Source organism: Myxocyprinus asiaticus, chromosome 2 (genome assembly GCF_019703515.2).
Source record: "Myxocyprinus asiaticus isolate MX2 ecotype Aquarium Trade chromosome 2, UBuf_Myxa_2, whole genome shotgun sequence".
Lineage (NCBI taxonomy): Eukaryota > Metazoa > Chordata > Actinopteri > Cypriniformes > Catostomidae > Myxocyprinus > Myxocyprinus asiaticus.
Window position 1 is genome coordinate 15,760,605 of NC_059345.1, and position 72,089 is coordinate 15,832,693.

Below are 72,089 nucleotides of genomic sequence, written 5' to 3' on the forward strand. Positions count from 1 at the left end.
AATAATATTAATTTGTAATATTTTTATGCCAGTTTTTTTGACGTGGACATTTTTGTCCTCTAACTTTTTTTTTATGCACAAGGGTTAAGTTCGTTCTGAGTAAAGGTTTAGCATCATTTGTTTTCAGATGCCAGTTGGTTTGATTTTTTTTTTTTTTTTATGCAAATAAATTCAAGTGTGGGGCAAGTTTTCAAATACTTTTGTATGTATTTTATATGCTTAATATATTAGAAAATATTAAAGTGCACAATCACACCTAATTTACACTGTCACACTGTGTGGCCAATTTGAAGATACTAAATCCAAATCAAGTTTAATTTATGGAGTGTGAAAGATGTCGTCATTGTTCTGATTGCATGACAGTGGTGGTTGGTGAATTGTTAAACAGCATGCCAGTGTGAAATTTTGAGTGTCAGCAGGTTCGTCTAGTGACGCAGCATATTTTACAATAATTACCATTTGAACAGGCCGCAGATGTTCCTTTTTTACTGAGAAGACTCATTAGTAAAAAGCACTGTCAATGTGGTCGATGGGTAACATGTTTTCCATGCGGGTTGGGCTTATGCAAGTATGCATTTTACAATTTGGTTGAGATATTGCATGGGTTTCAGGGGCACACTGGAGGCAAGTTGCCTGCTAGTGCCTGACAGACTGATCAGCCATTCAGTTTCATGAGAGTAGGGTTCGAGGGAGGTTAGAGTTAAGCCCTTGTAAGCCTGCCAGGGACTAAGCAGGACACCTTCCTCCATTAGGTGTTTTAAAGCATCAGGTGTAAAAGCGCATAGCAAATTCTCTCAGCTTACCAATTAACATCAGGGTCGACTATGGCTAAAGGCAGAAACTGACTCTTGAAGGTTTTTGACAGATCTGTGTCGAAATTACACCTTTAATTAACAGATTTTGTGAATGCGCAATTAATAGTACTTTAGATTAAAATTTTAAATAGTATTTTGGTTGTAAATTTATTGTAAATTATTATAGGGTTAGGGAAAATTTACAGCTTTACAGTGTCCATGTTATAAATATTACATGTGAATATAATTAATTGCAATATGCAATATTTCAAGCAGCTCCACAAAATCATTGCATACTAAGTACATGTTTTTCATTGTTATTACTTAGTAATTACCTATGTAATTACACATGCATACTATGTATTATGATATACATTGCTAATAGTTAAACTGGACATATAGTATTCTACTTGACTAGTCCTACTGGTGTCTTGAATCATATTAGAAATAATTTTTGCAGGAGGACACTTGCTGTTGTGTGTTTTGCATGTGGTTTAATGCTGATAGAGTATGTTATGTTTAAGCATTGAGTTCAAGAGGTTGGATATTACCTTTAATAAAATGGATAAGTCCAGTCCAGATATGAAGCGAAACACCTGTTCCCCTATTTGCTGTGTATATCACTGAACATAACCTATAGAAGCCAGCAATTAACTTTAGTGTACATATTAGGGACTTATCTTCTACGGGAAGGATGGCACTTTGCTAAATTTGCTTAATGTTTTAATTACAATTTGTTGTAAAAATAGTCCATGCAATAACAGCATTCAAATGAAAGGAATATTTAAAATGTTGTAGCCTGTACTGGGTAGACCAGTGAAGAAATTAATACATGGATACATAGTGAATGTGATGTTCCTGAATCAACAACCTTGTTGGTCCTGGAACAACATTCCTATCAACCAATGAGAGGTCATGTCTAAGGTTAGATTTTGATCCAGGAATAAATCCTACTTAGCAAAATCATGGTTGCCTGGAAATAAGAAACACATGTAGCACAAGCACACTTTTTAAGTAAAACATTGCACAAAAAGAAGTTTGTTAGGTTTTAAATGATACAACAATATGTACTGAATTAAAAATATGGTTTTTAGACACTTTCTGGATTGTTTTTTTTTTTTCTTTTTTTCAGGACATTGTTTATTTATTTATTTAACCCTTAAATGCATACCTCGGGTCTTTAGTGACTCAGGACCTCATTTCACCCCCTGTACCTCATCCTTTTTTTGGAGTTGTGCCCACACCTCTTTAGTATTCCTCAATCATGGCAAACAGCACTGGCAAAAAAAAAAACAAACAAAAAAAAAAAAAAATCAAATGGCTTAAATACCAAACTTGTATAGGGTCATTATTTATTAAAAAAAAATAAAAATAATTGCACCTCCATAAGTTCCATTTATATTTGTATTATTTTTCAAATCTATATAAGTTTACTATCACAGGATATCTATTTCTTTGTTAATTACAAGTCAAATGACTTCTATATTCATACAATATTACTGTGATTTTCTGTGCAACAATGGTGAATTATCAGTATCCCATAAGCGTGTACACATAGTTATTATACTTGTGATTGAATTGATTTACATTTGACAGTACTATCTGATGAAGAAGCAACTCGGAAGTAAACTATAGCAAGTGTAATACATGAACAGTATGATTTGGCTGTTGTAATTTGGGTGTACTACTGAAATTATGTAAGTTGTGGATTTATTTAGACTCAAAACGTGCCTGAGAAAATACATATGTGCATCTTATTTGTAGATTATGTGTCATGTGTAGCTCAGTATGTGTTTAACAGCCTGTTGTGTCTCATGAAACATCAGTGTGAAAGTAATGAATCCTGTTCTAGATTTGTCCTGATTTATTTTGCACAATTTCTTTAAAATATAAAAAAATAAAACATCAAAAAATATCAGAATATATTCATGTTCATCAACTGATTGTTTTTTTTTTTTATGAAAAAATATCAAAAAGGGATCATATAGTCATACAATTATGTTATCATAAAATAAACCCTGTGAAGCAGTTATGTTGCACCTACTTATCAAATAATAAATAAATGGGAATGGCATATTGATTTGAGTTTAAATTATGTGGTTATATGAGAAGAAAGAGAGCATGGAGTGATTCAAGTGACATGAAACTAGCACAGCTAAGAAATCAATTGCCTAGGACAGCATTCAATTATCCAAAAATATTTGACTACAGAATGCTGCCATTGACATTTCAGAATGAAGTATAATAATGAAATTACATTTTTTGGAGTGCAGATTGCCTTTTTAAGTGATATTGGTAGTTACCTGACAGCACCAAAAATCATCTCTCTTACATCTAGAAATTGCATCCTTTTTTAAATATCTGAGTCAGAGTATCACATGCCTGAGCACGCGTCCGATTACATATCATGCTCATCACTATCTCTACCAGAATCAGTAAGTCTCTGTCTCTGAGCCAGTGTGAGATAGATGAGTGCCTCAAATTCCTTCACACTAGCTCAGTGTCTTTGACAGCTCACTTCACAACTTGACATTCCAGATCCACCCCCTTTTTGACTCAGCTTGCTAAAGAACAGATTGTAGAATCCAAAATCCTCCATTTAGCCATCATTAGACTGAGATCATAAGATCTGATCATGATCCAAGCATGTCTATTTCCTCCCTGCCCTGTTCGTGGGTGTTTCTTTTTTTTTTTTTTTTTTTTGACAAATGGACCTCACTCCACTTGTCATTGAGATGATTTATAATCATTAGATGGTTTTACACATTTGCTTTTAAAATACTTTTAACTTCATATCTTGGCCAGACACAGTTTTGATATGAACTACAGTTAACTATAATGACTTTTTATCTGAACTCTGTAGAACCTGCCCAGAGCAACATCAATGCATTTAGCTGTACATGTATATAGAGGCTGCAAACAGAAAAGCATGACATGTTCAAATTTACATCCATGCATTTAAACTAGCAATGCATGGTAAAAGTTCAAAAAGTATGGCATGAAATAATAGCATAATTCATACTTAAAGAAACGCAGTCTTGTTAAATGTTAATGATCTTGGTCTTGATGGCTATACAATATGGTTTTCAATCAGATACATTTAAGTTGAACTGTCAACTGTTTTAAATGGTTATTTAACTTATTTGGACAAATATGTAGTGGCGTGATTGCAGTGAACTAAAATGAAGAAAATCAAATGTTATCTGCAAGTAAAATCTGCTGTTACATTACTGAAGGCTGGCAGTGAATCATGTGATATCCTTTTGTTGTCAGTGATGGAATGTACTAGCGACAGATTGCAAAGCCCAGGAATGGTCATGTGATTCCTGCTGTCTTTGGAATGCTGCCCTGACAAAGATCTGTGGGCCACGCGCACTGTCACATGCGTTCTACCTGTTTTTTTTTCATGGAACACTCCTCCAGAAGCTCTGCAATATCCACATGCTTTCTAACTGCCCGTGAAGATATGTACACATCCCCTTTCTTATTGTCTAGACGTGAGGTTGACTTTGGGATATGAGGAAACTGACTTGAATACACACTAATTGAGTTATAGGCTTTGTCTTTTAATGCATGATGCAAGAAAGAGTTTGCTTTGAGAGTTTTTAAAATCCAATATATATGCACGTTTTTTTTAGCATTTACCAGAAGTTGTGCTAAATAATTTACTGTATTAATTTACAGTCCATCGAGTCACTCTGGTTGAGGCAAATTGATTGGCTGTTCTGCCTCTACAAATGTTAAATTTTAGACTGCTCTGACTGTAAAATATTTTGAATAATTAATAATATTGAGTTCACACTGGAAAAAAAATTATCAAATTGAGCTTTTTAGAACATTAAATAAAAGTAAAATAAAATGGTAACACTTTACAATAAGGTTGTTTTCTTTAATTTTGCTTTTAATTTTTAAAATGTGTTATATACATTAACATTCACTGATGCATTATGAACTAACATGAACTAACAATGAACATTTGTAGTTTTATAAAATAACATTAACCAATATTAATAAATGCTGTTTATTAAATTTGGTTTAATATTGTTCATTGTTAGTTCATGATACTTAATGGATTTACTCATGTTAACAAATAGAACATTATTTTCAAGTGTTACCAATAAAATAAATAAAAACAAAACGATTATAAATTTAAAAAAAAAATGTTTTAAGAAAATTAAGAAGATTTGTGTTAGACTATAAATGCACAGTGTTAATTGCTGTAAGGTGTTTTTGGTGTGAACCAATCAGAGATTGACCAGACAGAATTCCTGCTTAATTAGTTTTCAAGAATAAAACAGAGATTACACTTACATCATTATTATTACTATGAGTCCATGAATTTTCCCCCCGCTGTTCAAAAACTGAAATAAAATAAACATGTTAATACTTTTTTAAACAACCTGATGCCACACATACCTTGGATTTGACTTGTCACCCAGAGAAAAAAATAAAAAAACGATGATAAAAAGCAAATTTCAAAACAGAAATACAAAAAATAATTTATGCAACTACTGACGTCAAAATGAAAGCTAATTATATAATTGTGCATTTGCTTTAGTAACTGCAGGTGACTATATGCAATTTACTGAGCTCCTGGTGACAAAATGCTTTTATTTATGCTGTTATTTCCTTTAATGCAGTGGTTACAACAGCATTTTTTATACTCCTAAATTTTTTAATTCACCTTTGTTGTAAATTAAAAATCAAACTTGAGTGTATTAGCAGGTTGTAGCATCAAAGAACACAGTCACGGGTAATCGCGTTATGTAACAGTATGTTACAGCTCAGGTGTTTCGGAAAATGCTGATACTATCTGGTGGTAGTTACCCTAGAAAGAACAATGCCAATCATTGACATATTGGCTGTTTAGATATGTCTTATGACTTATGAGTTGAATTCCTGCAAAAGAAGGTTGATAATAACTATTCAACTGTCAGGGTCACTTTTTTTTTTCTATGAGATTAAATTATTTAAGGAAAATGTACAGTCTTACTGTCAGAAGATCAGGAATCAAATAGATGAATATGTGCATGACTTGAATGCTAAAATGATTTATTCAGAAACTCATACAGTATAGAGAGCGATTAATTGCCCTGTAGAGTAAAGATAAATGCATTACTTTACAAGACCTGTACTGACCATTTCCCTGTCTTACTTGTTAACTTATTTGCCTTGATTTTTGCTTAATTAGAGAGTTTAAAAATTTCAAAGAAGTTCAATCTAATTCAGTTTGAATATAAAACCTGTACCCAAATTCCAATAACTGTGGCAGGTGTCTTAAAAATTCAGACACAGAATAATGGAAAGAATATACCAGACCTGAGGAATACGTGCACTTGTCAAAGAAGTAGTCTTTAGTCCAGGACTTATGGACAGAACCAGTAAATACTGTGACCTCTTAAAAAAAGTCAGATACCAGACCAGATATTGATCAATCTTCTTGTCAGGTGATTGTCACAGCCACCCTGTTTTAATTTACAGGAGGTGCACCTGCAACAGAGCAGTGACACACCTCCAGATTACCAGCTATAAATACAGCTGCACCCAACAACAGCAATTACAATCTCCAGACAAGAGAGTTACACCCAAAAGGTAATCTGTCAACTTCAACATGGGGAACTGCTGCCGAAGTTTCTGGTGTGGAGAGAAAAACCCAGATGTCCGGATCAGCCTGCCTGCGGTCTGCTTTGTGTGGCAAATTGCCATGATCATCTTGTTTGGACTCTTTGTGCGTTATAATGAAGAGTCAGACGCCCACTGGGCTGAGCACAAACATCAAAAGAACATCACAAGTGATATCGAAAACGACTTCTACTACAGATACCCAAGTGAGTACCCAAGTTTTGTCTGCAGGGTTATTGCACATAAAATAATTAATTATTTAATAATGCATATTATTAATCAATCATTATATGTTTACCACTGTGAGTCAAAGTTTTGTTGAGGCCTTAAAACTCCTTAACAGTTAAGGTGGAGTAAAGTTGGGAGTTTCCAGTTCTGTTATACCTTCATCCCTTACCTAAACCTAAACGTTCTCCACCATTTTTCTCCTCGCTTGGCAGGTTTTCAGGATGTGCATGTGATGATCTTTGTTGGTTTCGGCTTTCTCATGACCTTCCTGAAACGCTACAGCTTCGGCGGGGTCGGATTCAACTTTCTTATTGCCGCATTTGGTCTTCAGTGGGCTTTGCTCATGCAGGGCTGGTTCCACTCTCTGGACCCTGTTGATGGCACAATTAAGATTGGAGTTGAGAAGTAAGTTTTGCACCTCTCATTTTTAAGAGACATGTGGATGTTTTTAAATATTGGAATTTATACTACTGTAGTTGTTTTTCATACCATGGACCATGGACATCAAATTTGGTATAAATACACTGATCTCATCTTTCTTTCATCAGTATCATCAATGCTGACTTCTGTGTGGCTGGATGTCTCATTGCATATGGCGCTCTCCTTGGAAAAGTCAGTCCAGTTCAACTGATGGTCTTAACACTATTTGGCATCACATTATTTGCAGTTGAGGAATACATCATTCTTAATATTCTCCATGTGAGTAGCCACCATCGACTTTACCAACCATATGTTCTGTTTAAGCAAACTAGGTCCTGAATATTTTGATCAAAAATGAAGAGATTCTAGATGTTCAGACTAATTGTTTTTAACTTTCACAGGTTAGAGATGCTGGCGGCTCAATGGTCATCCACACTTTTGGGGCATACTATGGCCTAACAATATCATGGATTCTTTATCGACCAAAACTAAGCCACAGCAAGCTTCTGAGCGGCTCTGTCTACCACTCTGATGTCTTTGCTATGATTGGTATGTTATATCAGATGCCTTTGTATGTATTTGGGTGAATCTCAAGAACATGTCCTTGTAATATTTCATCCCAGTATCAAAAGTAAACAAATTTAAACTATATTTTGCTAAAAGAAAATCAAGTTTAGGACTATTAAGATTTTTATTTTTATTTATTTGTTGCAATATGACATTATTTTTTATGACAATTAAGTACATTTCCCCTGTTAAATTCCCATTACCACAATGCAAAAAATTACATTGAAATAAATTAAATAAAAATGATACAATGATATATTATGTAAATAGTAAAGTATTTATACCTCATAGTAGTAGTTGATGTATTGCCTTAAATTTATGCTGATTTCAATTTTTAAAGTCATTGTATTACAGTATTTATTTATTGTAAAGAAAAAGAATCACCTTTGAGAATAATGGGAATAAAAATAAAAACTCCAAAGAAAAATCGCCAAAATGTGTTATTGTAATGAGAATTCGGGCAGAAAATGGGCTGAGGTTTCATGAAAATTATATCACAATGCAAAATATGTGTCATTTGAGGGGTAGAACTTGCGTCAGCTAAGTTTAATATATAAGCTAACTTGGGGGGGAAATGCTTAATTTGATTAATGATTATAAGTTAACTGATTTTATTCAAGTCAGACATATTATTTTGAATCACTGAATCAACCAGAATGCATCAGGTTATGACAACAAAACTATTTTCAAGGTTTAAATCAGGTAGAAATAGCTCCTAAAGGTTACCACTTGCAGGTTACCACTTTTAACAGTGTACTTTCCAAAAATCCAGTAGTTTAATGAAGTTTTCCTCTTATAGGGACACTCTTCCTCTGGATGTTCTGGCCCAGTTTCAACTCTGCCATCGCAGACCATGGAGATGGCCAACACAGGGCGGCCATAAACACCTACCTGGCCCTGGCCGCCTCTGTTCTCACTACATTTGCCATATCTAGCCTTTCAGCCAAGAAGGGTAAACTGGACATGGTAAATCACCATATCTCATTATGTCACAATGATGTCTGCACCATTGTTTGACAGCCTATTTGCAGCTATCTGTATGTTGGAGCTTGACATGTCTGCTTTGTGCAACGTACTGTAGGTGCATATCCAGAATGCCACACTGGCTGGGGGAGTTGCCATGGGAACGGCGGCAGAGTTTATGATCACACCCTACGGTTCACTCATTGTGGGCTTCTGCTGCGGGATACTGTCGACTTTTGGCTACCTGGTGATCACTGTAAGTATCCCAAAGAGCAGGTACATTACATTAGATTTTTAGACATCAATTTCAAAGTCTGAACAGGTTAATTTACTAACCAAAACATGCTGCTTATCCATGCAGCCCTTCATGGAGAAGTACCTGAAGATTCAAGACACCTGTGGCATCCACAACCTACATGCCATGCCTGGTGTTCTTGGAGGAGTTGTTGGTGCTATCACAGCGGCCACTGCCAGTGAGGGTGTCTATGGACATGAGGGGTGAGTGTGACTCTATATCAGTAATATGTAGCTTTTTACTTATTTTTTTAGGGAAATCATTGTCATACAAACTCGAAAATGCTTTATGGTGTTATCTCTATTCCGCTAATTTAACTGGACAAGCGGCTTATGAAAAGTGCTAATTTTGTATAACAGCACTGGAACTGTTTATATCACTCTTGTTGTGTTCACTACACAGAATTCTTTTGGAACTATTTTCGTTGGCGGCAAAAATGCCGGCCATATTGTGTCAGAAATGTCAGTTACTCTATATTTACTTTCTTCAGAACTTTTGTATTAAAGCAACATGACACTGAAAATTGTGCTGTATTTTAATGGGGGAAAAAAACGGTATGGTTTATCTTAACAGGTTGGTAAACACGTTTGATTTTGAAGGGGATTTTGCAAAGAGGTCACCTAGCACGCAAGGAGGCTTCCAGGCCGCTGGAATTTGTGTAGCTCTCGCGTTTGGGATCGTAGGTGGAGCTATAGTAGGTAAGCGTCCATGAAAAGACATATTATTTTTTCCAAATGAAAAGGATATGAAAAAAGTTACAGCTGTATGAGGATAAATAATATAAAATATTTTATATAGGTTTTATCCTGAGATTGCCAATGTGGGGAGACCCGTCTGATGATAACTGCTTTGACGATGAGGTGTACTGGGAGGTGAGTTTGAGATTGTGCTTAATCGTTTCAACACTAGGTGGCACCATAGAATTCAAACGAGAAAATAGCTAACAATGAGACATTAAATGTTCTAAAGGTAATGTGAAAATAAGAACATATAGTTGCTACTGTGAAAAAAGTGAAAACGTTTGACACCGGATTTGAGTATTTGGTCAGCAGACTGATTATTAACTATTTATTGATTTAAATCATACTTTATTACAGGTGCCTGAGGATGAGGAGAGCATCCCTCCCATTCTTGAGTACAAAAACCACATGGTCGGCAAACATCCAGACATGATGTAAGCATATACTCGTACTCGAAAATGTGTTATCCAAAGAGAGGATATAGTATAAGATTTATCAGAATATGATATGGTGTGACACTTATATATAAGACAAGTGGTACATCTGTTTAAAAATATAAGGGATAGTTTTCCCTTTCATTTTATGTCAATTTATTTAGCTAAAATTCTTTATATGAGAATTTATTTCAATGAGTTCGGAGTAAATATGTATGTCGTGAAAATACAAGTGAGTTTGTTGCATTGTAGTACACTACCAGAAGATGGCACTGCACCACCACACAAGAGATTTTAAGCTGGTAGCGGACTGGTCGATCCCTTAATAGCATTTTCACTAAAGAAATAAATTACGATAAATATTTAAGCAAATGATGTCGATTAAGTGTTAGTTTGGCTTTCTTAAAATAGTTTGTCCTTTAAGATCTATTTAAAATCTTTTAATAAACAGTAAGGGCTTTAGAGGCTATTGCTACATGCTATGGCCTATTGTTTATATTGTTGTATATCTCATGTCTTTAATATTTTCGTTAAAATAATTTACTTTTTTATTCACCATTCAGGTCGGATTCAAACTTCACTGTGGAACAAAGCTAAAGCAAGAATTAAGGTCTGCACGATGCATTTATGACGCAAGAAGGAATACTCCTTTTTTAAGAGACGCAAAGAATGTTTGACCTATAGTTGTGTTCAAGACAACAGAGTCGCTCTAATACCTTTGTGAGGTATAGCCTACCTAATAGCCTTGAAGCCCAGTAGGTTGAGTACAAGGGTCAGCTCTTAGTTCAATTTCATGTACATGCATACTAGAGTCCTCAAATTAACTTAATCAAAAGTTATATATGTATTATGTATAATACCAATGCATATATATTTCATATTCTTCCTATACTAGTTTTTAAGCTTCGATTTTATTGCATTTGAAAGAATGAAATATATTGTACTCTGTCATGTGTGCTGCTCTGTTAATGAGCTGTAATGACTATAGGAAGAGATTGCAATTGTCATATCATGAATGTGTTAATATATATATATATATATATATATATATAATGTTGTGAAAAGACAACGTTACAATCGCTCTCCTCATTGGTTTACGAACTAAGTTCGTTTATAAATGTTTTTATTTTATTTTTATTATTATTATTATTTTTAACATGTAACCGTCAAATTTTACAACTATACTGATGTCTATTAAATGTTTTAATAACCAAAAAAAGTTTGAGGTTTCTTTTTTCTTCTTTATATTTATTTTTTAATTATATATATATATATATATATATATATATATATATATATATATATATATATATATATATATATATATATTTATTTATTTATTTATTTATTTTTTTCTTTGCTTAAATCGCGCCAATTGTAAGAACATTGTTTATTAGCTCTCTTCTTACCAAATTATACCAAACCAAATAAACGAATTAGAAATTAGCCTATATAGCCCATTTAGGGCGTTGAAGAAATATTTGTTCGTTTTAACATGGCAGATGTTTTAACAAATAGATCTATGTTAGTGAATAAATCAGTTGTAATACTGTAATATCGTTGTAATACATCAAACTGTAATCTGTGCAGGCTCTATAGCGAGCGGGCTACTTTAGTAGAAAGCTAAAGAACTGCTGAACTGTCTAAGTGTCAAGGATAATGTATGATAAAATTATAATATAACTTGATAGATAATGAAATAAGATTAACTACTTTAATTAGATTATCATTGTTTCATTCATATCATTGCTTCGTTCTTAACAGATCATTAATGCATATTCAAATAGTCAAAAATTTAATGAAACTTTGTAAGGAAACATACGGGAACTTCTGTTCTGGTGAGCAAAAATAATGTTTGTTAATGAACTTTTAAGTCAAGTGTTACCGCGGTTTCTTTCTCTTTTTTCCTTCTTCTTTTTTCCTTCTTCTTCTTTTTTAAAGAGATATATTTGTTTTGCACTTATTATTTGCTACATTGTAACCCTTACTGTTTGATGAGTGACGTCATAATAAGGAGTTGCACAAGCAACATGGTACAAACTGGTTAGTCTTCTCAATTAATTTTTTGCAAACAGTATTGTGATTCACTGTGTTCTTGAATTTGTTATAGATCATAGACGACACTTGCAAAATGTATATGAAGTTCCAATAAAAGTGGCATTTTAAAGGTCATGTTCCAATAAAGCAAAACAACAATGTATTAGTTTTTCATAAATGCAAAATTGGTTATTTTTCGATATTTAGCATGTGTTCATTTTTCACTGGGGTGGTCAAAGGTAGCTTTTGGTCTAATTTCAGTAGAATCCTGTGTAATACAGGTGCAGTGGTTAACTGTTATCTATAGTCTGTCAAAATCACAACAAAATGGTCTTTAATTGACCTGCTGGTCATCTGTTAGCATGCTTTTTGGTCACCCTCAGGCCAGACTCATCCATTCTAATGGAAATAGACTCCTTGTAGAGGGTCAAATGAAATGGGGTCAATTGGGTCATTTCCTGATCTATCACCGTGACATTTAATGAACTTCAAATACTCACTGTGTGAACTACTGACAGCGGGACTGTGATGATGTTATATTGAGAGGGCATTTCATATCTTTACGAATGGCACTTCAGTTTGCACATGGTTCATGTTCATTATTTTTATAGAGAAGTTAATATTATTCACAGTATGTGATGTCTGGTACTCACAATTGGCAGATACTTTACAGAGCTGTTTAACATTGCAAAGGGACATTTAAAAAGATATAGATAAAAATAATAATAATAATCATAATAATAATACCACATTGGCAGATAACTAATGCCCAGAATATTAGCTCTTTTTAGCTTTTTATGTACTTATACTATTAATAATAATAATAATAATAAACCTCTCACCCATTTCAGAATATTTCTTCTTAATTTTCACTGAATTTCTGCTGGTTGAGAAGAACATATGAAAATGATAGAATATTAGAATACAAACCTCTAATGAAATCAAGTAAAATCACTTTGTCAATTTATAAGTGTAATGGTGCACATATATTGGGGGACATATATTGACAACAATATAAACAAATGTGTACAGTACACATTAAACACATGATACACGATATATATATATATATATATATATATATATATATATATATATATATATATATATATATATATATATACACTCACTGAGCACTTTATTAGGAACACTATGGTCCTAATAAAGTGCCCGACATGGTCTTCTGTTGTTGTAGCCCATCTGCCTCAAGGATCGACATGTTGTGCGTTCTGAGATGCAATTCTGCTCACTACAATTGTACAGAGTGGTTGTCTGAGTTACCGTAGCCTTTCTCTCAGCTTGAACCAGTCTGGCCATTCTTCGTTGACCTCTCTCATCAACAAGGAATTCCCATCCATAGAACTTCCGCTCACTGGGCGTTTTTTGTTTTTGGCACCATTGTGAATAAACTCTAGAGATTGTTGTGCATGAAATCCCAGGAGATCATCAGTTACAGAAATACTCAAACCAGCCCATCTGGCACCAACAAACATGCCACGGTTGAAATCACAGAGATCAAATTTTTTCCCCATTCTGGTGGTTGATGTGAACATTAACTGAAGCTCTTGACCCGTATCTGCATGATTTTATGCATTGCAATGCTGCCATACGATTGGCTGATTAGATAATCACATGAATAAGTAGGTTCAAGTGTCCCTAATAAAGTGCTCAGTGGGTGTATAGTATATACACAGTACACAAAGCACACATTATACAACTGCAAAAGTACTTGTCCAGGGTGAGTAACTAACCAACCTTACGAACTACTATATAATCAGACTTGACCTATTTGGTGCCTAATACTAGTGTCCTGTGGGTCTAACCAATATTTTTCCCTTAGACAAACACCAGATCATTTTCTAACCAGCATGGATTACATTTAAATCTAGCTTTATCACTTTTTGCTATGAAAAAACAGGGAAATCCACCACCACCTTTGAATACCCCCACTCCCACCCCCAATCTTTCTCTCTTTTTTTTTTTGTTTCATAAAATAGATTTACTTTTGCTCTGTGTCTTGCAGTGGCTTTTTGGGCAGTTTCGCATTCTTAAGCCTTAAGAAAGTAAAACTAGAAATAAATCCAACAGAGAAGATATGCAACAGCTCACTCAGGTTTGAGGGATTACAAGGTTGTAATGAGACAGGCAGCAGTGGAGCAGGGCAGCATGTCCTTGAATATGGGCGGTTTTCCCATGGGAATGAGGAAAAAGGGGGCGGGGCCTGCAGTTAAGGATCTTCTGCTTGCAGCATCAGGCTGAACGACTGAAAGCAAGAGAGCTGGGGTCAAATCTCTTCTTCTCCCTAATCAAACAAGTCTGCAGGGGACGGGGGGTCGGGATGTGAGGAAAGGAGGGTGTCGCTCCTGTAACAGAGATGTTCTCGTTAATCCCCTGTGTGAAGGGGTGCTGGCCGGCAGGCGGGCAGGTGGGCCCACCCAGCCATAGTTTACTCTGAAAGGAACTGCCAGCATGGTTGGAGTGCCTAGAAATCCACACTTGGATCACATAGCTCAGAGGCTGTGCGTTGAACCACTTGGCCTGCCATTGTCCTACATGGTTGGTCTTGTCTGAAAAGCTGTAGAAAGCCTGTAATCAGATTAAAGATTGCCAGGATGAAGGGGGCTAGTTTTTCTTTCTTTTTTTCTTTTTTTTTTTAAAGGGAACCAGGAGGGCGATTGCAGCCCCTCTAATCAGTACCTGCCATTGAAGTGCAGAAGAGGAGCTAAATAACTCAGCAGGGAGTGTGGGTACAAGGGCCTCATGGACAAATTGGCCTGTTGTTGGTTGGGTATAATGATCGGCAGTGAGTAGGGGGGTGGAAAGGTGGTGTCTTTCTTTCAGCAGCCTTTCCCCTCCTGACCTGATAATTATATCACTTTTTAGGGCTGATTGGCACTGGGTGATTGGTACATCTGTGCTGATAGACCTTTAAACAGAATCGGTCGCAGAATCCAGAAACACAATTTTGCAACCTAGTATCATAGAATGAACATTACTATAACTAAATTTTTACAAACTGACTTTTGTGTGCCACTTTCTACGTTTTGCTGCAGTTTCCTGGTGAAATGAACACTAGAGGCGCTACTACAACTGTGCTTTTATTCACTTTCACACAAATCACATGTACAATGGCTGTTTATGACTTTATAATCACATATTTTTTTGCTCTAGTACTTACAGCCTGCTATGTTATTATATCAAAACACTTTTACTCTAATGCATAATTTGAAAAACGATAAATTTTAACACTTGTAATACAGACTCATGTACATTTACACACTTATTCCAATGTGATTAGTTTCCACGGTAACTCAGCTGTGATGGACTTTGGACTCTGAGACTTCAAACCTAGCCAAGGACGCTTGGAGTGAAAGTGAAGCAAAAGTGACATTGAAGTGACACGAAATGACGTGGTTGCTTCAGAAAATGTGCTTTTCATGACGAATTTGCATTTAAAACACTATCATTTAGGTTTAGGCGTTGGTTAAGGGTAAGATTGTCTTTTTTGTTCACCTCTCATTTATCTGTGAGTGCACTATTGGTTACATTTAGACTGGAGTTTTAGGTTAGAGAGGTTTGTTATACTCATTAAAAAAATCCATCTAATATTCACCTTAAAAACCTTGTCTGATAGCAACATAATTTCACTTGCTTTTGGCTCCCCCTGCTGGACATTTCACTTGGAAACCACAGCCAAATGTGTAATAAAGCCCGTAATTTTGGTATGCAAAAATGTTGGCATTGTCAAGTAAATTTCATGAGATCAGGGTGTAATTTTGTTTGAGCTCTCATGCCTTAGATCCTATGTAAGGGTTACATTTAGTTTCTGAGTTTCTAAAGAAATGAAGAAAGATTTTAAGTAAAGATCAACGTTTTTAGATCAAAGTTAAATCTGTCTAGTTGTGAAAGAGCAAATAGCTTTTTACAACTATAAAGGAAGAAAAGATAATTTAGCTCAATTTATTTAAGAAGGTTAAAGAAAAATATGAGCACATAACTAACAATTAGCTATATTTGACTGCATATCAATATCACTTTCAAGACATCAAGACAAGTATTTTTCTTTCTTTCTTTCTTTCTTTCTTTCTTTCAGCTTGGGAAACTGACAAGTGATTATTTAAGGCCAAATTTCCTCTTTTAGTTAATGTTAGTTACAAAACAGTCCAAATATGACTTATCTGATCTTAAAAAACAATTCCAGCCTTTTATTGGGAAACAGTCAGCAGTGTAGTGTGCCATTTCCAATGTAAAATTCAGGATTACCTTTTTACTTTTTCTTATGGTTTGCAATAAAGAAAGCGACAGACTCTGAAAGGATATGTTCACTAAGTGCATCAGAGAAAAGTCCATCAAAAGCCTCATGAGCCTTCAAAAACTGCCCATGCTTTTTATGCTTACCGTCATTATTGGTCCCTTGTTAGGGGACCTTCCTTCTCTCATGTGTTGGTTTTCCCAAACTGCTTCTCATGTTGGCCATTCCTTTATATGTATTCATAGGTTTCCTCCACCAGAAGCATTATGCCTCGTTAAAACAAAATCAGTTTTTTTTTTTGTGTTAAATGAATCCATTTGGATGGGACAAAGGGTCAGGTTTGAGAGAATATGACCCCATGGACAATGAATATAGTGGTCCATTTATGGAATACTTTGAGAGGCAATCCGTGGAAGCCCGGCTCTTTGATTCAGACACAAGAGGCAAGGAATGAGGAATGAAATAGATGCTGGTTGGACAATAATCATGGATCACGAGCAGCTCAATCTAAAATGTTCTTCTAATTAGTGGATCCACCTGCATTGGAAGATGCATGAATGAATGTGGGAGGGATGGAACAAGACTCCAAATAATGGCCACCTTTTGAAAATTAATTATTTGCCTTTTCAGTCAGCCTCAGAGCTTGAATGGTGGGTTAGTGGAATGAGATGTTTAAAAAGAGTATTTGCATTTGAGACTTACACTACAGAAAATTAACGCCATTTCTTTAAGCTAGCAAACAATGGGAATGTAGTTGCCAGAAATACATTGTTCATCTGCATATGTCTTACACTGTAAGAAAAGTATCTGTTCATTAACACATTCAATGGCTTATATCTCACCTTTTTCTCAGGACCAATCCTCTTTTTTCCCGGCCCTTCTATCATATGTGCAGAGTTCAGGATGGTAGAGGGATGGAATCAATAGATGAACACATCTGCTGTGTTTAAGGAAAGGGTAGTCTTTCCTGCTCTCTGCACTACATTCCCACTCGAGAGTGACAAGACCCTTAAAAGAGGATCTTAAGCCACGTCAGCACTAGGATTACTACTAATTATGAGGTGGAACCGATGATTATGGCCAGCTCCTTTAAGCTATAGTGCTCGGGGCAAAAGGGGTCTAATTGGTCGGAATAAACTGATTGGCTCCTTTGATTGATTCCTCTGTTGAGTGACACAGACAAGGGCGAATTATTTTCACTCAGTGGTCATGGAAAAAGGGTTGCAACCTGACCAAGAAGAAGAATAGCAGAGAAGTCTGAAATAGGAATGGACTTACAGTGCAAGCTGTCAAACAAAAAGCTCTAGACCAAAGGAAACACCTCTCTCCCTCTGTTCCACCATCTGCTGGTACTTATTTCTTTAAGGTGAGAAGCAGAGGAGGGATATAATCATTAGCTGCATTATTGCAAGTTTCTTATGTAAAGTTTCTTTTTGCCTGAAGTGTTTTTGGGATTGTGGAGAACATGATATTTTCTGCTCAATTTTAAGAGAATACTGTTTGTAGGAGGGCCTGCTCAGCTTTCATTTAGCATCATTGTAAAAAAATAAAAATAATAATAAGATCATTGTTACATTATGTTTAAAAAAACAAAATAAACATGTAGCATGGTAATACAGTGGTATTTAAGTACCTTGAAATACTAAGAAAAGTTATAATAGATATAAAATATTTTTTGTTTTGTTTTGGAATAAAAACTTTTTTTGGTCAAATTATTTTGTCATCCTAACAGATACAGATAATGGCTTCGCTGCACACCTTTAAAGGTAATCATTGAGTACTATGGTTCATATCAGAGAACCACAGTTTTTTATAAGAATTCCCATTTGATTTATTCTAGTGTCAGTTTTTGTGACATTAAAAGTTAACAAGCACTTTATAGGATTTCTCTGGAGAAAAGACACAGCTTCTACTCTACTCAAACAGCAGCAGTCAAATGCAAGAATATCAAAATCAGAATGAATCCTAGAGTCTAAATTTGTATGGCTTCTTATCTTCAGGGCTCCCGACAGGAAATATGTCAGCTCAGGTTTTTAGATCTGAGGTGAAGTGTATCTAGTGCAGAGAGCTGAAAGAGGATGTGGTTTGGAAAACAAAATCTAATTTGTTTTGATGGGTATAACACAAAAACTATACTTACAAAATTATATTTAAGAGATAAAGCTACAATTACTTGAATGTGTTGATATATAAACTACATTACAACAATTGGGCTTTTCTCGTTGCCCATGTCAACGTTCATTATAAAGTCAAATCAAATGGTTTTCAAGATTATAAAGAATTATCTAATTTAATTTACACAGCACTTAGAATAAAAGGTTCCATATAGAACCCTAAAGGGTTATATCGCTCGCTTCATATTTGGAACCCCTAAAATTTTCTACAAAGAACCGTTTTTAAGGGTTCTATCAAAAGAAACCTAAAGAGTTCTTTGAGCCAGGTGGAAATGTTCTATACAGAACCTTTTAGGGGTTCCCAAAATGCAACTGTAACATTTGGTTTTTGTTTAGTTTTTAAATGTCTTTTTTGCTTTATTACCAGAAGAATTTTTAATAGATATGCGAACTGAATCGTTCATATACTATATCACTAAGAAAGTGAAATAACCATTTAAAAGACATTCAAGTATAATTAAAGCATTTTTAATAGTTTGTATTTACAACAACACAAACAATAATTAACACAATTCATAATGCAATAGTTATCAGAATTGACTTAATGAATCCACAGCTTTGTAACAATAATCTAAAAGTTAATTAGTAGTAATATTATTTATATAAAAATCATAAACATTAAATAAGCTAACATTAACTATAAGTTAACATTATAACCATAAGTAAGATTAATAAACAAGTAAAAAAAATAAATTAAAAAAAATTGACCTATGAAAAGCTGTTAAACAATTTTATCACTGGGGCAGATACAGAATAATTGTGTTGCCACTGGTCTGACAAACTGAGTGAGGTCTTTTGGATACAACAAATTAAACTTAATTTCACTTCAGCCATCTCATTTCATCAGTTTGATGCTGACTCTCTGCACTCTCTGAGGGGTCTTGACACCATATGAAAGATTAGATTGAGGATGGATGTGCTGATCCCTGTAAGAATGTGAAACATTTAATAGACCTGCTGTCAGTATACAGAGTAATTAAAAACAAAGAAATTGGTATCTCTCTAAATTACATCTTAAAACTTACATAAATAGGAGTTTTGTGTTTTATCAATATGACAACCCAGTCTCATGAAAATTCATTGGCTGTAGTGAAAGTCGTACAAATTCATACGAAGTAGCCAAATTTAGAAAAGTCGTATGAATCCTTACGATTTCACCGTGAGAGTGTGTAGCAACGAAGATGGTCAAACTAGAAATGCTGCACTCCAGAGCCACTGCAAACAGAAATTAACAATTATTTAGTATCATAAAAACCTTGATGCAATGATGCCATGCACTTGTCATGGCTCTGATGATGTTGATGGCCAGAACTTCAGAAGTGCTCTGAATTAAGTGAATGTCTTTGCTAAAACCTGTGTTAAATTAATATGGCATCTTCGATAAAAAAATTAAAAAAAATGACCCAATTACCATATTTTTGTAGGCTACATGACAATAAAACTACAAACACCAAATTTGACATGGACACTCTTGAATAGATAATTAATTTAATTTATCTTTATTCATCACACATTATACATTTGCACATATACAGTGAAATCCTTCTTTTTCACATATCCCAGCTAGGCTGGGGTCAGAGTGCAGGGTCAGCCATGATACAGCGCCCCTGGAGCAGATAGGGTCAAGGGCCTTGCTCAAGGGCCCAACAGTGGCATCTTGGTGGTGCTGGGGCTTGAACCCCCGACCTTCTGATCAGTAACCCAGAGCCTTAACCACTGAGCTACCACTGCCCCAGTAGAGCTTGATTAATCTCTTTATATCAGTGCAGAGTGGTTAATTCAATGCTGTGATGTGCTCCTGGAAACTTGTTTCATTTTCCCCATGTTTTCTAGATGCAAAGAAAATTTAATTATAACATAACCTGGTATCAGGATTATTAGTCAGTTAGGGCTTGGCGATATGGCTTCAGAATTTTTTGCTCTGAAATAGCATAAAATGTTTGTTTTTTTTTAATCAGAGGAACCATCATTTCATCTAAACAGACATTGTAGCCACGTAGAATTAATATTTCAAAGGTATTAAATAAAAATCTATTTAAAAATGATGAAGGCATGTTTCCCGCAATTTTCTCGTCCCACAAAAGGGAGAGTAAAATGTAATCATTTTCAATGATTTGCACATTTATACTTATATTTAACATACATTCATATATGGAAGCTTAATACAAATCTTATTTACCTTCATTTATTTGTACTAAAACATTTTTCTTTGTGAATGAACAAGGTGTGCAAAAAATACTTCACTTAGCCTATTTTTTGGAAACCAGATGAATATTGCATCATACTAAATTATTACTGTGGAACCCAGTAAAGTTTATTATTATAATATAATACTGAATTATTGTTATTTTCAGGATAAGACTGTTTAAAGCTAAATTAATACATTCTGTCCTATTTACTTCACCTTAAACTAGGGTTTTTATTTTGACACTGTATGCAGTCGTGTTTATTTCACCTTCACCAGGAGCTTTTATTATGAAACAGAAAATGCCGTGTTTTTTTGACAGTTATGTGTTTTGCTTCTTGTGAACCGCTGTCAAACTCTCCTTAATGTTCTGCATTTGTAGATTTGTATAATAACTTTATAGTGGTTACTTATGTTTGGAATTGTGCAAATGCTTGAACCTGCAGTACTTCACAATGCAGGTGAACTGCGCTAAAAACACGAGCCCCCGTGCCTGCATGTAACCGGTCCTGCTCAACTCGCTGCAAACGGGATTTGAACCGGCGTCTCTGGCACGGGAGTCAGCACGATAATGAGGAGGCTAAAGACTATAGCCCCATAGCATTAGTCACTAATGTGCCTCTTGAGGCCAGGGGAGTGAGGTTTACACATACCACACAACTATCACATACCAGCTGGCTCCCATTACATGCACACAGATCAATGCATCGCCAGTTCATTCTGAAGTGCACACAGATCAAGTTTATCTGTCTTTAATGGCAGCCTTTGCCAGTTAAATATCACATATGATCATATCTCCATTTTGATGTTATTTTGATTAATTATACAGCCCTGAAAGATCATGGCATTACTTTACTGATGCACTCTATGAAACTTAATGGCCAAACAAAAGGCTTATTAAAATTATCGCGATATTCACGATATTGTTGAATTTTTCATAGTCAACAAAATCATCGCGATTATATCGTGAGTATTCGATATATCGCCCAGCCCTATAGTCAATCCACAACAGATTTTAGTCATTAAAGTTTGAATTTACTAATCTCCTGGCAGAGAATATGGCAGTTATTCTTTGTGCTTGCTTAAATAAATGTGTAAGTCATTAATGACAAGGAGTTAGGTCAAAATAAATAATAATAATAATAATAATAAACATTAATCAGTAAAGTATTTTATTTCTCTTACTTGCCAGGCTAACGTCGCCCTCAAGCTTTCATCTCAACCGACTTTCCGTGACCAGTAGTGGTTTTAACCACCACGCAAACCACGCAATTGCGTCCGGGGCCCCCGCCCCAGTAGGACCATGGTGAACAATACACTGCAGCATCAGAATATAAGCTCTAGGTGAAAGTAAAGTCAATAGGACAGAAATATATTACTATTGTATACAACAAATCGTCAGAGTAATAATAATATTACTGTATCATATTATACTGACAATCTGGACAACAATAAATAATTGTTGGGTTATAATATTAAACGGAATTCCAAAATGTTACTGGGTGAAGTAGTTTTGCACCACTGTTCACAAAAAAAAAAGAAAAAAAAAGGGTTTTGTAAAAAATATATGTAGGTAAATATTGCTTTTTTATCACTGTATTGTGGAAAAACTGGAAAACATGCATTAATTATCTTTAACAAGATTTTTATTTCATTAAATATTTTTAATGTACTTGGCTACAACAGCTGATAAGATGAATTTGTTTTTTGGATTTTTCCCCTTTTTCTCCCAATTCCCAATGTGCTTTTAAGTCCTTGTGGTTGTGTAGTAATTCATCTCAGTCTGGGTGGCAAAGGACAAATCCCAGTTGCCTCCATGTCTGACACCGTCAACCCACACATCTTATCACATGGCTTGTTGAGTGCATTGCCATGGAGATATAGCACATGTGGAGGCTTCACGCCATCCACTGTGGCAACCATGCTCAACTCATCATGCACCCCACCTAGAATGAACCACATGTGACTCTACCCTCCCTAGGGGCCAATTTGGTTGCTTAGGAGACCTGGCTGGAGTCACTCAGCACACCCTGGGATTCGAACTAGCGAGCTAGCGAACTCCAGGGGTGGTAGCCAGCATATTTTACCACTGAGCTACCCAGGCCCTGATAAGATGAATTTAACATTATGATTTAAAATAAATGTTGTCATTTTTTAAGCAAAAGTTTTCGAAATGGGGCCACGGGTTGGTCGGTTGCTTGGGGCCTCAGAAATCATAAACCCACCCCTGTCCGTGCCCTCTCTAAAAACAGTTGTTTTTCAAGTTGTTTGCTATTTATGATAAACACAGTTTTTTGCATCTTTTGTTGAATTATGGGTCAGTAATAGACTATACCATAGACTGTATATTAATACTAAGCTAAACCTGTTGTCTAAAAGAGAAAGGACATTGGATCTGATCATCTGTCATTTATTCTTTTCTAATCAAACCCAAAGCTTAGAAGTACATTGTAAAAGTTTGTATATGTCTGCAGAATGAAATGCAAATGCAAAATAATTGTAGTGTAGTGTAGTGTTAAAACTATTAATAAACAAAACATTAAATAATGTAATTTATGCATACACATACATACATACACACACACTTATAAAGCAATTGTCAGCCATGGTCAGCATAAACGGTTATTTTTTCTGTAAATCTTTGTAAATAGAACCTTTTTGACATAAAGGGTTCTTTGGTGCTGAGTAAAAAAGGTTTTATATAAATCCCCAAAGAACCTTTTATTTCTAAAGGCCCTTTCCCACCTAGAGTCCTGTACTTTTCCTTTAGTAACTTTCTAGACGAGAACTCGTATGAGGAACGGGACACCCGAAGAGACTTTTCCCCTGTTGCAACGCGCGATTCAGTATAAATAACAACAACAACAACAACGAAATCAACAACACCGACGGAGGACGCCGAGATCGGAGTTACACTTTTGTTAGGGCTGTTTTACATGAGCTTTGTCGGCATCCGAAAACGCAGGCATCTGCCTAATCAGTTAATGGTTTAAATGACAGTGCTTTTGGATGAATGGAACTCTAAAGGAAACTGGTCTCTGAACAGTTTAAAAAGCACCTTATTTCATCCTACCTCAGCCCACCAAAGGCAGCATTTTTCCATTTTCGGATGCAGTCTTTGTCTTCATGTTACAGTTTAAACTGGGTGCGCGAAACATCTGATTATTTATATCTGTCATACCAGGACAAATTTGATGTAGTAATCCAGAAATAACTTTAATTTTTGTATAGTCACACAGTACAAACAGCAGAGATGCAATGAAAACTCAAAGTGTGTCTCCCGATGAAGTTACACACACACACACACACACACACAAATATGTGAAATGGGTGATCCTCTTTGTATTCTTTGTTGGTTTTATTTTATTTCTGTTAAGGGAATTGTAAAATTAGCGCTATCCTCTTAGTAGCATGCTAGCAGCTAGTTGTTTACAATGGAGGCTGCAGACTCCTCTCCTTTCTCAATGTTTTGTACATCATAGGTTTTTGACCAATCACAGGGTGCAGCACCTCCCACAGTCTCCAACAGTCCGTATAAGCCCCAAAAGTACCTACTCCATAGTAGGAGCTAAAAATCCCCCCAAAACGGCTCAGAGGAACTATAGTTCCTTCGATACGAAAGCGACAAAAAGTACTAGTCCCAGAGGAAAGTACCTAAAACAAGCTTTAGTTCTGCCAGTGGGAAAGGGCCTTATGAGTGCAGTTTGTTTAGGCCCTATAATCTAATTGGACAAAAAGCATGCAAAGAGTTGCTCAACATTAACTTTTTTATAGAACAGTTGTATAAAAGCAATATCACACACAAATATGCTGTTGTTTTGAATATCAGCTCAGTCGTGATTTCCTGCGCCACTCAGCCTTTGGCATTGTGCCTATGATTGAATCACATCCGCATTGATATTCACAAAACAACAACAATCTTGCATGTGTGAAATTACTTAAAGCCACAAAAAATTATTTAGACTCGTCTTTTCTTTAAAAAAGGCAAAAATCTGGTTTGTGACACTTACAATAGAAGTGAATGGGGCCAATATTTGCAGGGTTTGAAGCTGCTAATTTTATAAAAGCACTTACATTAATTGTTCTAGTAAAACTTGTGTATTATTTGAGCTGTAAAGTTGTTTAAATTGTAATTTTAACAGATATTTTAGGGTTTTGAGGTTTGTTATCATTACATCGTCAAGGCAACAAAGTAGTAAAATTGGCCATAAATTTACACAGAGAAGGTTAGTAAGTGATTTTATCACACTAACATGTTAACACACATATTGTTTACGTCTTGTGGCTATGCATTAGAAACAGTGAGTATTTTAACATTTACAGATTGGCCCCCCATTCTCTTCCATTGTAAGTGTGTCACTGTAACCCAGATTTGACCTTTTTTGAAAGAAAAGGAGGGACAAGTCAAAATAAATTTTTGTGGTAATCAACATTATGCCACAAATGTGGTCGATTGAGCTTAACTTGTATTGAACCCGGAATATTCCTTTAATTAAATAACACAAAACAGTGGAACCTACAGCTGGAACCTACTTTACATCTAAAAATCACATTGAGATACTAAAACACAGCTGTGGTGGTGGGGGTGTGGTCGAGCACCGGTTTGTGAATGGAGAGCGAGTTCAGTAGAGGAGAGCGGTAAGGATTGTCACCTGTGAGAAATGATCTCTGACAGCTGTTTTGTGTTACAGAGAGATAAAAGAGCAGCCAGAGCCGCAGTGGAGAGAGAGAGGAGCTAGAGTCCTGAGATGACGCTGTCTATGATAAAGAAGAGAATTACTTTTGTGTTTATTATTGAGCGTCGGAGTGTTTTTGAGTTGGTGTGTGCGCTGGAAAGCGACCTATAATAAACTACGCTAAAGAGTGTGAGCTGGTTCTCGCTTCCTCATTTTACTTGAGACTGACCTGAGACCTGTCACAACAGCCTTTTCATAATATTGTTAAAAGCAACTGAACTCACAAGTCAAATATCCCCTATTTCCCATGTTTTGATATTAAATGTTTATGACTATTGCGAATGATATTGAATAATAAATACTGATTATAACCAGGATATTTGATGTCTAGAAAGGTTTAAGGAAAACAGCTGTTATTTTTACCTGAATATATATAGTAAAAAGCAGTGCTCAAATAATTGAAAAATGCAGGGGAAAACGTTGTATTCCTCCAGGAAGTTGTTTCCTGCCTAAATAGCCTTGGTAAATGCTTGTATTCTCATTCCCACCCCTCTATGTGCTGCTGCCAGTAGCCCTTGTGAGTTTTTCTTTTTTTTTTTTTTTTAGGCCCTGTTGGATCTTGGAAGCAAAAAACAGCAGATTATTCATGATCTTATCCACCAAGGATCTGCCTCTTTCTTTTCTCCATCTGACAAGTGTCTGAGTGGGGGAGGGTCCGCTTTTCAGAGCCATCAGATGAACTTCACACCAGAAAAAAGAGTTGGGGGAGGCGAGGAGAGGGATGTCTTTTCAGTCGTGCTTAGAGAAGCACCCTTCTCAGTTTCAGGGGCCTTGTTGCTAAGGTGTTAGGCCTCTCCATCTTTTTAGTCTTGTTTCTAGGGATGAAGCCTCTCTGTCCCTGGACAGAGGTTGCTAGGCAGGGCAAAAAGTGGAGGAGTGCATGCTTGCAGTCTGGCAGCATTGTTGTCTTGGTCAAAATATCTCTTTCTCCCAAGGACCGCTGAATGACAGGTTAGCTGCGTACCTCATGTGGGACCCTACTCCCTTTGCAGGGGACCCCAGACTTACTGGGTGGTAAAAAAGAGAGGGTTGCTTTGAATGCAGTTGGCTGAATATTGGCAGGACCAATTTTCCTGCTATTCATTTCCACTACAACTGCAGCAGCCGCCATAGCTGGCCATATTTCTTGATCCTCAAATGTCACTACAGGACACTTGAACTGGAAGAAGTGATTTTTAATTCACTGTTTTATTGCTGTCATTGGCAAGCTAACTGAGTGTTAAGTGACTAAACAACATGCAGAAACTGAGAATGTCTGCGGGCCCCAGACAGTCTCTTGCATCAAGATCAGGGTCCTGAGAATGGTCAGTGGGGGGCCTCAACATACTAACTATCCAGAGCATAAAGCAGAACAGTGCACAACACACCCTAGCTCCATTTATCAATGCATGCATATTCATATCTCTGCATGCAGCTCTGAGAACCGAAGAACACGTGAGGCCCAGAGGCCCCTGGGAACCGTCCTGGGATTCCCAGAGTATTGTTTCAACATGTCAGCATCATATAGAAGGCTCGAGGGGATCCGCCCTCAAGAGCCTCTTAACACACATAATTCCAGACAGAGCCTTGTCTGGAACCAGACCGCACCATGTTCAAGTCCATGGAATCACAGACAAAGATGGGTAGAGCTGGAGGGGTGGAGTCACATTACTCCACTGACATCACAAATAGTGTATGATCAGATTTCTGTTTTCAAGCAGACACCTTGTGTATGCTTTTGCCTCCCACTACATTTGGACACCTAGACACTGTGCAATTCCAAACACTGGGGTCAAAAAGTCAGTCTGAGGCAACTAATCTGCCACTTGGTAGACTAGACTGCATCTCTGCTATGCCTTCCATTGTGTTAAATCCATGGCAATTCTCACAAGGCAGCTGAAATTAAAAGATCAAAATGAAGCTGTTGTCATGTTCTAATCCCTCAAGCATTTTAGGTTATGTATGTATGTTAAGATTCTTCACAGTGCTGTAATTGCAATAATTTATATGCATGATAATATTTAAACTGTATTCGCTACGACAGAAAATGTAATCTCTCCTTCAGACATTATACATCATAAGTGTGTGACAGAAACACAAAGACAGGCCTGGGAGCAAAGCAATTTACCACAGCACATTGTGAGCTTCAAACAGCAGGACATTTTTGGAAAGACTGCCATTCAAAACACATTTGTATCTTTAGTCATTGCACTGAGATGCAGAGCATTCTGTAAAAAGCATAATACCTTGACCCCTGAGCTGTGGGGGGAAAAAAACAATATGCAATAATGAGCCATATTTTACCTTGCTTTTTTCAACCTGATGGCTTTACATCTGGAGAAACCCAAGGATGCCTTGGATGCATGATTATTTACTATTGTTAATTGTAAAGCATGTTGAGATATCCATAATGCTTTCTTGAGGGGGTCTCTGTGTTTAATGGTTGCTTTGAATAGTTGTATAAATGCTAAGGAATATGAGTCCTTTGTACAAGAAAGACCAGGTGCATGCTGTTGATAATGCTCTCATACACTGCTCTCATACAACATATTCAAGAGTGGCTACATGAATAACTGTATGGACTCAAATGCCTTTCATGGTCTTCATAATCAAACATACCTTTACAGGAACACTCTGGAGAAACGAGTGTGAAGTAGATTTCAAAGCTTTCTTGGTAGATTTCAAAGCACTCCTTAAAGAGAGGTATATTTTTTATTATGTAACAATGGTACAATATACAGTCCAAGATGACACAAAGACAAAAGTTACTGAGTGCACCTTTAAAAGCTTACCATTCACACATACTGTGGACTAATTGCAAAAAAAAATTGTCTCATTTTCTCACTTCTGCAGTTGGCAGCAAAACAAAAGTTTTCTCTATCACATTCCATCACAATATACAAATCTGAAATGTAGGTGGTACTCTAATGCATTTTAGCCCTCAAGGATATTCTCATCCATAGACACTCAGTCTAATTTTCAGTTCATGCACCACCCTTGTTATTTCATCGAATATCAACCTTAATTTAAGTGCCATTAGAAAGCTGAGATCCTCCCCTTTGAGATGATGTATAAAATGTTATCATCAATAGTCAAAAATATATTTTTCTGATGATTTTTTAGCATGTTTTTCCTGCTGGATGGCATATTTTGTTCTGGACATCTATATAACATTAGATCGTTCAGCTAAGCAAGCTCACAGACAAGTAAAAAATTGCAGATTATATAGAAAACTGACTATGGTAAAAGTAGATATAAAGTTTTTAGCTATTTGAGGCTTACAGCAGTAGTGATCGGCGCATAAAAGAGACGTTTGTATTTGATGACTTACAGAAATCTTATTTCACTTTGTGATTTTTTAAAAAATCTTTCGAACTGTGGTATGAGGTCAACAAAATAAACTATACAATCGTATTCCTGAGAACAAAAGCTTTCATTTGATATATGACTTGTCCATTTAGGTGCTATGTGAAGGACTTATATTTTCATGTAAATATTTCTACACCATTACCTCTGGGAGGCACTAATTTCAACGCAAAGGTTTTGAGACCTTATTTATTTTTTATTTTTTATTTTTTATTTAAATGCAGAAGTGATGGTTATCTCTGAAAAGTTGAGATTCTAAGCTTTCAAACGATACCACATATGTCTGACTTATGTATACGGAAACTTTACAGTTTTAAGTGTAACTTTTTTGCAATATAGTGCCGCGCTTTGGACTCTCCGGCAGGTCCAACAGTGTTTAAGGGTTTAATAGTCAGTTTGCTGTAAGGGGCTGTAGAGTTTTTAATATTTGCAGTTTGTCTGGTGTTTTATTATGGTTGGTATTTTATTTTGAAAGTGGGTTTGCTTTGTTTAGTTCCACTTTATTAGTTTGTTTACAGCTGTCTCTTGTTAGCTCATTAACCACATCATGTATAGCCCTTGTAATTGCATTGTCATTTGTCTTATGTTGTTCAATGTAAAGGGTTTTTCCTGGGTTAGTTTGTTTCCTTTCTTATTTAAGTATTGGACTGACAGTTAGTAATGGATTGATCTTGATTCATGTCATGTCATGTCTAGCTTTATTATTTAACTGCAGTTGGGTTCTTTTTTGTTTTCTTTGACATGTCAGTACGTTTTTAAAGTAACTTACCCACACTGCACATCTCACACCATTTAATGTGAATCTATTTGATCAAACCCAGTCATATGCTGTCAGAAAAAACAAAAAAAATCCCTCTATTTAAAGATCCTTTAAAAAAACCTGTCATAAAAAACAGTACCATTCCTCTCACCACCCAAGATATAGCAATTGTCCAGCACATTTCTCCTGAGCTTAGTGGCAAAGCATTTGAAAGGCTGTAATTATGGTTATAGACATAACTCTAGAATGTCTCATTAGGGTGTAGTAGTTGGTGATTACATGGCTGCCATGTTGAAGAGTGCAGACTATACTATTCAAGAGCATGACCTATAGGGAGTGTCCACTCATGTCTGAGAACCATAAAATGAAGTGAGAGTTGATTACTAACCTCAGGCCCAAGGCCGACTGCTGATTGACAGCCAGCTCAGTTCCTCCTACTGTTGCCCACAAAATGGGACTGTGGTTTGCCTTGACAGCTGTTCCGGACAACTGTGATTAGGCAAAAAATATAAAAGATAAAGTGGGAGAGAGGAACATAAATTGAAAAATCAGGTGAAATGTAAGGACTATGACATTTGGTCTTGTATATTTTATTATTCTCCAATCAAGCACAAAACCATCCAAAAACATTTAGAACTGTGATGACTGGGGTTGTAGTCCAGTGGTTAAAAACTGTACTGACTCTGGAAGTTGCAGGTTTGAACCCTACAAGGGACAAATCTTCAACTATCATTGTCTATCATACCTTAGGCAAGGCACTATCTCCTGGGTTAATCAAGGGTTAACATGCAGCTACACTAGACTTCATGCTCCATTTGTTTTTATTTATACACATCCATATGTGGGTGACCGGAAACGCAAGCTCATGCAAAGAGATTTCACATTTCGCTGCGTACCATTTTGACCGCAAGAGAATGGGAACGTGTTCGACGCATGCACACTACGACTGCTTTGTGGTAGTCTTCAGTAAAATCAACTGCAGGCACATGCGCATACAAAAGCTTTGGCAGCTAACTTGTTGCCTTGCTGCCTAAGCAGTCATTGGCTTAACCGTCAGCGTTTTTGTAGAAATGGAACTCTTGAGAAAACTGGTCTTAGAACAGTTGTAAAGGCAACTTATTTTCACCCTACTGCCTTCTACAGTCCCAAAAGGCAGCTTTTTTCAGCTTTCGGACACAGCAGCTGACTGTCCACTTGTCGAGAAAATCTTAGCTGCATGTAGACAGTCCACGCAGACTGTGCTGGTGATGAAATTTGCATCACGCATACTGTGCGCAGAGTGATCAGCAATGCGGACAACTAAAATATATATTGGCCTTTTGGGCTCTGAGATGTGATTATGCACGTTGCTCTGCAATTGCGCCAAACTTGATTAATTCTGAACACTCATTTGAGGAATTCTGAACACTTCTGTTTTGAAATACCAATAATGTTACCAAATGAATTAAAATTAATTCTTCATATGGTTCCATTGGAATTGGGGGGTGGGGTGTACTTGCTAGGTTGGATTATTGGGGGGGTTACCCACCATATCCCTCCAGAATCTATGCCCCTTCCCTGAATGTTTGAGTTTTGAGCGCATAACTCACCATGATTATGTTTGGGTGTTTTGGGTGGTTGCCTGGATCAGGGGCAGTTCCAGGGTCAGTGTATATTTTGGGCTTATCCCAGACCCATGTGGATATGTATGGGGCCATATTGGCATATACAGTAATACACAAAGTTTAAATGTTACTTCTGTGAGGTGTCAATGATATAAATATGACTAAAACATAAAGGTCCCACCAACTTTTGTCTCAGCCTCAGATACGCTCAAAAATCAGAAGTTGCGTGCTTTTAACACTATGTACTTTTAAAACATTTTTTAAAAACATAATGTTTGTCCCTTTATGCTTTCCGTAGTTTACCGCATGTTTTTAAGTTAGTTTAGAAGTGAACAATCTGTAAATAGGTTAAAATAGGTACTTGTGAAAAAAATAAATAGTTACAAAAATAATAAAAAAAAAAAAATTAAAAAAAAAGGCAAATGCCTTGGCTTGTGTCTTAATGTTTGTAAATTCCTCAAGCACATCTGTATATTACTCTCTTTGTTTTCATGATTTTATATGTACTGTAAGTACTTATTGCATCTGGATGGACTAAGTCAACACAGTTTCTAATATCTTAGCATTTTGACAGCTCACACATACAGCAGCAATCACAAGTCGTTTGCACTCTTCTTTCATGCATGCAAATGCATCAGTCTCAATGCGGGTACTGAAATGCATTGGTAGCCTAGATTATTTTGCCAATAGTGACATTGATATTAATATTAAAATACATTTTTAGTATTGACTTGATACCGAAGTACTGATACTTTTGACATCGCTACAAAGATGATAAAAACATTTGTGGCTTTACTAAAAATGGTAGCCAACCCCTAGCACCACCCTTTTCCAGGGCATTGCATTTGATTGCTGAGGTATTTTAACTGGTTGTTGGCTCATTGCTAGGGTGTTCTGAATGGTTGCTAGGTGGTTGCATACTGGCCCAGACTAGAGCCCATCTCAACAACGTCTCTAAGATGTTCTGGTCCCTAGATAGCCTACTGTATACAGTAAATCTATGGGGACTTCTTTGATCATTTTAACACTTATGAAAGTATTAAGACACCTCTCTTAATCAAATTGCACAATTTGAGGAATCATTCCGGTCCGTAGTACAAACATCGTAGGATGAGTTGCTACATTTAATACGGTTAGAGCTTTTCAAAGACCCCAAGTATGAGCAATGGAATATTGATGCTTGCCTTAGATACCACCCCTAATAACACCTTGTTTTGTTAAATATGTAGAGTTGAAAGCATTTTTTTTCTTCTATTTTTTAAATGTGGTTCAACTCTTGGTACACACCCAAGGGCCAGAGAACACTCTGTAGTGCTTTCAACCAGCATATATTTACCATACTAACATTCACTTTCACTAGTTAGTACATAAAGAAACAAAACAGATTTATTTGAGTTACATTGACACGTCTAGTTTTGTTGGGTTTACCCAATTCAACTAGGTTCTTTCTACACAAAGTGTTTGTGTTGAGATTACATAGTAATTTTAAAAAAATGTTTTACATTTTAATCCCTTTTCTCCCTAATTTGGCATACCCAATTCCCACTACTACTTACTAGGTCCTCATGGTGGCGCAGTTTCTCACCTCAATCCAGGTGGCGGAGGACAAGTCTCAGTTGCCTCTGCTTCTGAGACAGTCAATCCATACATCTTTTCACGTGGCTTGCTGTGCATGACGCCGCTGAGACTCACAGCATGTGGAGGATCATACTATTCTCCGTGATCCACGCACAACTTACTATACGCCCCATTGAGAGTGAGAACCACTCATCGCGACCATGAGGAGGTTACCCCAGGTGACTCTACCCTCCCTAGCAACCAGGCCAATTTGGTTGCTTAGGAGACCTGGCTGGAGTCACTCAGCGCACCCTGGGTTCCACCTCGCGACTCCAGGGGTGGTAGTCAGCATCAATACTCGCTGAGCTACCCAGGCCCCAGTAATTTTAAACTCATTTAAAACATGTGGATCCACTGTCCACAACTAAATCAAGTTCAGCAAAAGAACTATTTTTTTGAGTGAATGTTTCTGGAGAGCAGTGTGCTGCAGCACCAGGCAGAAAGAGGGCAGCCGATTCCAGCACAGCGCCGCAGGAGAGGGAGTTCATTGCACAGGAGGAGGGAGGGAGAATCTAGGGCAGGGAGGAGTGGCTCTGGGAGTGCGTGAGTAGGGTGTTTAGTGTGAGAAGCGACAGCGTGAGTATTGTTCCAGCGCCTGACTTGCCACTCTCAAGAGGCTTGGGGTTCCCACGGTCTGCACAGCAAACAAACGCACCTCAGCCTTTCTTCCTCTCACTTTGCAGTGATGTCATAAATTACCATCAAAATGCGAGCAAGAGTGTGTGCGTGTGTAAGAGAGAAAGAGAGAGCGAGGCAGCTATAAAGAAAGCGACCATTGTCTGTGCAGAAATAAAGAAATCTCCACTGAACCATTGTAAATGGGTAAGGCTGGAAAATGCACCAAAATGCAGGGTTTGGTGAGTTATAGTTGGGCTGTCACATCTTGTCAAGATCCCACAAATAGTGACATCCAAATGCAAACAGCTCTGCCCTCTGAGAGACACTGTACCCCTGTGATTTAGTGTATTCTCAATTCTGTAACTCTGGCTTGTATTTGAACATCAAAAAGAGGGAGAGAATGATCTTTCTCACCACTGGCAAAGATATTTTGGTGTTTGGGGATGGGGTTGGGGGATGTTAAATAGCTATACTTTGGGGACAAAATTGTCCCTAGAAAACCTACCATTGGGGACATTCAGGGATGTCCTCAAAGATAAAAATTATTCATAAATACCTTTTTATTATTATTATTCTAAAAGGTGCAGGGTTTGGTTTAGTCTGTAATAAGCTTTTTGATAAAAAACTAAAAGAAGTCCACGGTATGTCCTTATTTATATAGCTAACAAACGTGTGTGTATGCGTATACCTGTTTGTGTGCATGTATACAGTACGTGTGTTTGCTCACATTTTCATTTCTTCAAGTGCATGACAATTCTCTTAAAATGTGTTTAATACATAAATAGAAGCAAAATTTTGAGAATGCCAAATTATGCCTGTCACTGACATCTTTCTGAAAGCAGCAAATCTCTGATGGGCATTAGCAGTGCCCTGGTAGCATTGTGCACTGGAATGTGAGTGAAATGACCCAAAACTTTAATCTGCACTCATTACTTCTACGTTGCTCAGCGGAAGGATCCACACGAAACACCGTCCTGCCTCTTTGTGCTGTGTGTGGACCCACAATGATTGTTTTTAATGTGCATCCACTGGAAGTGATGGCGAGCCCGCACCATCAAAGCACAAGCAGATAATTGTGGGCAGCTGATCTCTCCAAAGACATTCAGTGTTAATTGGGAGCTTCAAACAGGCAAAGTGAGGGGAATGTTTGTGCTTTGTTTGTGCCATACAAAGCGAGGAGTAAACATTGCTGAGGCCGTACATCTCAGACCCTGACTGGATGCCTTGTTCTCCCCTATTGGACAGGCCATGTGAAAATGCTCATCTACTTCATTTTTTCAAAGGCTGTCAGACATTTCGATAATTTGAAACAATGACCTCTGCTAAGAATGCAATAGGATGAAAAAAAATTATTTATCCTCTGATTACTAATTGTTGGATACCACGAATCTGTGCAACCTTTGTGTATTCAGCTCTTTGTTGCAAATCAGCCGTGCTAATCTTGTTATGTATGTGAGAGAATATGGATTTCTGGACAGTTTTGATTTTCTACTGGGCATACAGGAATCATGGGATATTATGTAGGTCTGAAAGGGTGGAAGAAATAGTGAGAAAATCTAAATGAGGCCACCTTAAGATTGCTGACTTTCATGGTGGAGTTGCCATTATAGGTATTGGTGCCCCTGTTGCCACAAGATGGTGCCACCATGGTATAATGATGGCCCAAGATGGGCACTGTTGTTGTGGTTGGTGCAGACGCCTTGTCTTTTATATGAACCATATTTCCATTTTTATACCACAGCCATTTTACACAGCATCTGAATAAATTAACAAATATGACAGCAATTCAAATAGTCTACAAAGTGTAAAGACATAACCAGATGTTAATTTCATGGATACAGTTTTCCAACATTTGAGGAAGACTTCTAGGATTCTTTTTTCATGGGTTTAACAATTGACCTTGATATCAGGATATAAAGAGGCTGTGAAAAGACCGTTTGCAGGGAAAATTCAAGTAGAATTGATATGTCTGAACAAGCAGTGCTCAAATGTCATGTGTAAAACAATGGTAAGGAGAATGGTAAGAAAATCTTTAATGGAAGATAATGGGGCCCTTACACAAATAAATATAAGCCACCTAATGCCTTGATCTTTTGCTTCGATGAGCCATTAGCCATTACATTACAACCACACTGTGCTCAAAACATGCCCATGAAAATGATTACAAGCTGGAGCACAAAATGCCATATTTTAATAATCAGATAATTTCTGTAGAATTAAAAAATGGATAAAAATGACTTAAAAGAACAATGAAAACAATAGAGAAATAACTGTAATGTGAAATAAATCATTATAAGTATCTTTATATACACTGTAAACCCTAAAGTTGCCTTAATTATTACTTGAAATGTCATATTTTGGGCTTTTTACTCAAATATTTAAGTTAATTTAACTTATTCATCTTAGAAATCCATAGAGTTAGGATTTTAAGTGTTAATAACTCAAACTTTTGAGTACAAAATTGAGGCCATTGGGAATACCCATAATGCTTTGCACTTGAATTGTTTAATCATGTTTCCTTGGCCAAAGGGAAGTTATGGGGGCATTTAAGTAGTTGTAATTAAGAATTTATAGAGGTTTTAGTTATTTTGTAGTACTATTTTTGTTGTTTCGTTGCAAATAGTTGTTTCGTTTGATGTCAGCATTAGTGTGATCAGTGTCCCATTTGGTCAAGTTGGACACTGTTGACTAATTTGCTTTGTGCATGTGCAGTTAAAGTGCAGGTTTATATGCATATCTTTGTACAATTAAGTTTATTTAATAACTGGCCTAGAATCAGTTATGGTCTTTATTTGAGCTGTGTGATTGTTTGATCTGAAGTTGAATCAATTCAATTAAAATGATTAACAACAGTAGACACAACAATATTTAAATAGCAAATCTGAGTTAAGTCTACTTGCATCTAGTTAACTTAACCTAAATACTTAAGTTCATTCTATATGAACACCAAGTTAATTTAACTTAATTTCATGTGTTTTGGAGATGCCATTACTCAATTCAATTGAGGGAATGAGATTACTCAATCAGATAAGTAGAGTCAACTTATTAGGGTTTTCAGTGCAATGTCATGGTCATGGTTTAGACTCCCAGAGAATACATAGTACAGATAAAATGCACTGCAGGCTGTTTAGAAATGAAACAAAACAAAATAAAAGCATCTACTGTAATGCATAAATGTGAAAGCATTAACAGTATTGAAACACTAACACATTCTCCATATTGCACCATACTCTTATTTGCACTATGTTCTTGTTACAACTGACTTTGTAAAAAAAAGATATATATATATATATATATATATATATATATATATATATATATATATATATATATATATATATATATATATATAATAATAATAAATAAATAACTCCCAAGAAAATAAATAAAAAATAAGTTTAAATGTGTGGCATTTTTTGTTTCAAATGAAGAAACCAACAGTTCCTTGTACATAATGAGCAAATCTGTTTTGGTGTGTATAACACATTAATTTACAGATTTCAGGGGAGATTAGTGATGAATAAAGCGCCATTTCTTGGAAATGTGTTGTTCCAAAATAGTTATACTGAACTTAAGTTGACTTGCACCTAAACAAACCTGGTAACACAGCCTGCCACATACCTGGGTGGCACTAACTGACATCTCATGGGGTCACCCCCTCCTCTTTCAACGGGCCATACTTTACTCAATGGAACACAGGAAGACAAGGACGAAAAAACAGTCAACAAACGACAACGTCCCCTTGCATGTGAAAAGAACCACAGCATTGTGTGCTTGCTCTCACAACGGGCAGACCGCATTAACATTCTGTGTTAGTTCTGTACAGGGTTCTGGGCCCTGAAAGGCGATGTTGAATCGCTCTATGAGTTTAGCGGTCTGCTGCACAATGACTCCACTGTGTGACTTCCTCTTTTTTAACTTCCCTCTTTTGACAAGTAAAAACTTCCTCAATGCACACACAAAATTAATCTAACCTAAATGGCTCAACTTTTCAGGTTTTCTCTTGGTTATCACAATCTCCCTCTTTGAATGCTCACTACTTTGAATAGTCACTGTGAATAATGGAGCAGGCCTTGCTGAGTAGAAAGAACTCAAGGGACACTTTTCTCAGCCCATAGATATGAGATGATTCATTTATCTTATTCATATATTATGCTTGAAAGTTTTGATGTTACATTTAGGCTGGCTTTTCTAAACAAGTAGGCTATGCTTAGTAGATAAGGAATCAAACTGTAGGTAGAGTTTATGTATTTATTTATTTTTGAACTATAATTTTTTTATTTGCTTACTGAGTACTTTAAAGACCTTAACATTTGTAATTTGTTTTTATGTTCTCTCTGGGCCATGATCCGTTTTCAGCATTCTGTTCTGTTGGTGATCCTTGTACTGACGCTAGAGGCCGCTAACGAGCAATTTTCATCATACTCTGCACCTCTGCGGCACCTCAGAACTCTTGTCTAACAGATAGAGGAAAGAGGAGGGGCACAGAAGGGCGAAGTTAGCCTATATTTGATTGGATCGATCGCTAATGAGGAAAAACATTCACTTCAACAGGCGTCACAATGAGTCTCTTGTTTTGAATAGGAAACCACATACAATCTCTTTGATGGTTGAAACTGTAAAGAAAACTGGTTGTTAAAAGAGTTAAAGCACCGTTCATAATAATAATAATTATTAGTAGTAGTATTATAATTAGAAGCAGAAGAGGAAATAGAAAAAGAAACATTAAGCATAGTGTGAATGCCATTTATTCTGGAGACCTCATCAGTGTGACTCAAGCGTTTGGCTAAGAATATAAACAGTAAGCTACTTGGTGTTTAGAAATGTCTGCGTTTCTTTGTCTCTATAGTAACTATTCAGTCTCATGTGATTACATTTGATTTAGCTCTGGCTGCAGGAGTCGACAAAAGACCTAAAAGGAAAAACAGATAATTACTATAATCTAAAATATAGAATATATTTAACAACAAAATATGGAAAATAGAAAATATAACTGAAAAGAAATAGTAACATTTATAGAGATGCATTGTCCGAATGCATAGGCATGCTTATTTCCCCAAGAAATAATAATAATAATAATAATAATAATAATAATAATAATAATAATAATAATAATTAAGATCATAACCCAATGCTTCTGAAAGTAGAAAGATATATTAGTTTCATTAAAACAAAGTAGCCATATAATTGCAAGTCTACTTTTTCTTACCACAAAATCAGTGGACTTAAACTTGAATTTGCCATTTATTAAAAAAATAAATAAAAAATATAAATAAAAAAAGCAACAATGAAGGTGTAAAAGCAGAAATAGCTAATTCGTATAATGTATTATTGATTTTCCACTGGGTAAATTTAACGCATTAATTTCTCAATTATTCTTATGTTTCATTTGCTTAGGAATGAGATGTGCTTGAACGAAATATGTTTATACTTAAGCTAGATATCTCATCCCATGTGTGAAACAAAGGCACACAGACTAATGCAAAGCGTGCAATTAACCGAAGGCCCATTTGGCAGTGTGCCAAATTAGGGGGGTATTTGCATTTATAAACCGAGGAACAGTGCAGATTTTCAATGAGAACCTATGTACCTATTTTTCGTTTACGTTAGGATGTATACAGTACTCCCTGAAAACTTTACGCTTTGTTTTAACTTTTAAACTAAATGCCTATTTTCAAACGTGTTTTAAAAAGAAACACCCCCTGAATAATCCAAAATAAAACCATTAACTGTCATAGTAATTAATGCGCAATTAATGTACTTTTTAAGATTACGTAATTTAAGGATGAATTGAACATGCACTGCTTTGAAAAACGGTTGCTTTTTAACCCAGTGGCACAATGGCTTCACACTCCATTCTGTTTCCGAGCAGATTTAAAAAAAAAATAAAATAAAAATAAAAATAAAAAAATATTTTGAGACCATGCATCAAAAAGATTTAGCCTTTGAAAAATGTCTGTAGTCTTTCTAAAAACGTAATTAGCGGCAGATTCTTTATATAGGCTTGCCTTGTGACAATGTATGGATGACATGAGGCATTCTGCTCTTTACATTTAAAAGGACAAATATAATAAATATTTTTTTAATTTAAAAAAGATAACAGTATATAACAGGTATATAGAAACATTTACAATCATGCATTATACAAGTCCAAATTTGATCTACTTTAGCATTACGTAATGCTTGTTAATGTGTTCCCATTGAAAGTTACTGGAAAGTGTTACCAAAAGCATACATGTTTGTTTTTTCTTTAACTGGATGTATCTACAACGAAAGGCTTTTTTGTACTGGAGTTCTTAGTCTTGGATCCTCGCCAAATTTGCCACCTTCCTCTTGCCAAATGTTACATTAGCTGTAATTACATGCACGTGGAAAGGGTCTGTTCTGTGTGCAGAAGATGTGTACCACAAGCTCTAAAAGCCAAGTCAAAATGGAATTACAACAGCAGACCTCATGAATCATATATATTGGATATTTACACACCGAACCTTTTCCTTCACCTCTGACGAGTTTTAGGACATCAAGTCAACACCCCATTAACACGTTGCTTTAAGCAACAGTCACTTTTACAGTTGCTCTGTTTATATATTTGAACAGAGACTTGCATTTTGATGTTGAGACTTTTTGGTGTGATCTACAAATATTTTATTTAAATACACAATATCTGTTTCTTTTATATAGCCTTTGTATTTTCTACCACCAGTCAATGCAGTGCAGGCCATTTGGCGTTGTTCTTTCAGCACCCTGTCATTCTCTTTAAAGCAAAGTGCTTGTATCTCTTACCAACTTGTTTTCATTCAAAATAACAGCGTGTGTGTTATATATGACAGAGAAAGAGAGTGGGTACAAGGAAACAACTGGAACTAAAACACTAGCAATCTGTTTATTCTCGCGATACAACGTGTGACATCACACACAATTAGCCTATGCATAAATTAACTCGCGATAATTAATGTTGTTGATGCCTTGATAATCACACAGCATAATATCCACTCCGCAGCCTACACCAACGCACCTCTCCTAGATGGAGGCTTAGATCATTGTGGGGTAGGATCCTTTATTGATACTTTAGCCTGAATCATTCTTTGAGGTTATTCTTTTTATATCAGCTATGCCTGTTAGTTCTGTAATTTGCATAAATGTCAGAATATTTAAAGTGTCAGCTAATTTTTTTAATTTATTTTATTTTTACTTCGAATCAAAGGATTCGGCGGGTTTGTGACTTCTATTGTTGGTATTTCGGCCAAAATATGTCGCCTTCACCCTTTACTTCCAGAGATGCATGAATAGGCAGTTTGTAAGGGTGCGCTTGATGCACAAAATTGAGGTCTCGTATCATTAATGTCTCATTATTTTGAAATGCCATTAATAAACATGTATGTAACATACTGTATAAATCGGATGTGCCCTGGCTCTTTTCTCAACGCATTATCAGGAAACAATGAAAAGTACAGTAGGTGCCCATCTGCCTCATTAAATATTCACCATTTATCAAAGAAGAAGAGGCGATTTGTTAGACTCTGGCGCACGCGCCCAAAGCCTCAACCCAGTCTGTCCCTGAACATTGATTCTGCCAATCTGAGCTTCATACTCAACTGTTTTGTTATTTCAAGGAATTACCACCTGAAATAAAGCATTCAAAGACATTACATTTATGAAGTCTGGTGGGTATCAGTTTTGTGGATTTCTTGTATTTTTCTTGTATTGTGTTTGTGGTGTGTAACATTTTGGGTGCTGACATAGCCTATTGACTATTGAACAATAGCTATCTTAGGTGGAGGTGATTGCAGACTAATTTTACTCGGTTCATGTGAAAATGATACTCAAAAGATTGGAACATCATTCAAATCGTGGCATGACTTTTTAAGTGAACGAGTGAAAGCTCACAGACCAAAGTAGGAAGCTTAACAGGGTGAGGCGACATGGATGCCTAAATTAAACTATAGAAAAACGTCTATAGAAAATAATATTAAATTACCATGATTGGGAATTTAGGCATGGTTCAAACCTGTTGAAGAGGCTGGGGTATCTGAAAGTGGTGCTATTCATCTCGGGAAAAGAGGGTCAGAAGGTCGGGGAAGTTCACAGGGCCTTTTTCCATTCTTATGCTAACGTACAACACAGACTTTAATGCTTACTGGTTTGGAAGATATAAATGATTGGACAATAATTCCGGCGCTCTTGGCTTTGCGGAGCTGCTCTGCTAATTGCTGCTCGTCTGGCTCTTAATGACTTTGGTGCTGAGCTTTTTTCTCTCTATCCATCTTCGTTCAGTATGCTTTTAAGACCTCGTGTAACGTCGAACTTTTGGATTAATCTGGTGCATCATAATATTTGCCAACATTTTAGGTTAAATATCATTACACAACCACTTTATTGACGTTTGTTGCACTTGCAGTCAGCGCGCGCACCGGTTTTGGCGGGTAATTTCCTGCATCTTTTGCGCCCTCACATATTCCGTTGCGTATAATACATCACAAGACGGAATATGAAGTAAAGGTCTACACCTGAATTTGACGTGTACATCATCACAATTCGGAATATGTCGCAAAGTACTTCATAATTCAGAATATGGATGTATAGACCTACATCACAAAACGGATTAGCCTACTATGGCGTCCTTTGATGTAAAGATCTGTTTTATAGCCTAAATCGACGCCAAATTTTGTTCTTGAAACCTAGAACTGAGACGCAAGGAAGCTACCCCATTTTGATTTGATCATTTAGCTATTTTTTCAGACATTAAACCTGCCATGACACAAGAAAGCAATGTTTTGTAAATCACCATATGAGTTAGCTTATAGCAGCTTTCAAAGGAATTAAATATTGTCACACATAGGCCTACAGCAAAATCATGTCAGCCCTTTCATCATTCATTGCATTGGCCCGTTGGTAATAACTGGACAAACCACTTGAAACTCTGACCCTTGTGTCACTGCGACTGGCCCCCAGGAGACTTGTGTTGACATCAACTTCAAATTGACACACAAGAGCACCAATGAGACTACTCTTCTGTGTTGGATTGGAGATTGGGTATTAGGCCCAATTTCAAAATCTAAGACTAAATAATACTAATAGTAGCCTATAAACAGCACAATTACCACCGTTTTGTTAGGGCCTAGATATTTATGTATTATTAATACTATTATTATAATAAAGATTTGCCTGACTTTTCTTTTTATAAGGTTACATTTCAAGGTAAAACAAAAGAGATATTTATGTTTCTTCAGGATAAAGAATGTTTATATCGTTTAAGCTTAAAGATGACGATTTTATGCAACCCCCCACCCAACCATGTAGTTGCAATATTATTCAAAAGACTTGTATAGAGTAAAAGACACGTGTCTGGTCAGTTCTGAGTCAGTCTGCCCCCTTGACCCATCAAAAAAGGTCATAACCCCTTTCTGTTGACTAAACCCTAGAGGTCAGCCAGGCAAGCTGTATAAGATTAGCAAAATATGTTTCACTAAATAGTTCTCCGACGATTAACAAGTCACTTCTCTCTCCACAGGCTTTCTTAGAAATAAACCCTTCATGTTGAATGCATTTAGACTACATAGGTTGGCTGTAAATCTAATATAGAGGAAGAGCTTGTTTATTGCTTACAGTAAATGTTTATTGAATAGCATCCTGCTTATAGATTGTTGATCAGTGGTGTAGTATTGTTGGCTAAATAGCCTACAGAAAATGAGAGGCTTATTACTAAGTTATATTCTGCTGATATTGTCGGACCTTTCTTTTCTTCATTTTTCTTTTCTATTCTTTTCTTTTCTTTTTGACCAACACTGTTACAGGGACTCTTTGATGTACCCAAAAAATGGTAAACATTTCCCGCATCTTCGTCAGATAATTCATGCTCCCTCGAAAAATGCAAAAACAAGGAAAAGTCATACATAAAGAACGGTCAGACTTACGGATAAGTTCATGTAAACTGCCCATCATATGGGCCCAACTAATGAAGGCCTTTTGTTAATTTAATGTCTGCCTGGAGTACGTTTGGATTTAGGGTTAGATAATAGCGGAAATCTATTTGTACAGAATATCCTACAATAACCTCTTTAATCCTTAAATTATGATTTGCTAATATGTGCATTTCAGGACTAATATATGATTTCGAAATCATGCGGCCAAATATTGGGACCTAACAGACAATAATAATAATAATAATAATAATAATAATAATAAAATATATAAATAATAAATATTTAACAGCAATTGTTTGTGCACAGTTTTAACAAGAGCAAGCCAATCAAGTACCAAACTTGATAAACGTCTGACGGCGACTGTAGTTTGAATTTTATTCTTTTCTCAGAGCACACGACATAATACCGGTCATTTTCATTTTACACCTATGAGTGTTCACTTATTGTAGGCATTTAACGAATGATTAACAAACAGTGCTCAGAAACCAATTCAAATAGTTGGGCCACGACAGGTAGACTATATTCGTGATATTAGAACTGTGTTTAAATAATCTGAGATTTCTATAGGCTACTGTTTATGTACTTTTTAAGATTTCGAATCTTGTCAAATGTTGTTGTGTCAAAAGACAGACCCAGTTTAGCCTGAGAGGAGAGTGAAGTTGTAGGCCCGTCGAAATTAATATATATTTGGCTGAATGGAATTCTTGAATAACTCCCCGGTTATTTAATATGCGGTAAATAACTTTGAGCTTAGATACACTAGATATAATAGTTTTCTTTTAAACCAATGTCTAAAAACATTCATACTACCTTAATAAAATATTAAAATATAAAATATATGTTAACTGATTTTTTACGGGCTTCATATGTTACAAATCATTTAGCCTATTTTCTTTAAAGTATTAAGGTGTGATACAAAGGAAACTCATTTAATATGGATCAGCATCACGAATACTTCAAATAATCTCACTAAAAGGAAACAATCCACAAATCTCATTGACATGAATTAGATGAGCATTTCTCATATTTAGCTTATTATTTCTCATAAAGTAATACAAACACACATCACCTCAAAATACTCTGGCATTACTCAAATCACCACACACAGATGAGCTGACTCATTCTAGAGAAGGTTCCGCATATTTTCTCCGCATCATTAAGAGAGATGATTCATTGGTATTGTTATTTTTCCCACGTCACCTTATTGTGTGCTATCCAAGGTGCTGACAAGAGTTCCGGGTCTAGAAACAGTCAAGCTGGTGGTGTGGTTACAAAATAGCTTGTTGCCCATACATTTGAAGCTGTGGTTGACGTATTCCTCTTATCAAAGATAAGTATGACTCAAAAGGTTTTTACAGTTTAATAGGTTTATTTCATACATCACATGATCATACAAAATGATAAGTATGACAAAAAGCATTAGAAGAAGTGCAGAGCGTTGTATATAATTCCTGTAATAAACATGTAAGCCATGCATAACATCCTGATTGTTAAGTATAATTTCTAAATGAAAAAGGCACATTTAAGTGGATGTAATATCCAACATGAAAGTGCATACATTTCATGCAAGACAAGGAGACATTAAAAGTACATTTAAAATATAGAACACATATGAGTCGTTTTCATTGTGTGGTATTATCAACCAAGAGAGATATTTAAATAATGTTCATTTTCACTGTAAACATTTCACATATTAAGGCACATTATTTTTTGTCATTATTCTGTTCAGTTTATAAAGCGATGATTGTACAACACCCAGCTACATTTATTAGTGCAAGTTGTAGATTCATCTCTAATATCTGCTTGTTTAATTTTCTCAGTGAACCAACTAGAAGAGATGCTGGATTCCTGAGGTGCTGTTATTGACCATCTGAATCAAAAATAGCCTGATGTCCTCTGGCAGCTGATGACAGCGATGTTTGTTTTTTTTTTTTTTCTCAACAGTTTTGATCATTTCCAGGAGCCTGGTTACATAAAAGGAAGAGAAAAAAAAAAGGATATACATTTAAGTAACAATATCACACTCACATCACTAGACAACATTTTGTCATGAACAGCAATGTGCAAAATCTTCGCTTTTTATGATGAAAGCTAGTTTGATTTTCTTTGTGTTAATTTAATGATGTAATGCTATTTAAGTAAGTGAAAATAAAAACAATATTAGAAGCAAAGATCTGGAGATCCCGAGATTTTTCCAATGAAGCTGTCCTTATATATTGTCCTTATAGATCCTATAGATTCTGAGAATTCACTAAAAGGAGAATAAAAATACTTCTCTTGAATCTCTTTACACTTTATCCAGTCAGATCAACAAAAGAAAATAAATGAATTGCAAACGATAACCTTCCTCCTCCTGTGCTGCATACCAGATAAATCTAGAGATATTTTAAGGACAGTTTAGATCATTCAGAATTAATAGCCCTGTCACTATGGAAATAGTGGCCTGAAGTACCAATGCAAAACACAATTTTGAGCCATGTTTACAGTATAATGATGGAAGTGGATTTATGTGTTTTCATAGCTATTAAAATTCAAAATGTTGGAGATTTTGTAAAGATTGGAGTCGATTTTGGTGACTTTTTGAATTGTTTATTTTAATGAGAACAATCAATTATCTAAATGGTAGTGTGGGGTAGTATTGTGTTGTTTGTGTGTGTATGCGTGTGTGTGTGTTTATGTGTGTTAATCTACAATTTTACTGCATCAGTATGTTCTCTCAGCTTAGTGGCCATTACAGTCTTAAAGAGGATGACATTTTGAGATAATTTTGATGATTTTTATATTGCTCAAAATAATGCAGTTAGTAAACCAAATTTGGTAAGCCAAGAGTAATGCATACAACACGTTGACTGTATTTGTTTTTCTATGCCCTTAGAATTTGTGTACGATGTGTACCAATGCCATTACCCGTTTACCCAAATTATATGTAGAGAGGTTTATGGACAATTTAATCCCTGCGTGAGACTTGACAAGAACCTTTTCTCTGTCAATTTTCACCCTCTGCCTCATTCAACCCCCTCTCTCTTTCTGTGCCTCTACAATGTGGGGTTTCTTTCTTTTTCTTTTTTATATCCCCTCATATCTTTTTTTTTCTCTAGCAACAACCCCCCCCCCCCCCCCCCCAGACAGCATGCAGCTTAAGCAAATCACTGGCCTTTTCTTCTCAATTCTCGTCCTCAGCCTTAAATGAGACCTCAAGAAAACACACACACACTCTCTCAACTCTCACTAATTCTCACACTCTAATGGGAACAGAGCCCTCCATAACATTCTAATACCCTATGTAAATACAAAATGCCCGCATCGCTCTGCTATGCTGATTATACATTAGAAGAAACATAATCATATTTAGAAATCCCTGGTATCCTTACAACATGCTGCACTGTCCGATTGATGGTGCACAGGCCTATAAAACTAGGCTTCGTTTCGATTTCCTGTGTAATCATGTTGGGAAAGCACGTTCACAGGATAGAGATGGGGAAATCTGTACTATACTAGATATTTTATTTTATAACACCAAGGTCTGGTGTGATGTTTACGTACAACCACAGACATGTTCTTTCTATAGAAGAGTGAACTTGCATTGAGTGGGGGGGGGGGCTGATGAATATAAAGTGCTGCCATTCCCAGGGTCTGAAAGTCTGAAAAACACACGCACTTCAACTGTTAGAGATGGTGTGTGTGTGTGTGTGTCTGTTTATATAAAGTGTGTGTGTGTGTGTGTGTGTGTGTGTATAGGGGGAGCCAACCAGCCTGACTTCCCTCAGACACTTTGACAGGCGGGCCTTTTCACCAGCACATTTCTGGGCCAGCCAGCCCACTCTCCCTTAGCAACAGCACAGAGTGGAGAGCCCCATCCAGCCGCCCACCAAAACAACAATAGGAGGGGCAGATAGGGTGTGGGTTACAGGGGGTGAGCTGGTTCACAGGGGTGGATGAAGAAGTTCCCAGTCTGGCAAGACTCCCACACAGGCAATGAACTTGAACTTGACTCTGATACCAATAATGAGGATCACATGTCCTTATACAATATTTCCATATGTATTGCAAAAGTTAGACTAATTGTAAATTTCACATGAGGTAAAATTTTAAAGTGAAAAAGAGATAATCAACAATGATCAACAATGTTGCGATGTTTCAATATTTTCAACAAATGTTCAATATGTTGACACATAGGTCTTAAATACTGTATATTTAAATATAAATGCCCTTTTTATCTTTAAAAGTGATGGTTATTCTTCTCCTGTTTAAAGATGTCAAGTGGAAAAATTGGAACAAGGCATTAAAGTGAGGATAATTATATCTCAAGGTTCTTTATAATGGTCTGACCATGTTGAAGGTTTAAGTGTTAAAAATTCCAAGTCTTTCCCCCTTGCTCTCCCATCAACATGATACAGTAATTAATGTTCTTGTAAGTGGCTGCTTTTAGAATGTGCAAAAAAGCACTGGTCATCTCTAATATTACTTAACTACAAAGTAAATTGCAAGAACTTCTTAATCCAACTCCAGTCAGTTCATTCAAACCACAGTCTAGCATTATAATCAACATTACTCTGCCATTTTATCAAAAAGCCATGTAAAAAAAAAAAAAAAAGAAAAAGAAGTATTTTAAGATTGAAAGACAGTAAAAGTGACCTAATTTTTTGAGGCTACACTCACTGAGCACTTTATTAGAAACACTATGGTCCTAATACAGTGCCTGACATGGTCTTCTGTTGTTGTAGCCCATCCGCCTCAAAATTCGACGTTGTTGTGCATTCTGAGATGCTATTCTGCTCACTACAATTGTACAGAATGTTTATCTGTGTTACCATTGCCTTTCTGTCAGCTCAAGCCAGTCTGGCCATTCTCCATTGACCTCTCTCATCAACAAGGTGTTTCCATCCACAGAACTGACACTCACTGGATGCTATTTGTTTTTGACACCATTCAGAGTAAACTCTAGAGACTGTTGTGTGTGAAAATTCCAGGAGATCAGCAGTTACAGAAATACTCATACCAGCCCTGCTGGCACCAACAGTCAAAATCACTGAGATCAAATTTTTTTCTCCATTCTGATGGTTGATGTGAACATCAATTGAAGCTCCTGACCCGTATCTGCATGATTTTATGTATTGCACTGCTGCAACATGATTTGCTGATTAGATAATTGCATGAATAAGTAGGTGTACAGGTGTTCCTAATAAAGTGCTAAGTAAATGTACACCCTCAACACAACACCAAAAGCATGATTTAAATGGTCTAGACCTGAATAACATGGGGTAGGAGGTTATGATCTTGATTCAGGTGCTGTACAGTTTTGGATTGCCTGAATCTAATAGTTCAGCTTAAATCTATTGAAAGCCATGCCTGCTCGCTGCCCTCTCTGCTGACTGTGGTTCTTTTTGCTGCCTGTTTATCCAGAGTCCTGCTCGGGAATCCCAATCCCAGGCTTTTCATGGCCACTCGTCCAAGGAGGAGGAGGCAAAGGTGGGGGGGAAACAATTTCAAAGCTCCCCCGTTGCTGATATAAAGCTGAGAACAACCCTTTGCAGGATAATCGTGTTTATTCCAAGATTAAGACTGGATCGACAGCTGAGGTATCCACAAGGGGGAAAGAGGGAACACACAATCATCTTTAACATAAACCCAAGAGATGCTTCTTTGATAGGCTGTGTGTGCATCCCTTGATTCTGTCAGGTCTCCCCACTGTTCATTTCACAGTTATGACCAGTCCTGAAAGAGATTCGTAATGCTCTTCTGCTCTTGTGGTGTTTTCATTAACAATATTTATTCTCATCCTTTCCTAAAAAGCAGTCCTGAATGAAAAACACAAATATGATTTCTATATAAGGTGTAATTCAGACATGTGGGAGCTGTCCTAAAAAATGTAGCAGTGGAGCCATTTTCACTATTTACACATCTCCAGATCACATTTCCAAATCTAACTGGGCAGAAAGTTTTTATCACAATAGCAAAAAATGAAATCAGCACTGCATGAGTCTCAGACAGACTTTTAGAAATAAATCTGTAAAATCGCATTATACTGGACATAAAGATGACATATGATGGTGAGAAAACTGTTAGTATGCCAGACAAATATTCCCAGATAGCCACCTCCCATAGGCCTTTGATATTAACATGCCAGCTGCAGCAACTGCCACATGGGGCCACAGACTGAGCCAGACAGTAAAAGCCCTCCCCTGTTTATGACATCTATTCTCCAAACACGCATTCTATCCATATCTCATTTTTCATCAGTGTATTTATTAATGTAATTTGTTTATATCTCCCCATTTTTCTTGCGTGTTTGAGTCAAATTCAGTAAACCTGAGTTGGTGACATCATGTCCTCGCTGGCTTAGTGCTTCTGTGTATCGCTTTTAAGTCCTCCAACTCTTCTGAAATCAACATTTTTATTTAGCATAAATAATTCCTCCTTCTTTTTTGCTGTGAAATACTGTCTCTGTCACAGGGAAAACTTCCCTCTAGTTTTCTGTATCGCTGCCTCCATTTTTACTGGGTAATATATTGTAATGGAGCTTTAATTAATTGCTTGCCCAACTGCTGTGCCCTGGCAGAAGGGGGAGAGGAACAAACTGTCCTTCAAATTCAGCTTGAACTGATTTTGTGTATTCTCACATTTGGTCTTACTATAAATACTAAAAACATTAATGCACATTATGATTTCTAAATACTTTGCTGCATGTGTGCTATAATACATTATATTTCATGAGTATTAGGGGGTGATCTCATACATATTATAAATAAATAAATTAAACTGCATAACCTAAGACAAATTAGTCTTTAAAAAATGCTTTGGTGGACACTTAGCTAATTTGCATTGGTCTCAAACGATGTAAACTATGAAAATCCGTTGTACAATAGCCTAACACTCTGCCACTGCAAACACATCATGGAGACGATAACATCTACTGTGCGAGCACACATGATTGTGCAAATGCTCATGCAATTCAAACTCTTCTGCACAAGCATACTCACACTCTGCCACACATGCACTGACTAAAAATAAAGCCCTATCCTCAGCCATTCCCTGAGGATAGTTTCTTAGGGTTTGGGTGCTAATTTAGGCATCTGGCTCTGTCTGGGCATGAGCATCTTTCTCAGCTTATTACCCTCCACTGTCTCTAGTACTCCATCCATACAGACAATGGTGGGAAACAGGGGGAACTGTGGACCCACGTCAAGTACTCCCTGTACAATGCTTCCATTGTAGAAGAGGAGAGGGGTCTGGAATAATAATGTGAGCACAATCAAACTGTTTACCAACACAAAGTCTACAGCTGCAGATTTGGCATTAATACATCTCAAATCAACATTTTTGAACAGCATTATTATATATACTGTAAAGTATTGGTATGGAAGCCTGCCTGTATGAGTTGGATTTGTGTTATAATTTTGGGTTGGGTGTTTATTAAAAGAGGATGGCCATAAACTGTTCTAATCTCTGACATTGACTCTTTTGTCCATAGACAAAATCCCACATTCACAAATAAAACACATGTAAATGACCTTGTCTTAAAGTTAAAAACAGTTAAATATCATCCAGACTCCTTACATATACAAGAACTGCCCTTTCCAGTCCATGAAAAAAAGTAATCATAGTCATACCTAAAAATCCACATTTGTCATCTACATAAAGCACATTTAGTTGAGCTGCTATCACACAGAAAGTAATAAAAAATGACAAGGAAAAGGATTTTCATTGGTCAGTTGAATTACCAGAATTTAGTAGAAGTAATTTGCACAAAGCAGAGTAAAAGGGTACAGTTGTTCTCTAGCTTTTGTGCTGAATAGCATGCTTGATTCAAAAAAGAAAAAAATAGCATTTATCCTTATATATAACCTTTATGTATATGGACTCAAATATTCCACACACACACATTCTGTTTGACTGAAAAACACAAAGAGCTGTATTGGTAAACCACAAAAACAATACACAGTTCAGCTCATGATTTGCATATTGAAAACTGGAAAAATCTGGTATGGGGTTTGGCACCGTGCCAAGCGGCATAATTAACACTTTTCAGCCACTGCTCTACAGCAGTCACATTATGCTTTGTCAAGCATCCACTCCCTCTGCCCGAGTGCTCGTATTCACACACACACACACACACACACACACACACACACACACACACACGTTGGTGCGGCTATCCTTATGAGGACTCTCCATAGACATAATGATTTTTATACAGTACAAACAATAGATTCTATCCCCTAACCCTACCCCTAAACCTAACCATCCCAGAAAACTTTCTGCATTTTTACATTTTCAAAAAAACATCGTTTAGTATGTTTTTTAAGCTATTTGAATTATGGGGACACGAGAAATGTCCTCATAAACCACATTTATAGCATAAAACCCTTGTAATTACCAATTAGTAATTGTAATGGGGGGGGGGGGGGGGGGGGGGTCCTATACATCTGTATATTTTTCTATAAACCACAAATTTGTTGTTAAACCTTCTACAGCTGTTATTTCATAAAGTCATGGACACATGCAATGCTGCTATGTAACAATACTGTGTTAGGTTCTCTGTTCAAGGGTATAAAATTAGTTTTGTGGCCCTGTCTAAGATATTTAAGCAGTGAAGGTCTTTTACATAAAACCCTGAGATGCAGAGGGAGGAAACCCCTCCCCCTCACACCAAGATACATTGCCTAATTAGAAATTCTCTATTAAAGGTACAGCTACAGCCCCTCATTTCCAGGGTATTATTTTGTCCAAGGACAAATTTAAAATGTGGTTAGAGTATTTGGTCATAAATAGAGACCCTCAGTAGAAAACCGAGAGCTGTACATAGAGTACACAGACCATTTCCATTCCATTGCTATATGAATAATATAACAACTGCCACAGGTGCAGAGGCACTGTATTAAGTCCTAAATCTGCAGATTTTTTGTTGAACAAGTTCACTGTGTGTAATCTTAATTTCCCTGCCTATTAAGGGCCCATCAAATCATATAACCTCCAACTATTTATTTTAAGAATGAGTAGGATAGGGGTTGTTCTTGTCTGTATCATGCAAACGTGAGAAAACAAATGCCCCTGCTTACACGTTGTAATTTGTAGTGTATTTGCATCCATTGTGGACATATTTTCCATTTCACACTGTGCATTTGCTTCGTGTCTTAGCATGCAAGATATGGCATATATTGAGAGTGTATTCCAACCTGGAAATTTCTAGAATGCAGGTTTTGGCAGAAATTCTCATTGCAATTCTCTGATATCTACAAAAAGCATTTATGGGCTTAGATAGAACACATACATATTTAAAATGTTACAGTGTTAATGCTTTGAAACACAACCGGAATTTAGTTTCGAATTGAATTGAAAAATTCAAATTACAGAACGTTGCCACATGCCTGTAATAAAACGCTGCTGCGCCTTTAATTGGGGGCTCAGTCCTCTTTGCTTGTTCCTATGCAATTATGTTAATATGCGGAGCTTGTCTGTTCTTTTTCATTAACAGAAGCGCTTGCATCATTGTTTCCTTTATTTGTAAGCTCTACGGACACCATCCGTACTGCAGTGATTTTTTTACACGTTTATTTTGACGGGCTATTTTTGCCATACCTCCTCTTTTCGGATAAAATGACACTCCTTTCAAAAATGCTCGTTTAAACTCGTTTGTTTATGTTAGCAGTGTGCTAATCGATGATTTTGATGAATGTATGGACAACGGGGTCTTTTTTTAAGCAGACAAGGTTTCCACGTTCAGTAAGTAGCCTATTTACAAACGCTTTTCCGTTTTTATGAGGAGGATTCGGTGGCTTTAAATATTCAGTGGATGTCGCATTCATTTGTCTCGTCTTCGCATTTCAGTACATTTCAGTGTATTCTAACACCTATTAATTTTTATCGTTTCTATTTTAAGCAAAGCAAATGTGTCATCCTGGAGTAAATATGTTAAATATACTTGTGCTCTAATTAATCCGATTCTGAATTTTAGCAATCCATAGACTATTTGCATATCATCAGCAACCCATTATGACGCACCCAGTCACCTTCCTATTTTGAAGTACATTTCAGTGTCTTCCATTCATTTCAGTGGCATAATATGCAGCTTTCTGCAACCAAGAGGCCTGAGTAAATTTCCTTCCCCACATAACATCTTAGTGAATTTAATGTTTGAATGTTTTATATGTTTTGCACTTTTCAGCACAGTGACCAAAGCACTGACCAGCTAATGATACAAACTGTGGATATTTTGGGAGAGCACCAAACATCATTAAAAACATGGCATAGTGGGAATTCCACAGTGAGTGTCTGTAGACCTCTTTCATTAAAGTTAGGGTAGGGTGCATGTTATTGTAAGCTGGTGAGGGCACCTTTGTAGTAATTTAGTGTATCAGCAGCAGTAGCAGACACAAATTGATAGCAATGGCAGAGTGCTCTTCAGTCTAGGTTGGTCAATGGGATGCTGTAGTTAAATAAACTTAAGCTGAGTAGTCTCTCGTGAGTTCAAGCAGCACTCACTTTTAGGTTTCGTCAGTAAGTCTGATATCGAAGACTTGTACATATATGTATGGTGGGGCAGCCGTACTGAACTGGCATGTCTCGTTATTTAGTTTATCTTTGTTTTGTAGACCTCTTTTTACCCTTACGGACACATATTCAAGCTCCAGTTAAGTAACTGATCATTACTAATAGCTACTTTCATTCTCATTCATATGAAAATATGTATTGCAGGGTAGATTAATTTGAGTTTAAAGCTTGCTACAAATCAGAGGGTCTTTGTGTATATCTGAGTGTGTGCGTATAGATAACGGGGTACTTAGGTGCTATTTCCTAATTAGTCCGGAGAGATCAGAGTGTGATAGTTTTTTTTTTTTCGAAGAAAATTATTTTGGCTGAAAGCCTGGCAACAGGGCCTAATCTCACTCTGCCAGTGACTGAATGGCCAAAGCTGAAGACAACACCGACTACCCACTGAACATGAAGCATGTTCGGTCCTTTTCAGGTGTCTAATCTTTACGTAGATATGTGTGTGTTTTACATTTCAAATGATGTGCCAAGATAACCGGTGAGATCACATTGGAGAACATTGATAAGAAAGAGAGCTAAAATCAGTGCTGTGTGGTCAGAATAACGCGGTAGCTTGGTCTGATATAGGCAACGATGCAGCCTACCTCATGCCAACACAGCCATTTTAGAGAGCAGCAGCCAGTTTATCCATCAAGATGGCTTCCTGAAAGCACACCCCTCATTCAGTCTTCCAGCATCTGGTGGTCCGTGGCAACTGGCAGCCTCTTTGTCCCCATTGGCACTAGGGATGTAGACTCTAACTCACTTTCTTTTTTTCTTTACTCTGGGGGCACAGATGGCACTAAATGCTTCCGTTGATGAAGGGAGGGGAGCTGGTAGGAGAAGGATGAGGGTTGACTATTATTTTTCTTTTCTTTCATTTGGACAATTGCACCCTTTTTCCCACTCCCTCTCTTGCTCCAAAAGGAGTGTAAATGGCTGGCAGTTGCTAAGGGGAAACAAGAAAATAAAGCACAAAAAAGCCCCTTTTATCACTGCCAAAGCAGATGTCATGGAAATGGCTATTTAACATTTCTTTAGGTAATATTAATGGTATCAGATAACAATAATTGCTTTGTATTTTAAGTGAAGTAACTTCTCCAGGGAGAGATAATCCTAACATTAATAATGTAAATAGTTTGTGTGATACTCATACGAATTGTGCAAAGGCATGCACCCCTGACTTTTGTGTTTTAATAGCCAACTTGTGCCATTGCCAGTGCTGGTCACTGTGAAGGTATACTGAATCAGCCCACATCAATTGCTGTCCACCCATAATCTCATTGCATAACCTTATTCAATTGAACTGGATAACCAGTTTAGCTGGAAAAGATCATTGTTAATGAATGATGACAGAATTTCTTTGCTCACATTAATTTTACATAAAGTAATATCCAATGTGATAGTGGCCCATACATTCTTATCATTATCGAGATGGAGACAGACATATAATTTCCTCTCTCTGATCATTTGTCGCATTGAAGCCTCTGGTCTAATGTCCTGGAGTCATACTAATGACATAGTCTTGACCATGTTAAAATACATACGGATTTAGATTGATTTTCTTTCTTTTTATATGGATCATACTAATGATATTAGGGCTTTTTATTGAGATAATAATGCTTTGTGCTTTATCCTCTGTTATTATGAACTGTTAGCGAGCCCTTGCCATTGTTAACGTTGTGTGTCAGCTACACAACCTCTGTCTGATATGCTTTTGAAAAGTACAAATATACACTATACAGCATTTTACAAAACACTTTAAAGAAATGTATTTACAGGCTGACAGCACAAATGTGAATCTGCTCAAGTGCCAATAAAAGCTAAATATATATGACATACAGTTATCTAGACAGATTGACAGAGTATATAGAGGATCGTGGGCAGGCGGTTGGTGGGTGGATGAGTGTAAAAGTGGTGAGAAAAAAACAGACACATAAAGAGAAAAACTTATCTTAGATCTAGGTCATGCTGCCACAAACAAATCATTCACAAGCTTACTAGACACACACAAAGAGAGTGAGAGGTTTTCTATAGATAGATTTTCTGATTAAAGATTCATGTGATGCACACAGTGAGTTTCGACTTGATTGGGGATTAATATTTGCATTTGGCTCTTTTCAACTGCATGCATTGATTAGCATACTTTCTGATTTACTGTGTGTGTTAGCTGCTGTAACAGATTAACTGTACAACTAATTGTTCTAATTACAATGTTGCATTGCATTAAGCTGTGATTGCACTTACCAGATGGTCTGTTTTCTTCTTCTTGTAGCTCCAGTGCTCTGGTCTCTCACAAAGACACTGTGTGTTTAAGAGGCTAAAGTTGAAAAAAGTAACACAAGACACCAGAATTAGAAAATATTCAGAGTATTAAGATTTACAATACATACACCTGCCAGCTAGAATAAACTTTTGAATATTTGACATTACAAATAAATAAATGACAGTCAGGCAATAATCCTTGAATTAAAACATAAATACATTGTTTTTAAAAGTGGAAAATTTGGGGAAAATAAAATCTTATCTGCCCATTCAGAGCAATAACTTTTTGTTCTACACTATCTCTATCCCAGTTTGAAAGTTTTACTCAACATTTGACCAATTGTTTTTTTTTTTTTTTTTATGGTCTTTTAGCCATAATAACAGAATTTGTGTAGGGTTTGCACATTCTGATTATATGTATAAGCATGGTAGACTGTTATATATGTATAGGCTTCTATTGTATTATTTGGTGTAGCCTATACAATTTTAGCATGCATAAAACATAAAAAACAAAGACTTCTTAACCAGGCAACCCATGTAGTCAAATACAGTCTAAACAGCCCTACATATAAAGTAAATATCCTATGCTATGTATTTTTTCTTGGTCATTTCAGGATTTCCATTTCGTTCTTTGGGTATGACAACCTTAATTATACTACAAAAAATATGTTATGTCCTTTTTATTTAATTTACTGGTCAACTAAGCATTGAGTATTTTTTTTTTTTTTTTTTTTTATCAACTTATGCTTCAGTAAACAGCATCGCAACACACAGGCAATAGTGTGTGTTGTGTTCCACTTCTACGAGACGCGGAGCTTCTTAAGTGATTACAGCTCTAAAGATTTTGGACGCTTAATATTTTTCAAATAAGATTTACACAATGTTTTATATAGAGTATGTATGCGAAAGTCCACGTGCTCTACGAGTACACTTGTTTTCAATACGGCTTCATGCATTAGTTCCAGCTTCAGTTCTGTGAGCTGTCATTACCTTTGATGTGTCCAGCCAGATTAATATGGCTATGCATAATGAGGCTGGTTTAGCATGAGGTAATATCTTCAGCAGTGTGACTGTAGCCTACATATGTGTGTGTTTTGGGAGGAGATGTTTTACACATTAACACATACGCTTATTTGTCATCTATAATTGATAGAGAAGTGACAAAATATGGCATCGTGAGAAAACTTAAATAGGCTATAGAAAAGTTCAGAAGCTTACTAGATCATTCGATTAATTCCAATTAATGTGGCCCTGTCCAAGCTGTTCAGATACACTATACACGCCTAATTGAGCACTGTAGTGTAGGCCTCGTTTTTGCAATTGTTCTCCAGTCAGGAATGCCTGTTTGCTTTGTTGAGGTAAAGATAACAAATGGTGTAAGGTAGGTTGAATTGTCTGAGTCATCTGATTCGTGAAAAGCCGCTGGGTAATTACAAACGAATTCAGTTATACAGTTAACAGCGCCAAACATTGTTGACAAAGATTTTCATCTGCCTCTGAAGGGTTTTTCGTAGCTTATAAAAGACATAATAAGCATACACACTAAGAACTCGATTGTGATTGTGAAGAAAATTGACTGCATTTCCCCCTGTAAATGATGCATTTTTTTTCGTTAAATAGAAGTCTATAAAATACATCGAACAAAACATTTGACTCCCTTAAAGATAGGAATTGTCCTTTTTTTATTACCAAAGTTGACAGCTTAAAAAGGTGTTATTAGTGTTACTATAGCTTTTTCAGTTTGTGTTAAACACAATGTGTTAAATGTAGTTTATCAAGTTGTTTACGAAAAAATGCGACCACATATAGGCTACATTTGAATAAAAGCTATGTAGATGTATATAGCCTATTTTAAGCTTATTTTAATCTGCAACATTCCTGGTGATCTACGCAAGCTATTATTAGTTTATATTGCAGATCTTTAATGACCTGTATGACTCACATTTTGTATGGGGACCTGCTTACCTCATGCTCGTAACTCTCACAGTTTCCCGCGATTACTTCTTCCACTGTGAACTTGTCCACTGTGCAGTTAAGGAGGACGTTTCTACTTTCGGTTATCTAGCTTTATGAAGGCAGATAATCACTCATACAGCTAGATAACCAAAGACAGCAACCTCCTCCTATCAACACTTAAAAACCATCTCATAAAGTTGACCTAATAAACGAAAACAGGGTTAATGCACAATGAACCAGACAAATAAATCACACTCAAATTCCATTTAATGGACTCAAGACTCTTTTCATAGACCTGTAAATACTGTTATCAAGTCAAGTGTTGAAAAGGCTGATGGGATTCGCCCAACCCTCGCCCCGTGCTGAAGATACACCCAGATCTCACAGATCTTCGCCTACACAATCCATAATACTCTTGGCCTGAAGTTGCCATCTCTGTGTGGATGTGTTTCAAATGTTCGCCTTTGGAATTATTGACGATTTTGTTCCTTCTAGTAGGCTAATAGTCTTTAAAAATTATAATGATTAGACCAAAATACCAACAGCATTTCATTTGGCTGGTTGGGCCCCCATGCAGTCATCACACCTCCACAGGTCCACATTCCCATGTCTTGTTTCAATTCATCGTCATGCTTGATTCCCATTATATTTCCACAACCTGCAAAAGGTAGCACTCAATCTAATGCACAGACTGGTTATATCTAATAAATGCGTGTTTCAGAATTATGCCCCGACAATTAATGGTATAGAAAAACTATCCAAATTTTAGGCCTATAAAAGGCTACGTCAGATAACATTTTATTAATAAGGCCACACGCCAAGAATAGTTCGACAGTTCCGTTTTGATGCTAAAACTATGAAGCTGTATCTTTTCAAACGTGTCTCTTGAACACACATTTCCCTCACGTAGTAAGTGACGTCATATAGTTTAATCTACTTTTAATTACATTTAATGGACGAACCTGTTGTTGTTTCTAAATAATGCAAATCCTCATGCTTATTAATCAAGCATAGCCTACATACTGCCGAATAACGCAAAAAAAGTAAATACTTAAGTAGTTAAGCATGTAGCCTACTAAAAGCAACCATCGGATTATTAGACATCAAAAATATGTATATATTTATCTATATGAATATGTAAAAGAGTAGTGAAATGAACAGATATGTTTAACCAAACCCGTATGCCAGTTTCAAAATCAAGTTATTAAAGAGCTAAATCACTGCAACCATGTTCTTGTGTATAGTCCACAATTATTTAAAAATGCCTTTAAGGTTAGGCTATAGATAGGCTACTATGTAGCCTAGTCATCTAATTGTTATAGATAGATAGGCACACTACACATTTCATTAAAATCTCGATATTAACAAAGTCTCATTACCGGTCCACCTGCTGTGTGTAGAGACTGTTTGGAGGGCCACACTCACCACTAAACATGGTCTTGTCTGTCACATGAGGTCAATTATATGCAATTCACGTAAAATGTTAGAATTAGCCAAATATACATCTATTGATAAATCCCAACTAAACGTCAGAATAGATTACTGAAGCAGTGACCAAAAACAGTTAAGAAAGTCAAGCTGAATTACTGAGTTTAAAAGAAATTATTAAGAGCAAGTATAGAAATCATTCTGATAATTTAAAAATCTTACTTCTATAACAATGACGTGCATATTCCTCACTGTCAGAAAGTAAGCTACGAGTGCCTGTGTGTCGTGGACAAATAGAGGTTCCCGTGCGTCTTGCGTTAAAAATTGACGCAAAAATCTATGAACAGTGGCTTGTATTGCCAGAAGCATACTCTTCTGTGCCAGCTCTTCAATTATACATTTTCCCGTTCAAAAACTCGCAGTCCTTAAGTGTTCAACCCTCGAATGTTGCCTCTCAGCGATCCAGAGAACGGAACAGGCAGTTTAATTTCCAAGATGGGGAATTCCCCCTTGAAAGCTTGTTAACAGTGTTCATGCGTGGATGTAAGAGGACATGCAGGCTTATTTTATTAAACCATGCATGAGCAATGTCCCCATTCCGTTTCCACTGTGCAGTCGAGAGCGACTGCGCTCTGCTTTTCCCGTGGATGTGATGTTCTCCAGCCTGGAAGTGTCTAGTTTCTGACTAAATGCATCCTCCTCTGTCGGTTTGCTCTTGCAGTGACATCACTCCAGCAGCAGGCAGCCGAGCGACCAATCACAATCCGAGCGCGCCTCTCTCCTCTCCTCTCTTCTCCATTCTCTCTCTCTCTCTCTCTCTCTCTCTCTGGCTTGACGTGCGCGTCAGGTTGCAGAGTTCCTATACAGTAGCCTACCCCGCAGGGCCGTAGCAAAGATTTCTGGGCCCCCTGACTGTATATTGCTCTGGGGCCTTTACCTATTAAAAAATACAGTTTTGAATTTGTTGTGGGCCCCCCTGGACCTTTCGGCCCCTAGAATCATTACCTCCTTTCACCCCACTAGCTATGGCCCTGCTCTACATAGTTTCATTAAGTACCATTTACTCATCATAATTCTCCAGAAGTAGCTAATACAGTGTTTATTATAGAGAAAATTCAAAACATATGATGTCTAAGGTTTGTACTTTAAAAGATGCTCTTATTTATAAACACGCGATAACAGTAGGCTATTGCAATGGTGCATCTTCTGTAATTATTTATTTATTTATAATTTAGGCTATTGATATTAAGAAGCCACAACTTGATCCTGGAGAACTGGCTAATTATAGACCGATTTCAAATCTCCCGTTTATGTCGAAAATACTTGAAAAGATAATACATATATGTTCATTCCTACAGAGAAATAGTATATATGAAAAATTTCAGTCAGGATTTAGGCCTCATCACAGTACAGAGACTGCACTTATCAGAGTTACAAATGACTTGCTCTTATCATCTGATCACGGCTGCATTTCACTTCTAGTGCTTTTAGATCTTAGTGCTGCATTCGACACGATAGATCACAACATTCTCTTGAATAGGCTGTAGAAAATTATGTTGGCATTTATGGAGTTGCATTAACATGGTTTAGGTCCTATTTAGCAGACCGCTACCACTTTGTCTGTGTAAATGAGTGCAAAAGTAAAGTATGGAGTGCCACAGGGATCAGTTTTAGGGCCTCTGCTTTTCTCCTTGTATATGCTTCCCCTGGGAGATATTATCAGGAATCGTGGAATAAGTTTCCACTGTTATGCTGACAATACCAAACTTTATATTTCTTCAAAACCTGATGAGATTTCACAATTCTCCAAATTAGCAGAGTGTATCAATGAAATAAAAGATTGGATGGCCAGAAATTTCCTTCTGCTCAATTCCGACAAAACAGAGGTTCTAATTATTGGACCAAAAACCTCTAAAAATAAGCCGCTAAAATATAATTTGACTCTCGATGGATGTACTGTTACATTGTCTTCAACAGTGAAGAACTTAGGTGTTATACCAGTCTGTCCTTTGAAAATAAAATTACCAATGTTTGTAGAACAGTATTCTTCCACCTAAGAAATATTGCTAAGTTACGACACATGCTCTCTGTTGCTGATGCCAGAAAACTAATTCATGCTTTAATGATCTCAAGACTAGATTATTGTAATGCATTACTGGGAGGATCTCCTACAAGATCAGTAAATAAACTTCAATTGGTTCAAAATGCAGCAGCCAGAGTGCTGACAAGAACCAAGAAATATGATCATATTAGCCCCATTTTATCATTGTTACATTGGCTACCTCTTAAATTTAATATTAATTTTAAAATTCTGTTAACTACATACAAAGCTTTGAATGGTCTAGCTCTGCAGTACTTAAGTGACCTTCTACCAAGCTATATTACATCACGTTCATTAAAATCACAAAATTCTGGCCTGTTAATAGTTCCTAGAATATCAAAATCCACAAACGGAGGTAGATCCTTTTCATATTTGGCTCCTAAACTATGGAATAGTCTCCCTAACACTGTTCGGAGATGCAGACACACTCACTGAGTTTAAGTCTAGACTAAAGACTCATCTATTTAGCCAGGCATACACCTAATTTATCCTTCAACTCACAATTAGGCTGCTTTAGTTAGGTCTGCCGGAACCAGAAACCAGAAACAGTGATTATGATCTATAACTCTGCAATAAATTTAATGGCATTTATGCTAATATTATTTTATTTGTTCCCCTGTTTCAACCTCGGGACTCCTATCAGGTCACCAGAACCGGCCAGATCCAGCTCCATTCTTGCTTGGTGTTGGACTCCACTGCTACGTGTCACTGTATGATGACTAATAGCAGCCGGTGCCATCCAAAATTCACTTCAGTCTATTACGATGAACTTCAGAGGATGTACTGATGCCAACTCCAACCATAAGACATGGGATACTTCATATGCTATTGCCTGAACCTTGGACTTAGGATAGACCTCACCGAAATGACCTGCTGGTTGAACTGTGATGCACCTAACTGATCTCTGCCTACATCACCTCGGTCTAATGATGGACTACACTCTTGAAATGGAATACACAGACTATCAATTAACTGCCAACAAAACCCTTCATCAACCAACTAACAATGACAATGCATATGTGAACTTCTGCAGTTAATCCAGGATGGACTTCAAAGACATTAGTCATTAATCTTACAGTTCATACAAAATCTTTGTTTTAAACACTGGCCCTTAACACTTACTTAGTTTAATCATTTTAAACCATGACTTGCACTATACATAAGTAATATTGGCATTATATTCATGATGTTAGCCAGAGGGGAACTGGCGCCCACAGTGAGTCTGGTTTCTCCCAAGGTTATTTTTCTCCATTAAATAACATCTTATGGAGTTTTGTGTACCTTGCCACAGTCGCCTTCGGCTTGCTCACTGGGATTATAAATACAATTATTATATAATTACTTATTTTTAAACACAATTCACAATCGTATTTTATCAAACTACGCAATGATGACTCTAAGACATTATAGATATTACAGTTTTATCTTCTGTTAATGCCTGATCTTCTGTAAAGCTGCTTTGAAACGATGTGTGTTGTGAAAGACGCTATACAAATAAAAATGACTTGACTATTGATGTGGTGTAGGCGTAAAATGCGATAAGTTCAAATAGGGGACTAGTTGTCACACGCTTTACTCCAGTGAACACCTTGTGTTTATATGGGCACAAACCTAAAAGTCTATGCTACAAAAAAGCTATTTAACATTTCCACCGTTATTCTCCAGAAAAAAAAAAAAAAAAAAAAAAAATATATATATATATATATATATATATATATATATATATATATATATATGAGAGAGAGAGAGAGAGAGAGAGAGAGAGAGAGAGAGAGAGAGAGAGAGAAAGTCACATGGGAAACCACCATTAAATGCTTTTTCAGTTAAATTTAAAATGTAAAACAATAATGAAACAGCTTACAATAGGAATTTTCTGCTATTAAGGAAACAGAAAAACATTGTAAAAGATAACGTAGGCTACACAACTATGAATCCATTGTTTTGGCCTGCAGAAAATGTTATAAATTGTATTTACAACTTATATACACACGTGACAACTTTATGAAATGTTTTAAACACAGTTCAACCAATTGGTCCCTTCATTATTGTGTTTGACTCATGCAATCCTTTGTGGGTTTATTGTGTTCCATTTTTAAACCAACAGTTATTATAAAAATATGATTTTTGTTATTCCAAAATATGAAGTTTGGAAGACAGAATTTACAAAATTGTTCTCATTTAAGATACACCTGAACTATAGGCGTTTGAAACCAACATTAAATATCCACTGTTTTATTGCATTTTTGACTCATAACCTTAGTTACTGAGATCTCTCGTGTCAACTTCCTTAATCGCGAATGAAAGGACCATTTTCAGCACCATCAGGTCAGTTTTATGCTTTTAATGGCTTGTTAATTGGTTACATATTCTTATTGTTTAAAAAATGTAACACAGAGGTTCAAATAAACCATAACATTTCCTGTTATCACTTTTTCTTTTCAATAGAACAATCAAACAGAGAGCAGATATAAGTGATAGTCTATGCTGTATGACAACAGACTTAATTCAACATTTGATTCTATTCAAACTCTATATAGTCTACTGTTTACACTGCATGCTTAACGTAAGACCGCATTTTAAAACCGCATGTGCGACAGATCCAGTTTAAATGAGTCTGCTTCAAAACGTCCCTATCTTTTCCTTATTGTCATGTAAACATTAAAGTTATTTTGTCTTGTTACATGCATGTTCGTATTGGAAATAAGCACTTTATCTCTGTAGCCTACTTCATTTAATTGTAATAATATTTCTCTGCATTATGGCATTGTCGCCTGAGTACAGATGCCTACTGGATAATAAATTATTAGGTTTTTATTATTATTAATAATATTCGTTGTAGTAGTAGTAGTAGTAGTGGTATTGGAAGTGGTGGTTTTCTTGCATGATTCTCACAATATCGTAACGCATTTTTACGTAACAGCAATCTACACACTATTCATATACAGTCGCGTGCACATGCCAGTTTAAAATGAATCCTTAGAGAAAAAATGCATGTGTGCATCGTAGCCTACAGGACTCAAGGGAGAGATATTTGGAGAGGAACTAAATGTACATTCCGATGGTGAGTAGAGATCTTGTTTGCTTGACCTCGGCCTCACAAGTTTTGAACGTTTAATTGAAGAATCCAATCCCTTAATTCAGAAAGGTCACTTTTAAAAAAATAACCTGTTTCTCTCTTGACCAATGTCTTTCAATCTGGTTAACTATATGTCCTACAGCAGAGAGGTAGCCTATATTGTCATCCAGAAGACTGGATTCGGACATGCCGCTGTACAGCATTCTATAACATGTTTATTTCAACCTATCGAGCACTAATTGGGACTTTAAAGTTAACCTTCAATCATATGAGTAGTGCATTTCTGTCTCAAGGTTCATTTAGACTTTTAATCCATGTCTTGCCATTTTTAAATGGTGATGGAAAACATTGTTAGCCAGAATAACTAACACTTTTCTTTATCTCAGATAATTAACTTCAAATAATTGGAGATAATGACCTTGCTCAGACTTTACATCTCAGTCTTCATGTTACATTCTAATTACATTTGTGTAGCCTACTGAGTAATATGAATAAACGTGTCTTTAATAAGTCCTTAAGAATTATGTTGTAATGTTTGTTTGTACAATTCTTTTTGCTTTAGTAATTGCTTATATTAACACGTGAGTAACCAGGGTCTTTTAAACTTAGGTTTTTTTTTTTTTTTTTTTTTGCCAGCACTTAATGATTGACACCTGGAAGTGTAATGTCTGCACACTGAAACCTGGCTTTGACAACAGCGACCCCTAGAAGCGAGTTTACGCATAATCAGGCACGTTTTCATAAAATCTTCAACAACGTATATATATAAATAATTTAAAAAAATTATATATATATATATATATATATATATATATATATATATATATATATATATATATATATATATATATGTATGCACTTTTTTTTTTACTGCATTTTGAGTATAACTTAGTATGTGGTGTTTTATTAATATAGAAAGAAATTCTAAAGATGATTAGGCTTCCGTTAAACAGTCTAATGCTGACATTGTGTATTTAAATCAATAAAGCAAAACAAAGCCTATTTTTTGTATTTTTCAGTTCAATTTCATCATCTTACAAAAGAAAATGTAAACACCTTTTAAAATGTGATCCCATGTAATCGTGCCATTTTGTGTAAAATGTGGTTAGTTGTTTTACAAACTCTAATCTTAAGTTTTCAATATTATAATATGTAATGTATCAGTTTCTATGTACATTGCCATATTACAATGTTTTTTAAGGTTAATGCCAAATTGTGTTTAAGAGGTTTAGTAATCACTATGACCATCCATTTGTAATCTGTTTGAATTTTTTAAGGCCTCTCAAATAAATGCCTTGATGGAGAAAGAATTAAGGAGCCTAATTGTGCAAATGCAATCAAAATCTCTAATATATAAACTTGTAGGCTATTTGTGTTTCCTATGCATTCATCGTATATATATATCGTGTACATACATACATATATATATATATATATATATATATATATATATATATATATATATATATATATATATATATATATATATATAAAGAGACCACTGCAAAATTACCAGTTTCTCTGGATTTACTATTTGTATGTGTTTGAGGAAAATGAACATTTTTGTTTTATTCTATAAATTACTGACAACGTTTCATTCCAGCCTTGCTGAAGCATCCCCAGATCAACACCGATTCTCCACCTGGTCATCTAGTGGTTAAACGGAGACCTGGAGAGGCCTTCAAGCCGCAGTGTCTCGCACCCACTGGAAATTTGGTGGAGGATCGGTGATGATCTGGGGGTGCTTCAGCAAGGCTGGAGTCGGGCAGATTCGTCTTTGTGAAGGACGCATGAATCAATCCACGTACAAGGTTATCCTGGAAGAAAACTTGCTTCCTTCTGCTCTGACAATGTTCCCCAACGCTGAGGATTGGTTTTTCCAGCAGGACGATGCTCCATGCCACACAGCCAGTTCAATCAAGGTGTGGATGGAGGCCACAACCAGATCAAGACACTGTCACGGCCAGCCCAATCTCCAGACCTGAACCCCATTGAAAAACTCTGGAATATGATCAAGAGGAAGATGGATGGCCACAAGCCATCAAAAAAAGTCGAGCTGCTTGAATTTCTGCGCCAGGAGTAGCATAAAGTCACCCAACAGCAATGTGAAAAACTGGCAATTATCTTTTTTTAACTGTATACTAATATCAAACGAAGACTAACTATTAAAAAATAATAATAATTTAAAGTACATACTCTGAAATAAATTATAATTTTTTTTTTTTTTTATTATTTTTTTATATATATTTTGTTTATCGATAGAATGTACTGGTGGGTTCAAACAAAAATTTCAAATAGCGATCTAGAAAGGGAAATCTGGTGTTATGTCGCCATCTGGTGGTTATTTCTTAACTGTCACCTTTAATTTCACTCCAAGTAATCGATAGCTGATTTCTGTAAACCATGTAAATCCTGTAGATAAATATATAAAAGAAAAAGTAGCATATAAATATTCAGCTTTTTTAGATTTTTATTTACGCTATAGAGGTTTTCAAATTTTCCTTTTTATTGGTATTTTTGTTGACATTTCTGTGCTCTTGTTGCAAAATCTTTAAGTAGCCTAGTCTAAACTCAAATCTGTAATGCCAAAATAGAAATTCTTAATCACAAATAAATCACTGCAACTAAAGTTCATGTTTATATAGGAAGAAAGATGAAATCTAGTTTGGTATTGTATTGATCAGGATTGGGGAGTAATGGAATACATGTAACGGGATTATATATTTAAAATATTAGTATTATTAGTAACTGTGACTGCATAAGTAACTGTATTCCACTACAGTTTAAATTGTTGGTAATTAGAATACAGTTACATTCAAAAAGTATTTTGATTACTGAAGAGATTACTTTGCATTTTATTGTCATTTATTCCATTTAGACTATTTAGTTGGAAAACATTTATCCATATAAATGATCAGAATCAGAATCAGAATGAGCTTTATTGCCAAGTGTTCTCACGTACACAGGGAATTATTTATTTTTTTTTATTGTTATTTTTTATTTTTTTTATTTTTTTTGGTGATAGGAGAAATAAGTGCACACAGAACATTACAGTGAGACACAGAATATAAAACAAGGTAAGAGTGTAAATAGACACAAATAATATGATATATAACATAGAATGGCATATGTACATGTGCAAGTGGTAGTATATGTGCAAGGTAGGGGTATATACAGTTAGTGAATTTACATATGTACATGAGATAATTATTTACATTATTGCACTATGGGGAAGTCCTGAAGGCAGTTTAATTGTTCATAAATGGCTTGAGGGTAAAAACTGTTCTTGTGCCTGGATGTCCTGGCGCTCAGTGCTCTAGAGCGCCGGCCAGAGGGCAACTGTTCAAAGAGGGAGTGGGCAAGGTGTGTGGGGTACAGCGTGATTTTACCTGCACGTTTTCTCACTCTGGTGATGTACAGGTCTTGGAGGGTGGGCAGGGGGGCACCAGTAACACTCTCAGCAGTCCTGGCTGTCTGTTGTAGTTTCCTTCTGTCTGATTTGGTGGCTGAACCAAACCAGACCATTATAGATGTACACAGGACAGACTCAGTGATGGCCAAGTAGAACTGTGTCAGCAGCTCCTGTGGCAGGTTGAACTTCCTAAGCTGGTGAAGGAAGTACAACCTCTGCGGAGCCTTCTTCACAATGGAGTCCATGTGGGTGTCCCACTTCAGGTCCTGAGAGATGGTAGAGCCCAGGAACCTGAATGACTCCACTGCTGCGACATTGCTTGTTCAGGATGGTGAGGAGGGAGTGCGGGGGGATTTCTCCTGAAGTCCACTATCATTTCCACTGTTTTGAGCATGTTCAGCTCAAGGTTGTTGCGACCGCACCAGACAGGCAGCTGTTCAACTTCCCATCTGTATGCAGACTCGTCACTGTCGTGGATGAGGCCGATGACCGTGGTGTCATCTGCAAACTTCAGGAGCTTGACAGAGGGGTCCTTTGCAGTGCAGTCATTGGTGTACAGGGAGAAGAGAAGTGTAGTGAGAACGCATCCCTGAGGAGCACAAATGCTAATAGTGAGGGTCCCGGATGTGAGTTTCCCCAGACTCACTAGCTGTTGCCTATCTGTCAGAAAGCTGATTATCCATCGACAGATTGGGGTGGGCACGGAAAGCTGGGTCAGTTTGGTTGAGAGAAGATCAGGCATGATGGTACTGAAGGCTGAACTGAAGTCCACAAATAGGATCCTTGCATAAGTCCCAGGTCTTTCGAGATGTTGCAGGATATAATGCAGTCCCATGTTGACAGCATTATCCACAGACCTGTTTGCTCGGTAAGTAAACTGAAGGAGGTCTAGCAGGGGTCCAGTGATGTTCTTCAGGTAGGCCAAAACCAGTCTCTCAAATGACTTCATGACTACAGACGTGAGAGCGACAGGTCTGTAGTCATTAAGTCCTGTGATTTTGGATTTTGTGGGGACCGGAATCATGGTGGAGCGTTTGAAGAAGCAGGGAGCTTCACACGGCTCTAGTGATCTATTGAAGATCTGTGTGAAGATGGGGGCCAGTTGGTCAGCACAGATTTTTTCATACAGGCAGGTGAAACACCGTCTGGGCCTGAAGCTTTCCTAGTCTTCTTTTTCTTGAAGATCCGGCACACATGCTCCTCACAGACCATAAGTGCAGGTTGAGTAGCAGGAGGGGGGAGGTTGCAGGAGGTGTAAGTGGGTGTGTGAAATGAAGATCAGAGTGGGGGAGGGGTGTGAAACTGGGCTTTTCATACCTGCAGTAAAACACATTCAGGTCATCAGACATTTGTTGATTCTCTACAGAGCGAGGGGTGGTAGGCTTTTCAGAGCAGCTTCTTTTAGCCACTCTAATCACCTTAGTCAGTGTGTTTCTGGCCTGGTTGTACACAATGTTATCCCTACTTCTGTAAGCATCCTCCTTGGCATGACTAAGCTGTCTGAGTTTTGCTGAAAACCATGGTTTATTGTTATTGAATGATTAAAAAGTCCTTGTAGGGATGTACATATCCTCACAGAAACTGATATGTGATGTCACAGTATCTGTGAGCTCGTCCAGGTCTGTGGCTGCAGCTTCAAAAACACTCCAATCAGTGCATTCAAAGCAGGCTTGTAGTTCCAGCTCTGCTTCATCTCTTTACAGTCCTTACTTCAGGCTTAGCTGATTTTAGTTTCTGCTTTTAGGTCGGGAGAAGATGAACCAGACAGTGACCAGAGAGTCCTAAAGCTGCATGTGGGACAGAGCGATATGCATCTTTTACAGTGGTGTAGCAGTGGTCCAGTATATTTCTGTCTCTGGTGGGGCATGTGATGTGTTGTTTATTTTGACAGTTCACGGGTGAGGTTAGCTTTATTAAAATCTCCCAGAATAATGATAAGAGAGTCCGGGTGTTGTTGTTCCGTGTCTGTGATGTGATCAGCCAGCTGTTGCAGCGCTGTGTTCACTCACCATAATAAACGAAGAAAACTCCCCCGGGCGAGTAGAAAGGCTTACAGTTGATGAAGAGCACTTCTATATTAGGACAGCACGTCTTCTTCAACACTGTTACACTTTCTTATGATTTGTTTTATTCATACAAGTGCTTTCACACTGTTGTGAGTGAAAAGGTGGATATGACATCATTGAGGAACTTTCCCTTGGGGGCTTAATAGAGTAGTTACATTGCGTTTCTACAGCTTAACAAAAACAGAAGCGCTTTGACAGATGAAACATAAATCCAATAAATACACAATTGCATGACTTTTATGTTTTTTATACGGTCAGGGTATTTTATTTTATTTTATTTTTTTACAAGAAATGTTAACCAATGTAGCCTATTACACTGTATAGAAAGATACAAATATTATATTTTCTGCCTCATTCTATGAACAGAATCAACATATGATCAGACAAGGATGTCGTTGTGTACACTCAACGGGTTTTGAAGTTTGAAGCAGCAAAAATAGTTTACCTTGTGTAAATTGCCATGTGAACATTTAGCTTTATGCTGAGCTAAAATTATATTTCTTGCTTTAAAGCTGCACTATGTAACTTTGTGCTCTCTAGCGACATCTGTGGTTGAATTTAAAATCGCAAGCAGTTTGCAGAAGAACACATTAGTGTTTTGACACTACTGCTCTGGCGGATGAATCTCATGATTTGCGGTTATCTGGACATCCTCTGTGTGACCATGACTGGAAGATATTCAGAGCCGGAGTTATAATGTGCTATTTTCATGTTTATATAATTATGTTATACGATTAAACATTTAAAAATGAAATATTACTTAGTTTGATGAAGATAAACAACACTCTTATTTACACTTTTAATTGTACACTTTTCTGACACTACACTCAAAGCACTTTTACATAAAGAACAGAGGACTCTCCTGAATCACCTCCAGTAACATATTTTAATATGATTATTCAAGTGTTTTATCGATTATTAATGTTTGTATTGAATTGTATTATCAATTTAAGAGGTGAAACTCGTGATACTGCTGATTTGAGTTCAGTGTAAGACTTCATTATTTTTACATTATTAATCTTGTCAACGAAATCAATGATGAAAACGTTTGTTGATGAAAGTTATTTTTTTAAATTTCGTCAACAATAACGAAGACGAGATGTAAAAGGCGCATCATTAAATGATTTTATTAAAGCATACTGTTGACGATAATATGACGATACAAATTATACTGAAAGATATTAACAGTGCAAGATATAAACAGAAGAAACATCTAGATTAAATCCATTAATCTAAACGCTTAAAATGGGGGAAATACCTCATTCAAACACATCAAATTTATACACGAGGTTCATCAATATATCCACAACATTTATGGGACAAATTACATCTTACAACTTGCGTTGTGAATACTGTTTCCATAAGAAACACGCTACACGCAATGTAATATCCTTTCACGGAAAATGAATACGTCTCTAAAGCATGAAGAATTCAGAATACAGTCTAACTTCTAAAAAGTAGCTAATACTTCAGTCTATTCATTATTATTTCAGGAGCTCAGGTTTTTCTCAACAAGGACAGTAGGATGTACATTTATGGGGTGGAATAATAGGGTTCAAAACAGTGTTACTATGAATGCAAACTTTAATACAGTGAAAAAGACACTCTATTAGCATAACACAAATATATATAAATAACAATTTCCAACATTCTTTTGAATGTCCATGTACTAAAATAAAATATTTGATGCCATGAGTGTACTTTCATTAACTATTAGTATTATTTTGAATGGCCATGGAAAATGAAGCAATGTGATAACAATTTTACCTGGTCGCAAAAAGTAGTCCGTTAATTTACCTGATGAACTTTCACCTTTTGCTGACCCTTTATGCTTTGCAGAGCTAATGTGTGCTTCTAAATCACTTGCACCTTTATTAGCAACTGACACATAAGTGCCAGCTTTACATGTCATACATTCTGCTTCCCACGGATCTCGACCTG

At 36.5% G+C, this 72,089-nt stretch overlaps 1 protein-coding gene and 3 long non-coding RNA genes across 6 annotated transcripts in view; 1 reads left to right on the top strand and 3 right to left on the bottom strand.

The window, feature by feature from the left end:
* Positions 1 to 6,224, bottom strand: part of LOC127454596 (uncharacterized) — a 16,395-nt gene extending 10,171 nt beyond the window's left edge. For both annotated transcript variants that reach the window (XR_007899576.1, XR_007899575.1), the window contains exons 1-2: positions 6,114 to 6,224; positions 1,966 to 2,071 (exon numbers count right to left, since the gene is read on the bottom strand). This is a non-coding gene — a long non-coding RNA (uncharacterized LOC127454596). The remainder of the gene's footprint in view (positions 1 to 1,965; positions 2,072 to 6,113) is intronic.
* Positions 6,225 to 6,364: 140 nt separating this feature from the next.
* rhcga (Rh family, C glycoprotein a) lies at positions 6,365 to 11,277 on the top strand. Its single transcript, XM_051721897.1, has 11 exons — positions 6,365 to 6,622; positions 6,857 to 7,049; positions 7,193 to 7,343; positions 7,466 to 7,613; positions 8,431 to 8,597; positions 8,713 to 8,850; positions 8,956 to 9,092; positions 9,463 to 9,587; positions 9,688 to 9,761; positions 9,987 to 10,063; positions 10,627 to 11,277. The coding sequence occupies exons 1-11, from the start codon at positions 6,406 to 6,408 to the stop codon at positions 10,658 to 10,660; spliced, it is 1,461 nt and encodes a 486-aa protein (XP_051577857.1). The 5' UTR covers positions 6,365 to 6,405; the 3' UTR covers positions 10,661 to 11,277.
* Positions 11,278 to 19,574: 8,297 nt separating this feature from the next.
* LOC127412887 (uncharacterized) lies at positions 19,575 to 32,865 on the bottom strand. Its single transcript, XR_007892499.1, has 4 exons — positions 32,742 to 32,865; positions 29,941 to 30,041; positions 28,046 to 28,118; positions 19,575 to 19,741 (listed from the first exon to the last, which is right to left on the bottom strand). It is a non-coding gene; the product is annotated as an uncharacterized LOC127412887 (long non-coding RNA).
* Positions 32,866 to 45,145: 12,280 nt separating this feature from the next.
* Positions 45,146 to 60,185, bottom strand: LOC127414192 (uncharacterized). Of its 2 annotated transcripts, none has more exons than XR_007892757.1 (5): positions 59,716 to 60,185; positions 58,075 to 58,267; positions 56,092 to 56,164; positions 54,450 to 54,793; positions 45,146 to 45,278 (listed from the first exon to the last, which is right to left on the bottom strand). It is a non-coding gene; the product is annotated as an uncharacterized LOC127414192 (long non-coding RNA). The 2 variants fall into 2 exon arrangements; XR_007892756.1 differs by having other exon boundaries at positions 54,450 to 54,677; positions 59,716 to 60,184.
* Between the last annotated feature and the right edge of the window lie 11,904 nt (positions 60,186 to 72,089).

Coding starts and splice junctions, on each gene's coding strand:
- rhcga (XM_051721897.1), top strand. CDS start 6,406: ATGGGGAACTGCTGCCGAAGTTTCTGGTGTGGAGAGAAAAACCCAGAT. Junction 8,598..8,712: donor AGAAGGGTAAACTGGACATG/GTAAATCACCAT, acceptor AACGTACTGTAG/GTGCATATCCAGAATGCCAC. Junction 8,851..8,955: donor TTGGCTACCTGGTGATCACT/GTAAGTATCCCA, acceptor TTATCCATGCAG/CCCTTCATGGAGAAGTACCT.